At 43.3% G+C, this 72089-nt stretch overlaps 2 long non-coding RNA genes across 2 annotated transcripts; both read left to right on the top strand.

The window, feature by feature from the left end:
* The first annotated feature begins 18187 nt into the window (after positions 1–18187).
* LOC109277409 (uncharacterized) lies at positions 18188–38691 on the top strand. The gene is made up of 3 exons (XR_002085134.2): positions 18188–19516; positions 23349–23478; positions 38523–38691. It is a non-coding gene; the product is annotated as an uncharacterized LOC109277409 (long non-coding RNA).
* An 8407-nt stretch (positions 38692–47098) lies between these two features.
* On the top strand, positions 47099–65789 carry LOC109277408 (uncharacterized). The gene is made up of 3 exons (XR_002085133.2): positions 47099–47279; positions 52658–52898; positions 65216–65789. It is a non-coding gene; the product is annotated as an uncharacterized LOC109277408 (long non-coding RNA).
* The last annotated feature ends 6300 nt before the right edge of the window (positions 65790–72089 follow it).

The raw sequence follows: 72089 nt of genomic DNA, 5'->3' as shown, positions 1-72089 counted from the left end.
GGGTCTTTGTGCACAAGCATACCATGGGTTTGAACAACACGATGCTTGTGTCCGTGAGAAACCACAGAGCTGTTATCACAGGGCTTATTCAGGTATCTGGTTCACTCTCTTCCCTGTCTTTTGCCTCTTACAATCACCCAACATTTCCTTATTTACCTGCCTCATCTTCCCCCTTCTGAGAATTCCAGCCCTTAATTCTTGAAGGGCTATAGAAGGGCTATAGAAAATCTGTCTTCTGTAGCTTCTTCCTGCTGACTTAGGGGCATTGGCCCTGTCTGGTATGGGAGTAGAATTCTCTGGCCATCTGACCTCAAGGCTTCATGGGTATGTCTGCAGGCGGGTCCGTGGTGGAGATGGCTTGAAACCCTTGCATGACCATCATCTGAACGTGGAACTGTTGTAACCTGGAAGGGACAAACTTTGACAGTAGATGGAACATGTGTGGGCAAAACATCAGTAGGAGGAGTGTGAGAATCAAGGGTCCTAGAAGAGGGAGATGCTGGGTAGGAACCCTTGATGATATGTATAGCAGATTGGGCTGGGTCTAGGATTTCCTGAGAAATCATGGGGCCTTTGCTGAAGTTGTGAAGCCAGGTAGCTTGTTCCAAGATTTGGGTTGCTCCCATTTCTACCTGTCCAGAGACATTAATGTGAAAACAGCAAGAAGTATGAGACAAACTGCATACTCCTCCTTGTCCAGCCATTAAATAATCTGAGGCAATTCTGTGGTGCATCATCATTGCTGCCAACGAATCTATCGATTGCCTTAACAGTTTGAAATCTTGTCCTGACTGTCGGGTAGTAACGGACAAAGATCTTGGGATGTTTTGGGCTGTCACACTATTGTAGACTATTTCTCCTGTCAAAACAATGAGGCTTCCTATGGGTGCCACTACTCCCAGAACTGTTAGTGGTATCCCTCTCTTTTTCTTGCTTTAGATGTTTCTGAGGATTTAATGACCTATGGGCTATTGGTAAATATTTGAGTGTGTTCATGTGGGGGAAAGACATATCGAATTGTCCAGTAGTTTCATGATGTGTCATTTATATCCTAACATTGAGCTGCATATCCCTAATTCTTGCACATACCCAGGAACATGAGCTCTTTTTCAAGGCATATGAGCCCTGGTGTTGGTGATTTAGGGGGCTCAAGCTTGGATGAGCCTAAAGAATCCACTTTTTATAGAGGATCAAGGGATTCTCTTATATGACTTTACCTCCATCCTTATAATCCCAATAGTCATTATTCTCCTCGTCATCTCAGCCATCTGGAAGACATCCTGGGTGGTCATGTTCCAGCCATAATTTGGCATTTAACTCTAGAATTTTCCTTCTGTCTGTATCTGAGTATCTACATAGGCCTGTCTTAGTTGTCTGGGATCACATCCTGGTAGACAGAAATCAAGGGAACTACATTTGACGGGGACAAGGCCTGGGGTACAGTCTCCTCTAGCAGTAAAGTTGCATCTAGGCAGACCACAGGGAGGACAAGAAGTATTTTGTGGCACATTCATTTGAGGGTCTAAGTTCGTATACCAGACAAGTGAATTTTGACTGTGACAAAAGGCCCCTTGTCATTCTGTACAGGAAGACATTTGTGGATGGATGCATTAACCGGGCAGGCCAATGTTTTTAAGAGAGGATTTGGACCCCATTTAGGTCTTCTGTAAATTGGGTGATTTCAGATTGCTTCCCATGGGGCTGGTTGTCCATGAGTGAGATTTGTCCCACTTCACTGGAAGGTTGATGGTGACATACTCAACAATTGTTTAGGCCCGTGTTCTAAACGAGGTCTGGAGTAATCTGGACCCAAGTATTGTTTTCCCATTTGGAGCCCCAAAGAAGTTGACACCCTGAAAACATGACAAGGAGTAGAAGCATTTGGGCATGGCTATACCCAGCAAAGACAGAAGAGTTTTTTTCCCCAACACACACTAAATCTGTAAGGGCACAGTAACATGGAAAGAAATAATAAGAAGACTAGGATTCCCAGTGGAAATATTCATGTTACTTATCTTTTAGCTTTGTCTGCGGAATGGTAGCTTGAGACCTTCCAGGGTCTCACAGGTGTTCTCCTGATTCATGTCCTGTGTTGACTGTTATAGAATGGATTTAATCCTAGCTAGGCGAACCTGGCTGGCTATTCCCTGGAGTTTGACTGTGGTTAGGGTGCTTAGGAAGTCCTGGTATAGGCCCATCCGTTTGTGTTGTAGTTGGTCTATGGGGAGCCCTCTTTCCAGGTCTTGAGAAGGGCCATGTCTCCTGGGAGAAATAAGGAGGTTAAATTTTGGGGGTTGGGACCTGGGAGGAGTTTATTTCCATATTCTGTAAGGTTGTGTGTTTGTTTGTTTGTTTTGTTTGTTTGTTTTTTTACTTGACCCAGTTTATGATGTATCTGGTTATTTCTTGAACCTCAGTATCAGCTAGAAAGTTGGAGGTAAGAAAAGGGTCTTTCATACAACATCTGATAGGGGCTAAGTTGAAGGTTGGATTTGGGGGCAGTTTTGACCTGAAGGAGAGCAATGGGCAGCACTCTTATTCATGATTCAGAAGCTTCTTGGCATGGTTTGGCTATATTCTTTTTGAGGTAATGGTTGGCCTTTTTCACTTTTCCAGAGAATTGTGGCCTCCAGGAAGCATGGAAATGATAACTTATTCCAAGAACTTGAGCTAATTGTTGGGTGATTTTGGCTGTGACAGAAGGCCCATTGTCACTCTGTAGGGATTGGGGACGACCAAATCATGGGATAATTTCTTTTAAGTATTACGCTGGAAACCCTTTCAAGCTCTTTCTGTCCTACAAGGGAATGCCTCTGTCCATCCTATGAAGGTATCAGTTAGTACTAGGAGACAGTTACAAGTCTGCGCCTGTGGCATCCGGGTAAAGTCTATTTGCCAATTTTCACTTGGGTACGTACCTCAACATTGGTTTTAGAAGGGGAGATGGTTTCATTCTGCTTCCTGGTTTATTACAGAGGCACTGAGGATAACCTTAATAATATCTTTAACTGTTTGTTAGATCCCCCTTTCAAGGAAGAGATGGGTAACCAATGACCTTAGAACATCTCTCCCCATTTGGGTGGAGTTGAGTATTTGTTTAATGACTTTCCATAGGTGCCATCTGGGGATGGCACCATGGTGCCATTTGTCTTCTCTTATTCACCATCCACTAGGGTCTCTATTAAACCCTCTTTGTTTAGCCCACTCTGGCTCTATTGGAGTATATTTTAGGTTAGTTAGAGGCAGAGAGGCCTGGGGGTCTCAAGGCCAAAGTAGTGGTTTTAATGGTCTCTGTAGCAGCTGTCCTTTTTGCTGTTTTGTCTGCTAACGTGTTTCCTGTAGTTGTTTCTGAGTCACCTTTTTGGTGGTCTCTGGAGTGTATTACAGCCACTTCTAGAGGTTTTTAAATTGCCTGCAGGATCTGTCCTATCTTAGGGCCAAATTTTGTAGGAGACTTTTTTTTTTTTTTTCATGTAAAAGACCTCTTTCTCTCCAGATGGCTTCATGAGCATGTAGAACCAGAATGACATATTTAGAGTCAGTATAAATGTTAATCCTTTTGTCTTTTCCCAGTTGAAGAGCTTGAGTGAGAGCTGCAAGTTAAGCTTCTCTGTGGAGGTGTTAGGTGATAGGGGTTTGGCTTCTATAAGTTGATGGAGGTTAACAATGGCCTATCCAGCTCTCCTTAATTCCATTGTCTACAAAGCTGCTCCCATCTGTAAACCAACCCTCATGTGGAATTTCTAGAGGCTTGTCCTTTAGATCCGGACTATTAGAATAGGTTTGTTCAATAGTTCTTGGGCAAGAGTACCCCAACAAGTAACAGGGTTGCTGGGTTTAGGGTTTGGTGGGCTTTAAGGGTTATATCTGGGAAGTCCAACAGGAAGACTTAGTATTTAGTTAAGCATCCTCCTGTCAACCACTCTGTCCCCTTATTTCCAGAACTCCTTGTACATGATGGGGTATAAGGACTTCCAGAGGTTGTTCCAGAGTTAGTTTAGTAGCTTCCTCAACTAGGAAGGCCATGGCTACTACCACCTGTAGGCAGCCTGACTACCCACTGGCTATAGAGTCTAGTTGTTTAGAGAAGTAGGCCATAGGTCTGGGGATTTCTCCTAGTTTTGGGGTGAAGATTCCCAGGGCTACTCCAGTTTTCATCTACATATAGAGAGAAGGGCTTTTCCAGGTTGGGAATCCCAAGGGTAGGGATGGTGGTTAAGTGGCCTTTGATGACTTGAAAAGCCTTTTTTTGTTCCCCTGTCCACTTGAGCAGCCCATAAACGGGCTTTGCAATGAGCCCAAAGCATGGGATTCAGATATGGCGAAATTCTGCCACCCCAAAGAAAGTCCTGAGTCTTTTGTTGTTTTTTTTTTTTAATTTATTTTTTTATTTTTTTGCCTAAGGAGGACCTGTCATGAGTATGGCCTCTTTTCTTTTTGCAGACAAGGTCCTCCTCCCAGGGATTAAAATATCGTACATATTTCACTGCTTGTAGAGAGATTTAGACCTTTGATGGGGAAATCCAATACCCTTTATCCCTGAGGAACTTTAAGGTTAGGGTGGTGTTTTTATTGGAGCCTTCCTTGGTGGGACTTCGTAAGATCAGGCCAAACACATACTGGAAGAATACCCCGGTCTCTAGTTTCAGTTCTCTGAGTTTCTTTGCCAGTTGTTGTAAAACAGATGAGGACTGTTTCTGAGACCATAAGGTAATACAGTCCAGGTGTATTTTTGGTCAACAGTGGAGAGAGGATATGTCCCTTCAGAGGCATACAGAAACTGTGAGTCCAGATGCAGGGGTATGCAGAAGAAATCATCTTCAGGTCCAGAACAGAAAACCAGCAAGTATCACTAAGGATCTGGGTGCGGACGGTGTCAAGATTTGCCACCGTAAGGTAGACAGGAACAACTGCCTCGTTTATGGCTGTGAGATGCCGTACCATGTGGTATTCCCCGCTGGGTTTTTAAAGTGGGAGAATGGGGTTGTTGCATGGTGATTGGCAAGGCACTTGGAGTCTATGTTTGAGAAACTTAAATATGAGGGATTAGAGTCCTTGCTTGGCCTGTAGCTTAAGTGGACATTGTTTCTTAGGAGGAAAAATTTGGTTTTGCCTTTAAGAAAGACTGTTATTGGCTTAACATCACTGGCCTTTCCAGAAAGTCCCTGATCATGCATGGATTGACTTGAGTCCAAATTTCAGCAGGGACTTTTGTTGGTGGGTTTTGATGTTTGCTCATGACCAGGGCCAGAAATATTTGTGTCCCTGACTTCTGAGACATAAAATAGTTCCAGGGAGCTCAAAAAGTCATGGTCTAACAAAGGGGTGGGGCATTCATGCATGACCAAAACTGATGTGAAATCATTTGGTCACCAATCCTACAATTGAGTGGTGGGGTGAAAATTTTAACTTTGAGTTACTGTCAACTCGGGTAATCTTACAGCTTTTGGAGGATGAGGGTCCAAATGTCAGTCAAGACAGAGTAAGTGGCTTTTTGTGTCAATTAAGCAATTAACATTACTACCTGCCACATCTAGGATTGGTCCATAGGCTCCTGTGGTCCATGGACCATTACCTGTGATGGTCAAGGTCAAGGGAGCTACCAGGGTCTTTGAGTCCCATAAGTTGTCAATGGAGGCAGCCATGATGGATTTGGGAACCCTCTCTTCCCTTAAGAATCTGAGGGCAATCTTTTTTTTAGTGGCCTTTTTTTCCATCTTGGTGGCAGTGTCCTTTAGGTATGACCCCACGAGCCTTCACCTGGTGGGGACATTCTGATTTCTAGTGTCTTTGCTCACTACAGTTATAACAAGCCCTAGCATTTGGTGTAGGTCCAGAACACCTCAAAGGGTAACCCTGAGGTTACAGGGCCTTGCTAATTGCCACAGCTATTAGCGATACCTGTTTCTTACTCTTTTATCTGCCACATTGAGTCCTTGTCTCCTCTTCAGCTTGGTCCTGATTATTATGAACCCCAAATGCCAGTCAGTAGTTGGGTCGTGGGGTTTGAGACCCGAAAGCTAACTCTTGCAGGTTGCGCCTGATGGCAGGTACAGATGTGACTGATAAAATGAGTTCCCAGGATGACTTGTTCTTCAGGGGTCCCAGGGTCTATATTAGTATATCATTTAAGGGTCTCTACTAGGCATCCCTGAAGTAGGGTGGGATCTTCTTTCTTTCCTTGTGTAATTTTCCAGATTTTGTTATAATTCATGGACTTGATAATGCCCTTTTTTAATTCCTTCAATTAGGCAGGTCACCATATGGTTTTTTACTGTGCATTCCCTCCCTTCCCCTCTGATAGTTTTTAACTGGGATCCTGAACTGGCACAGCATTTGTTCCTGTAGGGTATTGTTCAAGATCCCTGGCAACCTGAGTGTCAACAGAGGCTTGAGCCTCTATCCAGGTACACTGTTTTAAATCTAGGGTGCCGTCGGTAGAGAAAATAATATGTAGATCTCCCCAGCTTGAAACAAAGGAGAGATCAGAAGCCTGGAAATCTTCTGTAAACTTGTCTGGATTTTTAGAAAATCTGCCCACTTGCTGTTTTTCTTGGGCCAGATATGTCATGGAGAAGGGAATGTGGACCTGAATAGTTCCTTGCCATTGGCTGCTTCCCTGATGGGCACAGTTTAGAAGAGTCTGCGTGGTAAGAAGTTCCCTTATGTGTTAGCCCAGCAGGACTGCCCTTCCTGGGGAGGAGCGGATACAGGGGTTGACAAGGAGACGAAGCAGCTGGTGTCAGAGGAGCTGAAGGGATACTACCTTTCAGGAGAAGGTATTATCTCCGGAAAAGGAGGTGCAGGTGGTGGAGGTGTGGGTGCCCTAGTGGGATGGGGACTTCCCAATAGAGGATTGTCTACAATGTCAGGTTCTTGGCTAGGAGGACCAGAAGGGGTGTGTGCATAATACAGATGGCATGTCTTCCAAAGGTCAGGGTTTTGGTGTAATGCCATAAATGCTTGTGCATAAGGGATTTCTGTCCATTTTTGTTGCTATTTGTAATGTAGGTCTAATTGTAGTATAGTATTGTAATTTAGGGTCCTATTCTAAGCCAAAATTATCTTCCCTCCAATTTATATCGAGTCCAGGCAGTATTGCCGAAAAAGATCAGTTTCCTTTTCTTTCAGCTGTCTGGTTTGAAGGCTTCCCAATTTTTAGAAATGCAGCCCAGGGGAGAGTTACAGGGGACTAAAAAGGGCCTGGAAGAGAAAGGAGAAGGAAAAAAGACCAAGGATCTTGGTGTTCGTTCTACACGGAGAGGACCTGTCTAGCCTGTTGACACAGATAGGCATGCCTGGCTTCCAGTTAATTCCTGGCATCCAGGCATCCCTGGGATCCTCTGGGCTCCCATGGTGTCTGTTCTGGTGAGAGGACTCAGAGCCCATGCCCAGGCATCCACCCTGTCCACTCCAGGGAGTGGATCTTCAGCTCCCCATGTGCGCAAGTATCTGCAGCCCTTGGGACTTTGGAAAGAAGGATGAGGCTTCTAGAACTGAGGAGTCTACATTATAGGTCGAATTCTATGAGAGCAGGCAAAATGTTGACTCTCGTATTGGTCTGGTTCAGTTGGATATTAGACAAAGCACCACACAGTATGGTCTGTAGAGTTTGGCCTTGAAGGAAATTGGTAAAGAGAGACTTCCTTACATAACCCTTAAAAAACCTACAGAGAAGCTCTTCCCTGAAGGAGGAGTGAGCCTGTCACCAGGAAAAATGCCAGGAGAGGCCCAGGTTTGCAAAGTGATCCAGATTAGGGACAAAAGAGGGATTACAAGTAAGGGCGTGTTTTAGGAAAGCAAAAAGCAGTGTGGGTCCCATGGGTCCATGAGGTGGTCAATTCAGACTGTGACTAACGGAGGAAGCAAGACAGAGGCAGGGAGTTCAGGTGTGGCTGGGTAGTGAAGGCCAGTGAATAGAAGAGTAGTTTTGGAGTGTTTGGTCCCAAGATAGATGAGAGAACTTTTGTCCAGCAGCCAGTGGAACTGACTTCCATAGACCGCATACAGAGGGGTAGAGGTTATTAAGAGACAGATTCTCCAGAGACAGCATTAAAGGCAGAGTGAAATGGTGGTCCCCCCAAATCTTGTGTGGCTGGGGCCAAGGACTCAATTGATTGTTCAAAAGTCTGATGAAACTTGAAACTGCTAAGACAATCAATAGTCCCCTTAACTGCAATGGCAATAAGGAGATTTTTCCAGAAGCTATGTTCAAGTCAGAGTGAAATGGCAGTCCTTGAAATAAAAATAAAAGTGCTTCTTCAGGGTTGCTGTGCATTGGATATGTGTGATTTCATAGTGTGCATTGATGCATGGACATTTGCTTGAGGTTGGTGGGTGACCTAAAGGCCATATAGCCCATTCCATGACAAACTTGTCCTCACACAGGAGATTTCTAGAGGGTGGTGATCCACCCTAATGGCTTTTAACTGCTTGATTGTGCCTACCGTTTGGTGTAGGAATTCCTGAACACTTTCAAGGTTAGAGGAATCAAAGTCCAGATAAATAAGGGGTGTAAGTTTTAAGGTTTGGGGATGACAAGACCTTGGAAGAGAAGTCCAAAGCATTTCTAAAAGGGGCAGAGGAAAAGTCCAGGCCTACAGAGAGGATGGAAATAAAAGGCAGGACTTCTAGAAGAGCAATTAGGAGGGCCATCACTAGAATAGGTCCAATGACTCCCATAAGGACAATTTGTTGAGTAGACTTACCTGTCTGTGGAGGCCAGGTGGAATTTGGAGGCACTTACTATTTCTGGAGTCTCTTGAAAGAGCAGAAAAAGAAGGGAGATCAGTGAGTATCAGAGTTGTGGGAGTGCAAGCAGTCAACTATCTCCTTGCTGGCTTGCCAAAAATATGATACCAGAGACTGGGGGAGTTCTCAGACCCCGAGACCTTAACCACCAGCTGGTGCCCGGTTCTTGACTTGCCCATGAGAAAGAATTCAATGGCGAACCCGAGTACCGTCTAGCAGAAGAGACTTCACTGCAAAGCAAAAGTGCACACTTGAGAGAAGGGAATCCAGACACACTCAGATAGAGGATCTTAGTTGCACTGGGTAGATGTGGGGCAGTGATAACAAAGAAATGGTATATTTTTGCAGGGTTCTGGGAGTGGGCCGTGACTTCCAAGAATTATGAATGTCATTACGCAAGCTCTACGCTGGTTGCTATGTCAAGTGCCATCTGTCTTTTTTTTGCACATACTCTAAATGTACTCTAAATGCACAATAGGTCCTCCAGCTCCCTGAATGGAGGGGTGGAGGGACCATTCTTGGTCATTTGCAGGCTAACCCCGTCTTTGTGCACATGCGCGCCATGGGTTTGAGCAACAACGGGATGCTTATGGCCATGAGAAACCACAGAGCTGTCACGGGTTTCCCTCACTTATCACAAACACCTTGTCAGGTGTCAGGTTCACCCTGTTTCCTGTCCTGTTTCCTCGTACAGTCACCCAACATTTTCCTACTCGACCTACCGCACTTTGCAGGGTTTTTTGGTTGTTTCTTTGTTTTTGTTTTTTGTCAAGTAGAGTTGGTCTTCAGGACGAATGTGAGCACACCAGAATTCATCTTTAGCCCACGCCTGATTTCTCTTTCTAAGGCCTGATGCTCTTTCTAAGCTCCTGGCCATCGAGCTGGATCCCCAAACCCTTTTTTCTGACCCTCCTTCTCTCCTGCCTGTTATGCCCAGAATTCGTGATCCCCAAAGACCACCAGGGAGTCGAGTCCGATGCAAAAGCAAAGAGGCTTTATTCGAGCTAGCTCGAGCTCAATCCCCTACCTGCACCCACGCGGCGGTGAGATGCCGGAGAGAGAGAGAGCAGGTTTCAAGAACACAAAGGTTTTATAGGGATCATGGCCTTAGCCGATTGGTTGGGGAAGGGTTGTGGCCTCAGCCAATTGGCTTGCTGGCCAATTGGCTGGGGAAGGGTCAGAGTCCCTTCACGCAGGTTCCCGGGGTGTGGTTTGAAAGGTTTAAAGTAGAGTGATTACAAAGAGGAAAGCCCATCCCCCTCCTGTCCTTGAGCTCCTGCTCTCAGAGTGTCAGTGGTCTTGGGCCTCCTCCCCCAAATCAGAAGAGTCTGGCCCTCAGGTCACCCAGCCTCTTTCTCAGGGGTTCAGAGAGAGTAAGTGCTGGGTTGTAGGGTTCTCTTGCCATCTTTCCACCTTCGTCTGAGCTCTCCTTTCCCCAGTGACTCATCCCAGCCCACCCCCAGGTGAAACAAGGAAACTCAAGGCTTTCCTCCACCTGTTCTGCATCCTCAGGATGGCTCCCTGACCACAGATCTATGCCTCAACTCATCTTGAACAGTGATCGGGAAGTTACTCAAGGGGAGGAGGCGTGGTCTGAGGTTTGAGCGGGAACTTCTTTCTGCGGCCATGTCGGGGACATAGTCACTCAAGATGGAGGATACAGAACAAGATGGGAGTCGGCCGGCCTAGGTCTGCTCTTTCACTGCCCTTCCATCACCAAACCAGGCCCTGGGCTCATTTTTACCCCCTTTCCTCTTAAAAAAATATTTTTTTAATGTTTTATTTATTTTTGAGAGAGTGACAGAGAGACAAAGTCTGAGCAGGGAGGGACAGAGAGAGAGGGAGACACAGATTCTGGAGCAGGCTCCAGGCTCTGAGCTGTCAGCACAGAGCCCAACATGGGGCCTGAACTCACAAACCATGAGATCACAACCTGAGCCGAAGTTGGACGCTTAACTGACTGAGCCACCCAGGTGCCCCTACCCCCTTTCATCTTTAAAACTGGTTTCTCAAAGTTGGTGTCTTGAAAAAAATTTACCATATTCTTCTCTCAGATGTGAAAGTCATAGTGGTTTGCCTCACTTGGCCTGTATCTATCTGTTCATTAGCTCAGCATCTCCTATGTATCTGTCAGTGTGCTTGGTAGGCAATGGACCAGGTTCTTAGCTAAGATGTGCCTCTTTTGAGGATTCTTTCTCTCTTGCCTGTCCTTTACATGCTGATGATCCCCTGGTATCCTTCCTCCTCATTTTCTCACAGAATGTTCTCCACATTCTTCATGCTTTTCTGAGGGCTGCTGCACTTGGCTGTGAACGTTTGAACTGCACAACTCCAGCATGGGGCCGAGTTCCACAGCAGCCAGTTCTGCTTTCGCTGCGAAGGCTCATCTAATTCTAGGCCAGTGACCCCAGAATCTGTGTGTCCAGGCCCCTCTTCTCTCTTGAACTCCAGGCCTAGATTTATTTTTCTTCTCTTTCTCTTCTTTTCACTGAGTTAACATATACCTATAGTAAAGTGTGCCAAGGGTGCTGTCTTAGTTTGGGCTGCTGTAACAAAAATATCATTGACTGGGTAGCTTCAACAACGGAAATTTACTTCTCACGGTTCTGGAAGCTTGGAAGCCCGAGATCAAAGTGCTGGCCAATTTGGTTGGTGGTAAGAACCCTTTTCCTAGTATGCACTTGGTGTGCTGCCCTCTATCCTTGCAAGGAAGAGGGAAAAAGAGAGGGAGAGGGTGAGAACGAGAAAGAGGGAGAGAGATCATACATGTCTCTTTTTACAAGGCGACTGATCCTATCATAAGGGCTCTCCCCTCATGACCCAATCACCTCCCCAAACCCCACTTGCAAATACAATCACATTGAGGATTGAATTTCAACATATGAATTTCGAGGGACAAGGGGAAAGTGGGTGAGGGGCATTGAGGAGGGCACCTGTTGGGATGAGTACTGGGTGTTGTATGGAAGCCAATTTGACAATAAATTATATTTAATATAAATAAAATAAAATAAAATAAAATAAAATAAAATAAAATTCATTTTATATATCAAAGAAAAAAAATTTCGAGGGACACACACATTCAGTCTATAGCAGGCACTAATCTTAAGTGTATAGTTCATGGATTTCCATACATATATGATCTCTATCCAGTTCAAGACGCAGAACATGTCCAGAACCCTAGAAGATCCCATCATGTTCCTCCTTAGTCACTACCATTCTTTTTTTTTTTTTTAATGTTTCATTTATTTTTGAGAGAGAGAGAGAGAGAGAAAACACGAGCGGGGGAGGGGCAGAGAGAGGGGGGACAGAGGATCTGAAGCAGGCTCCATGCTAATAGATAGCAGCAAGTCCCATGAGGGGCTTGAACTCATCAACTGCAAGATCACGACCTGAAGTTGGGTGCTCAGCTAAGTGAACCACCCAGATGTCCCAGTCACTACCATTCTTTAAAGGGAAATATTTTTTAAGCTTTTTGACCATAGATCAATTTTACTTGTCCTTGAACCATATATATACATCATATATATATGTATATATGATGTATATCATATATATATGTATATATGATGTATATATGATGTGTATATATATGCATATATATTTATACATATACATCATATATATATAAAACATATATATGTGGTATATATAAACCATGTATATATATATACCATATATATATATATATATATATATGTGCGTGTGTGTGTATAAAACATAGAGTTTGTACCCTTGTTTTGGTCTGGCTCTTTCATTCAACACAATATCTGAGCGATTTATTCATGCTCTTGCCTAATCAACGTTCAGGCCCAGTTTCTAGCAGGATATTCCTACCTGTATATCCTGCTGGGAAATCTAATGGTATGCATCCACAACTAAACCCATTGTTTCTGTTTTTTAAAATATGATTGAGGGTCACCTGATCATCAGAAGAGTAAATACTGACCTTATAGAATTGATGGGAAATTTCAATGAGATAATGTATAGAGACCGTGTAGTGTAGTTCTCAAGTAGTTAAAGTCAAAAAGGTTATTTAGAATTGAGAGAGTCCTGACATCCTTATTGGTCCACTTTAATTTTACCTGCTTGCTCTTTGTGGGAGGGGGGCCCTGAGCCATCCGGTGGTCATATTGTCTTAAATAAAATTTTAGTCTCTAATAGGACCATCTAAAATGATTTTTTGCTCTGGGGATTTAGCAATACGTTGAGGTCTACTTATTTGTTCTTTTGAATGTGAGTTCATTTGTTAGGAACTACCTATCAGGCTTTGGAAGTGACTTAACTGACACTCCAGTGTGAGAAAAGCAATCTAGATGTTTTGTCACCTTTAATCCTAGAGTGATGCTTTTAATCACAGAGAGACTCTTAATACCAAGAACAATATCAATAACATAATAACACCCTTATCACAGCCAGGCTTCATCCCAAGTAAATGTCGGACCTACTATATTGCTGGAGTAGTAAATTATTCATTTTTCATAACCTTAAGCTTTAAACATAATGTGAATCTATGGTAGTCAGTGAAGTTCTATCAAAAATTATAAATATCTAGACAAAGGAAAGAAGGAAACGAAATTCTGGGAATTTGGAGTTGGAGAGTCAGGGAGTCTCCCACCCTGGGAACAAATTTGAGGATCTGGGAAAGCGGATGAACGGCTGATGTCCGGAGTCAGGAAAGAGTTGGGAGTTGCTAGGAATTGCACAAAAGAAGGTTAACGGCTGAGCAGGAATCCCATTTCCACAATTCTGTGATGCGGTACTTTTAGTCATTGTGGCTCTACCTGCTGTAATACGCACTTGCCAAACCATATAACTGGCAAAATTTGAACCCCTTCCACACCGAACTGTCCACACCAAATTGCCAAGTTTGCCTATAGGCAACTTTTGTGGTCATAGCACATTTTAAAAATGGAGAGAATAGAGAAGTAAGATTTACTTTACCCAGATATGCTTCCCAGCCCACTCTGATCACAAGGTGAGTCTAATATAAAATTTGCCTACAGTGAAAGGAAAGCAACTGATCTTGTTTTCCCCAAAGGGCTTTATTTCTCAGGCTCTTCTTTTTATGTTAAAGAGAACACCGGAGCGACACCGTGATGAAAACGGAGAGCCTTCAGGTGGCCAAGTGCACCTGCTGGCTGCTGAGAATTTGGGGCAGCCTCAGACTGGCTGAGTCTGGAGCCACAATCAGGGGAGGCAGAGCTTCTGAGCAGACCCTGTGAGGACCCTCAGGATAAAGAGGCAGAACTACCTCTCAGCAAGGCAATGACCAAATGTGGGGTAAGCAATTGCCCCCTACCCTCTCTGTACCTATGTTCTCATCTCCAAGTTGATGATCTAAGCAGTATCTACGTCACTAGCTGTATTCATTCATCGTTCATTCACTCGGTGGTTATCATACTTAGTCTGTAGGGGAGACAGTGCTTGGACCAGAGCAACACAGACACGAGAAAAACATGGCCACTTCCACGTTATTGCGGCTCCTTCTTTACGACGAAGGTGACCTATTTCGCGAGACCAGTTGTGGGTGTGGAGATGGAAGAAGCAAACAGGAGAGCTTTGGGTCATGGCTTTGCAGGTAAAGGTAAAGGAGAAAGAATGTGTGATGGAAAAAACACAGAATGGTGTGACTCCAGAAGTGTGATTGGTAAATCAGGGCTTAAATCTCGCTTCGACACCTTGCTGGTGTGAGACCTTGGACAAGTTACTTGTACTTGTGGAGCTTCCTTGGGAGAATGGAGACGATAATACCTGCTTCTTGGACGGAGGTGCAGATTAATGAGGTAATATATGAGGCAAGGTGAAGGGGAGGAAGGAAAGCGATGATAATAATTCTCCATCCATTTATCAAGCACCCACTCTTTCACTGATTCCCTTTTTGTCACTTACTGGGTTCTAGGGCCCATGATTTAGCAGAGCGTGAGGCAGTCCTCCGCAGCTTGGAGAAGGTCGAGTCTGCATTTGCACACATGGGGCTCTCCTGGGGCTTGGTTCTAGCCACTTTCCACCTTGATGCCCTGCGGTCAGATCCGTGTTGGATTAAAAACTATGGGCCTTAACAAGAATGATCTTCATTCGGTTCACGTAAATTGGCTTATGTATACCATCAGACATCTTTCTTCACCATCAAGAACGCTCTTGGGATGAGTGGTATCAAACAGGGAGGAAGGGAGTAACTAATGTGTCAGCTTGTAGATATCTGTCTAGTTAGCCATGATCTTCTTACAAGATGCCATTAGCTTTCAGGGAGGTCTCTCTCTCTGAATTAAATGTCCGGTGTGCAGAGAGGCCTCATTTTGCGCAGCACCTGGTTTCCTAAAAAGTAACATGTAAATTGAGAAAAAAAAAAAAAAAAAAGAACCTCATCAAACCCACTAGGACGAGTTGTGGGTTATATATGTTTAGGCAGTTCCAAATGTATGTAGGTAATCAGTCCTGAACTTCTATTAATCTGGTAAAGTTAGATGATTGAGTCTTGATGGTTCTCAAAGTGAGAGATACCCTTGTATTTAGTAACAAAAGTTAGCAGCCACCACGTGGCCTTGCTGGGGGGCAGTTAAGAGCAGGTTATTCAGCTCCTGCTTTAGATAAACATGGGATAAGAATGTCAAGTCCCTACCCAGCCCTCCCCCCCTTTCCGGGCTCCCCCCACACCACCCCAGCTCTCCCAGATGTTTCAGATTCCAAGAATGTTTGCATTGATTAAATATTCTATTTTTTGCTTATTTCCCCATCCCAGACCTTGGAAATGTTATCTTTACTTTTATTGCTTGAGATCAGGGCTATTTCTGGAAGGTGTGGGGTTCAGGGAAAAATCACATTTTGTGCTCTTCTCTCCCCTGGTTCTTTTTCTCCCTACAGGTGGAAGCTGACATGAGTTCAAGGGCAGCTGCTGTAGGTTGAGAGACTATCCAAAGTCTATCCTTGAAGGATTCTGCTGGAATGTTCCCTGCGTGCTGGATAAAGGAGTTTATCGGCTTGTTGCATATGCACGGTTCAGCCATTTCTTTTAGAACCCTGCAACTTTTGCGTAGCAACTTGGAGTATATGTCAGGGGGGAGGGGGTGGTGGGATGTATGGGCGGGGGAGGAGGATGTCATACACATGTCCTGGGGAGGGACGTGAAAGGCAGCAGTTCCGGGGGCCCAACTCTGGAAAATAAACCACCATCTCTGGGGATTAGCCTATCAGTCATCTAGCCGTCTCATTTCAACTGTAATTCACTTCAGTGATTTGGTCCCTAGGTCACTGCCTTCAAGCTATGCTTGGGCCAGAGATTAGAGGCAGCTCTGGGGTACATACACGACAACACATCGGAGACTTCAAGTCAGGAGGCCTGGGAGACACGGGATGCTGCTGTTTCCCAGTGCTGTAGCCATGGGCGAGTCAGCGAGCCCCTCTGAGCCTCAGTTTCTCCAGCTACTAACATGGGAACCGCAACATCAAGGGCTTGGCATTTCAGTGTTTTGTGAGGATCAAATGGAATAATAATGTCTGAGGAAATTCCAATCGGGCGTTTTTGAACTTGCAGGAGTTTTGAAGCTAACAGAATGCCTTTCCCGCGGAAGGGCTGCCTCCTTGGGGGCTTCTGTGCCTCCGAAATCCTTTAGGATGTCCCTCACCCGTCTGAAAGTGAAACTGGTGTGGAGACTTCTGGGTCAGGGCTCTGTCAAAGTGGCAACGTTGTCATGTTTTATCGTGGTTGTGTTGGGTAGGTTCCCTCACTCGCCGTTTTGTGCAACAGGTGGGGTTTGCTAAGCTGGGGGAGTGTCCTGCGATTAGGAATGTTGGGAGGCTTTATTTCCCCCAGCCAGGAGCTCTAGTGGGGGTGCATAGGATTACCTAGGGAAGGTGCACACGCTCAGTCCCACCACAGACCTGCCACATAAGGGGGTGTGGCACCTGGCACTCTGCATTAAAGTCAAGTAACTTTGAGGAGTCTTGTGCACATCGAGACGAAGAGCCACTGCTTTAAAGGGACTATGCTTTTTAATGGTCACTGACCGTGGAATCTGAGCACGGATTTGACTGGTGTGGAAGAAAGTCTGAGAAGGAGAATTGGCCCAGGGTAGGGGTGAGAGGTGGAAAGGCGCCGAAGGCCAGTTTTGCTGACTTGGTTGACTTGAGGCTAGTTCCTTGCCTCCCTAGGCAAGATCACCTTCTGGGGGGTGAGAGCAGGGCTGATTCCCAAGAACTCGAACCTGGAGTGAATCAGTAAATTAACTCGCATTTGTTTGCCTCGATTTTTTGGATTTGCCCACGGCTCTGACAGGGTCAGGGTTGCACTTATGGACCTATGATGGGGGGGTAGGGAATGCACTCCGATCATGGACCGTGCTGGTGGGAACTATTTTTCCCCCCTCTCTGGTAACCTTTTTGAATCTAAATCTCATGTTCGTTGGCAGCGTAAGAAACAGGCATGAATCAAGTTATTGTATTTCCTGAATTTAACTCTGCCTTTGTAACACTCAGCCCACATGAATAAGGGATATGCTTCCCTCCCAGTGACACGTCTGCGGCTTCTCCTTCTACCTCCCACCCAAACATCCTTCAAGAAAAGGAAGAGAGCTTTCGTACCAAGCACAGCGAGGTTTCAGACAATTTAGCAGGCTGTGCTGGGGTTCCTGGAATGGAGTGGAAGACCCAAAATAGATATCCGGGAAGAAAAGAGGATATGGCAACAAAGAACTTACTTTAAAATTGCAGGACCCTGCAGGACCTTTGATTGCCACAATTGAGTCACGTGAATTTTTGGTCTCTGCCATCAAGAGGGGTGTTCCCACGAATTGACTCATGTTCCTTGTTTCCTTCCTGAAGAAAAGAAAAGAAAGGCATGCCGATGGTCTGAACAATTCCAGCCATTAAAGTAGTAAGAACCCGGGGATCTTGGGTTCACACAGAAGTTTCAGTGAAAGGATGCAGGGCTTAGAGATTCTGTTCCCGTGAACATTCATTCAGTCAGCAAATGTTCATCGAGTGCCTTCCAATATGCCAGGTACTGTGTTAAACCCTGGGATACAGAAGCTAATAAGAAATTGGCCTACCTGTTGAGGAGCTCTGTGTCTATGGCAGAAGACACAAAGTAAATAAGGAATTGCTATGAAATATACACCAGGGGCCCCTGGGGGGCTCAGTCAGTTAAGTGTCTGACTTCCACTCAGGTCATGATCTTGCAGTTCATGAGTTTGAGCCCTGCAGCGGGCTCTCTGATGTCAGCACGGAGCCCGCTTTGGATCCTCTGCCCCCTCTCTCCTTGCCCCTCCCCCGCTTACACACACACACTGTTTCTCTCTCTCTCTCAAAAATAAACATTAAAAAAGAAGGAACTACAACCCCAAAGGACTGCTCTGATTTGTTCTGTGGCTGCCGCCCAGTAGAATTTAACAAGAAGAAGAACTTCATGGTTTATTTGCTGTAGTGGATTGTCTAGTGTGCCATTATTTGGAAGTAGGGTCTTTGCAGATATAATTATAGTAAGGTGAGGTCACACCAGATTAGGGTAGATCTGAAGTCCAATGACTGGCGTCCTCATGAGAAGAAGAAAGGGTAGACAGAGGCACACAGGGAAGAAAGCCATATGAAGGTGGAAGCAGAGATTGGAATGATGTGTCCACAAGCCCAGGGACACCACAGATTTCCGGGAGCTATCAGAAGCTACGAGAAAAGCATGGAACAAATTCTCCCCCTGAGCCGCCAGAAGGAATCAACCCTGATTTCAGATTTCTGGACTCCAGAACTATGAAACAATAAATCCCTGTTTTTTCAAGGCACCCGGTTTGTGGGGGATTCTCATGGCAGCCATAGGAAAGCAATACAATTGCTTTCTAGAAACTGTATGCTTTGGTTCATTCCCTTGTTTTGTCCTTGAATCTACTCAAAATCACATGGAGTGTTCCTCTTGGTGTTTGAAAACGGATGGCTACTGATAAGAGGGAGAAACGGACATGAGAGACGTCAGCAATGCCAAAGCTCCCGTGGTTCCTTCTTCTTTGCCTCTTGCACTTTGGTATTTTCTAATCAGCTTATTCTGGCTGGTTCTTACTACCTCAACACTGGTAATTCCCTTGACTGTGGGTGTCTTCCTCTCCATTCTCACCTGCTGTCCTCCTCCACGTGAGCTAGCTCCAACATCTTTTCTACAAAAGTCTTTGTTCTTTATAACGCTACCTAGTACATAACCACATGGTCCAGCTGTGACTCCTCGGCCTTAGCCCATTAACAGAAATTTGTAAGAAGGTAATGGCTGTGTGAATAAATGAGAATTGTAGCCAAATAGGCTGCCGGGGGTACTTATAAATGTAAGAATGTTCTTGTTGGGAGAAGTAAATGTCATCACAGTTTTTATTGTACTGGTACAGACGTCGAGGTGTGTTGGTGGTTTGTCCAATATCTCGTAACTGGTCAGTGCCAGGGTGGAGATGGAAACAGACCATCTTTCCATTCGCTTCCCTGCTGTGTCAGGCAGGGATGGACTGGCCGTTATTCCACAGATTCCCGTGGCATAGATGCCAACAGTAAGGGTTTGTCTATCAGGTTGGTTTATCTGGGAAAATTTTAAGAATTCTGCTTTTCTTTCCTTTCCCCAGCCTCATTATTAAGTAGATGCCAGATGGTGAATTGCAGATTGTATTTCAATTTGTCCATTCGCTCTGAAATTTTATGACCTTGGTTTCACATCCACAGGGAAAAAGTGTTTCCAAAGAAGCTTGAAAATCATTGAAGGGATTGAATGTCCCTCCAGTAGCCCCCTGGGATACATCTAGTGGTAAACATATCTTTTTAATGTATTCATTTTTCTCATCTATGGGAACTACTGGATAGAACATTTGGAAAGAAAAAGTAGGTTAATTTAGTTAAAAAAAAAAAAAAAGAAGAAAGAAAAGAAAGGCCTGAATGATCCCTAATCTCTCCCAAACATGACTGATTATGAACTTTGTTCTAGAAAGAGAACTCAGGATTGTTCACAAGCCAGACACCTATCATACTTATGTTTTACAACCCCAGCATCCATATCATTCTGCCAGCTGAATATCGGCCAACCAGGCCTAACATCAACACAGCATCCGGAAGCACCTGTGGGGTGCACAGAGGGTCCGTGTCAGTCTCTGGGCAGTCTCACGCCCGAGTGAGAGCACAGGCTTCTGAGCGGCATGACTTCATGTTGCAGGTGTCACTTCGGGATACCTCTCTGGCCTCAGTTTCCTTGTTTGTAAAATGGTGCTCACGCCATCCACTTCTCAGGATTATTATGAGGACCGGAGATAAGATACGTAAAGCAGTGCTTGGAAGAGAGAGAATAAGTGCTTCATGACTGGGAGTTATCTTTATATGTTTTAAATTACTGTGTACTGTGTACTGTGTTAAATTTGTGTACCTTTGTGCACAGCGTGGATCACCACAAAACGTTATATGGAAGAAACTTACCTTAGGCTTATCAATTTATTTAACAGATAAAACACCTTTGCTTTCTAAAAACTTTTTTAATGTTTATTTTTGAGAGAGGGAGAGAGAGAGTGTGTGAGCAGGAGAGGAGCAGGGAGAGAGGGAGACAGAACTCGAAGCAGGCTCCGGGTTCTGAGCTGAGCTGTCGGCACAGAGCCTGGCCGACTTGGGGCTCGAATTCGCAAACCGGGAGATCATGACCTGAGCCGAAGTCGAACGCTTCACTGACGGAGCCACCTAGGCGCCCCAATAACGCACCTTTGAATCACCTTCGGCCACATTTTGGCTGTGGTTCATTTGCTTATTAAAGTGTCTGGGCTTTCTCGAGGCTTTTAGAAACTGGTCAGCCTCCAGTGTCCCAGTGCAAGGACGGCAGAGCGGAGGCAGCAAGAGGCAGCGAGTGATGTCCTCTGAAAGGCTTGTTGCACATCTGGTTGAACGGCTCCATCCCCAAAGGGCCCATGTCTCAGAGGGGACATCTCAGAGATGACTGAGAAGAGGAGTTCATATTAAAATAACGGGGCCATCTGGGGCGCCTGAGTGGCCCATTCGGTTAAGCCTCCCACTTCGGCTAGGATCGTGATCTTGTGGTTTGTGATCTTGTGGTTCGTGATCTTGTGGTTTGTGATCTTGTGGTTCGTGAGTTCAAGCCCCGAGTCGGGCTCTGTGCTGATGGCTCAGAGCCTGCAGCCTGCTTCAGGTTCTGTGTCTCCCTCTCTCTCTGCCCCTCCCTTACTCGTGCTCTGTCTCTCTCTCTCTCAAAAATAAATAAACATGAAGGAAAATTTAAAAAAAAATGAAAATAATGGGGGCATCTGATTGTGCAGTGTGACCCCTCTGGGAGAGACAGATTCTCTGCCCTGCGGCGATCACATCGACTTTTCTTCTGTAGCCATTTTGGATGTGGTTGTCTCCTTCCCTTCATTTTTGCATATTTCTGACGAGACAAGGCAGTATTTCCTTTCTCGTCTAAGAGAGATTACAAAGTGTGGCTCTCTGTGACTTACAGGAAGGGATATGGCTGGCGGACTATTAGGCTCGCTGGATCTGAACATCTCGAGGATTAAAGGAGCATCTATTTTAGTATCTTCCTTAAGACACCAGTTTGGACAAAACACAAGGTATCTGACGATCAGAAGTTGGGAGCAGTGCAGATGATGGCGGGTTATAGATAAACGCACGAAGAACTGCGAGTGAAATGGTCATGTCTTCTGCGGGCACATGAGGGTCCGTGTCAGTCTCTGGGCAAGTGTATTCTACTGGACAGTGTGTTGACATGGGGCAAAACCTGAGCCTCAGGTCCTCGCCCCAAATGGGGATGATAACACGTGCTCTCCCTGACATGGTGTGATAATCAAGTGAGTTGAATGTCTGTGAAGATGGCCCGTAAGTGACAAAAGGCCACAGACGTATCACTATCTGGTTATGGCTCAATAAGGGCGGGCTTTGCACCTGTTTATATATACTCAGCGCATAGCTGATCTTGATCCCCAAGGAAATTGGGATCAGCAAGTGACTTCATATGGAAAAGGAAAGGAAAGTGTCTGCAAAACTCAGATTGCCATGTATGGCAGGTTTTTGTCCTTTCCCAATGGATCCAGGAAGAATTTAGCAGCTGAAGCAGTTTCGCTGCTTCATTTGCTTTTAAAACCTCAAGTCATCTGGAAAATTACAGGGTTGGAGTGGCTGAGAACGTGAAGCCACCGAGGAGGACGTTTGTGGAAGGGCTCAGTGGCCTGGTGCCCCCGAGTTCTGCTGTGTGTACCATGGAGAAGTCAGCTGTTCCCAGTGAGAGAGAGAGAGGCAGGGAGAGAGAGAGAGAGCGATGGAGAGAGAAAGAGACAGTGAGAGAGAGAGAGACAGACAGACAGGGAAAGAGGCTGAAGGAAAGAGGGAGAGGGAGATAGGGAGAGAGAGAGAGAGGGAAGGAAAGAGAAAGAGAGGGAGAGAGAGACAGACAGACAGGTAAACAGAATGAAAGAGAGAGAGAGGGAAAAGGGGAGAGAGAGAGAGAAGGAGAAGCAGGGAGAGAGAGAGGGAGGGAGGGAGGGAGAGAAAGAGACAGGATCAGAGAGAGAGAGAGAGAGAGAGAGAGAGAGAGAGAGAAAATGAACTGGAAGAGATTTTCTGTGTTCAGCACCAAAAAACCTGAGGAGGAAGTCAGTTTGCTCAAGCTTGCTCAGGACCTTTCTGGTGCAGTGGGGAAAAGGAAAAAAAAAATCCTTCATGAACAGGAGGAGTTGGAAAGTCAGAATTTTCGAGACTCTGCCTGAACTGCAGGAACAAGAAAGATCCAGCAGGAGACATGGAAAATCAAATGTGTCCCTCCCCTGACTCTGTTCCTTGATCTCCTTCCTGGCAGGATATGTAGAATTTGTGTTGCTAATAGAGCTCTCGAAAGGTTGCAGCCAACACGTGGGCTCGTGTAGGAAACACATTTTGGGTGGTTTTCCTTCATTACATGATGGCGGTGGGTTTATGTTAGAACAAGGAGGTATGTCTTTCTTAGTGTGCCCAGTTGAAGGATGAATGCTAACATGAGTTTTTAAGCTCATAATGGTTCCCATGCCTGCGTTTTGGTGTTGGCGAGCCAGGAATGTTCTCAGTCCTCCAAGTTCTTTAGGATTAGGCCTGCTTCTTGGGATGGGGGAGGGAGATGACTGGCTGGTGGTGAACAGACAACCTGCCCCACACGCCTAAAATAATGATAGCTTGATTTATTCACCTCGTTTATTCATTAGATTCTATGCTTTATTCACTATGCTTTGCATGTGGAGGGGGGAGGGGCAGAGAGAGAAGAGAGAGAATCCCAAGCAGGCTCCGTGCTGTCAGTGCAGAGCCCCACACAGGGCTCTATCCCGCGAACTGTGAGATCGTGACCCGAGCTGAAATCAAGAGTTGGACACTCAACCGACCAGACCACCCAGGCGCCCCTGCGTGTATTTCTTTTCTCGATGAATCATCACAAGAAATGGATGAGGAGATATTATTACCCCATCTTTCGGAGGAGAAAACGAGTGCTGACAGAGGTTACATAATTAGCCCAAAGTCACACAGTACTAGATGTCAGAACCAGGATTGGAACCCACATCTGTGTACGTGGACAGCACCGTCTCAAGTAAACAAAGATTTATTGACAATTCCTCAATTTGCAGGGCACTGTTGAAGATGATGTGCTGTCTTACTCCCTGCCTCCCACGGATTTTTCATCCCGTGGGATAAGCAAAGAACACAGTAGCCGTAACATCACGCAGGATAAAAGAGCCATAACGAGAGACTAACGTGGTGGGTATCTGAAGGGTGGGTCACATTCCCCGGATTGTAATAAAGGTGACTGACAAATCACAGCAGGTTCTGACATGAAACAGTCATGAGAGCTGATAAGTGGTCCTCGCATTATGGAATAAATGGTTTGAAGGCCATATTCACTACCAACGGTCAAAGAGTGATAAGGGGAATCATGGTTATGAGGCCGCATCTACAATGTAAGTTAGATCCTGTGTAACTCCAGTCACAATTCGACAGACATCTATTGCACTGGTGTGGGAAATTAGCTGCCCAATCTGCCGCTAGTGTCCCCCAGATACTTCTGAGAACTCGTGGGAGTCTTCACCTCTGGACTCCTCGTCTGCTGGGCACAGCCGTGTTTTGGTGACTGCCCCATTTCCTCCCACCATGGGCTCCATAGATATGGGGCTGCTGCTCTCTCCTCACCTTCAATAGATACCCCCCCATCTTAGGTGTAGATCTTATCACAAATCATTTGGATGTTTAGATTCTGTTGTATTCAATTTTCAGGGAGCTTTATCCTCTCTTTACTCTTTGGGAGGATGCCAGAAACATGGCTTAACTCCAGCACTGTCCTCATTGACCGATTTTATAGTTGGACTAAAGGGGGATGTATCTTTATCTTCCAGTCCCCAAATCATAGTACATATTGAGCTCTTACCATTTACCCTGCTAAGTGACATGCCAGAGACAAAAAAAGAAGGAATTTTTAACTTTCAAAGAGATTTTTACCACCCCCACCCCAACCCTGGAGAAACCAGACTGATGAACATACGTACTCTGACGGGGACAGAGCATTAAAGATGGAACTTGGAGATCAGCTTAGCTCTTTGACTCTGGTGTGACCTTGCTCAAGCGACTCAATCTCATGTTGAGCCTTTCTGTCCCCACCTCAAAACAAAAGAATCAGTTTAGATGATATCTCGTTGCCATTCCTGCTCGACTTTTTTTTCTGATGCCATTAAAACATACGATGACAATACTCAAAGATTTGTGACACACTGTGTGATTAAGACATGAACTGTATATGTTGCAAGAAATAAAGAATCATAGTGAGCCGGGCGTGTCCCAGTTGGACGGATGAGAGGGGGCTCATCTGGTATTAAGAGTGATTTGATTTAGATTAGCAATGGACAGGAAGACTTTGGTCCATTTCTACCCAGGCTATAAATGGACTGAAAAGTTACTATCTAAAGTGAAATTTTAGTTAGTAGAGATAGTATGTGGGTAGGTCGATCAGGTATGCGCTTTGGATGAACCTGCTGTATTTCTGTCCCCAGTTTGTTTTCCTAAAATCCAACTCCATTTCTTGTGCTTCTTTCCTGCCCTCTTCTCTAAAAAAGGAGCGGCAGCACATTTTTTAAATGTGTTTCACCACTTCTTCCTCCTGAGTTCTAAGGAAAATAAAAGCTTGTGTAGGTATTAATAGCTGTCCATTGTCTTGCTTTTTGGAACTTTCCTCCCAATATCTCCAAATTATCCTAAGGGTTCCCCCAGGCATAAAGAGTACAGTGGTACTTAGCTTCAAAGATAACCCCACCGCGCTCAAAGAATAACACCTAAACTTAATCACACTCTTGTAAAGCCTTCTCTTCTTGAATCTGGACTATCCCTGAAACTCATTCCATAAGCAAGTGATGCTACAGGACTCCCAAGAAGAAGTCATAAGAAGTTTGAGTCACTTGGAATGTTTAGTCTTAGAAAACTCCCTTTTGGAAACTAGTCACCATAAAAAAAGGATAACCACCAGGTTATCTTGAGACTGCCAGGAAAATGCCCAAGTCATGGGGAGGAGCTCTGAGAGGAGAGACGCCTTGTGGAAAGAAGGGCCAAGGGGCACCAAGGTGGCAGATGTGTAGGTGAAGAAGCCACCTCGGAAGTAAGATTCCTCCAGCCTAGCCGATGCTGAGTGGATCAGAGACAAACCGATCAAATTTTGTGGAAATTTCCGACCCCTAGAATCACGATCGAACCAAAGTGGTTGTTTAAGTCGCTAAATACTACTAAGACGTAGTATTTAAGCTGCAATGGATAACTGGAACAAGTATCAACAAACCATAACACTATTCCAGAAGTGTTTGTTGCATGAGCTTGGGATATATGAAAAATGGCAGTGGAGAGTAAGATTGGAAAGAAAATTCAGGTCAGGTTGTATTGTTCTAAGACAGTTGGCTTTTTTCCATTCATAATGGAAAACTATTAAAGTTTTTGATCATGAAAATGACCTATTTTAATAAAAATTTCCTTAGAAGTCTGGCTGATGTGTTATGGAAAAATCAACGCTAAAAGAATGAGTTAGGACGCCCAGGAGAAGAGTAAGGAGGGCGTGGAGGGGGAAGGTGGCAAAAGGAAAAGAGAGTGGGAACTGAGTAGCGTATATTGCCGTATTAGTCTGGAGTCTGGACTGTCAACTAGATAGGGAGTGCAGGGAAGCATGGAGGAGATCCAAAAAGGACCCTGACTTTGTAGCCTTTGTAACTTGAAAGGATTGAGCCGTTAATAGAACCAGGGGACATCAGAGGAGGATTAAGTTTGGAAAGTGAGGGAGAAGGGGAGGAGGAAGGATAATGATTATTTCCGTTTTGAGGTGTTTTATCAGTTGTCTCTTGCTGTGTAATAAAGTATCACAAAAGTAGTCTTAAAACAAACAATGCATCACACAGCTTCTCAGGGTCAGGAATCAGGGAGTGGCTTAACTGGAAGGTCCTGGCGCAGGTGTCTCACGGTTTCGGTCCAGCTGCAAGTGCAGGATGCTGCTACCTAGAGGTCTGACTGGGTCTGGAGGATCCTCTTCCCCTCCCTCGAAGGGCTGTTGGCAGGTGCTGAAGTTGCTTGTCTCGTGGACTTCTCCACAGAACTGCCACAACATGGCTTCCTCCAAAGCAAGTGAGGCCAGAGAGAAGCAGAAGGGTGGGTGGGGCAAGAGGAGGAAGGAGAGGGAGAGAGAAAGACGGAGGAAGGCAGAGCCTGAGCCCAAGAGGAAGCCACGGTCTTTGTTAGGGCCTGAATGTGTCCTCTCAAAATTCACACACTGAAACATAACCTCCAAGAGATTAGGAGTAGGATTGGGTCATGAGGTGAAGCCCTCGTGAATGGGGTGAATGCCTTTATAAAAGAGGCTCCAAAGAGCTTCCTAACCCCTACTCCGTGACGATGCGACAAGTCTGGCCCTCACCAGACCAGGCTGGCACCTTGGTCTTAGATTTCCAGCCTCCGACACCGTGAGCGATCACTTTCCGTTGTTTGTAAATCACCCGGTCTGTGGGAAGTTGTCGCTTCCCGAATGGACTAACACGGTCTTTCTATAATCTAATCTTGGCAGGGGCATATCACACTCCTGCTGCATTCTGTTGTTAGAAGCAGCCATTAAATCCTGCCTCTACTCAATGGAAGGAAAAGTGAGCTCCACCTCTTTCGAAGGGAGAATTTATGGATATATTTTTAAAACCGCCACTGATGTGGCAAATTTCAGCCTCTGAGGGTCTATCCAGGTGAAGGCAGAATCTAGGATGTGTGTGGATCTCGGCATTGAGGTTAGAGGGCAAAGCAGGGGTTGACAGATTAATTTTTGGTTCCTTTTAAGTGTTTTCCAAGCCTCTCCAGGGTGCCAGGCACTCCGCTGAGTGAGGGGGATATGGTGGTAAGAAGACAGGCGAGGTGCCTGCCTCTATCGTGCTTACAGCCTAGAGGGAACTCCAGAGGAGTAAATGGGAAGCTAAACACAGGAAATTATACGGGACACCTGGATGGCGCAGTCGGTTAAGCGTCTGACTCCTGATTTTGGCTCAGGTCACCATCTCGCGGTTCATGGGATATGAAGCTCTGTGCTGACTGCGCGGAGCCTGCTTGGGATCGTTTCTCTCCCTCTCTCTGCCCCCCCTCTGCCTGTGCTCTCTCTCTCTCTGTCTCTCAAAATAAATACATACACTAAAAGAATTATGTAACAAGTAGGAAATCATAATACCCTTGCAATATGAAGTGAGGAGTCAGGGGGGATGTGTAAGAACCTCCCAGATGAAAACAGGATCGGAAGACAGACCTAGAGGACGGTGCAGAGATAACGAGCTCAAGAGAAAATGATGCTGCCTAGGAAACAGGGAGCTGAAGCATTGTTTCCAACCTGCCTGCTCAAGAGCAGAATCTGGCCCATAGACTTATTTTATTTGGCCTGCATTCTGCTTTTTTTTTTTTTTTTTTAAGCTGAAACAGTTGCCAACATTGAAGAATCCTGCATTTCTATTTTCTCTAGAAATTTGCGTTCTCCTGGGGCATATCCTGCTTGTGTCGAGATGGGGTGCTTTCAAGTCTCTAGCCTGCTCCCTCCCTGCCCCTCTCAGTTAATGCCATTGCCAATCTCATTACACTGCTAGGGGTGTTTTGTTCACCCCTATTCCCTGCTTTGCTCTGGGTGACATCGAAGTTTGCGATCCTAGATCTGATGTTTGTAGGTAACAGCATTCATACAGATGCATAAATGACCCAAGATGATGGCAGATTGTAGGAAAGGTAGAAAAATTATCCCATAGAAGAGGGGTTCCACAGGGCAGGACGGAAAGGTCTGGAAAGGGAGGGAGGCTTGGCAGAGAGGTCAGAGGAGCAGAAGCACTTAACCCTGTGAGGCTGAAATGCTGGAGGGGACGGTAATCGAGCATGACAGCCAACAGAGCTGAGTGTGGCAGGCCAGTCTCTCGGAAAGAGCTACGTCTCGATGTTCCCCTGAAAGAGGATGAAAGTAAGAATGGCCAATTGTTACTGAGCGCTTACATGTCAGGCCCTGTTCTCGGGCTTCCATGCCTTGTCTCAGTTCGCCCTCACAATAGCTCTGTGAGGAGGTAGTGATACTATCGCATCTTTTTGTAGACGGGGAGAAACTGAGGCAGAAAGGAATTGAGTTACAATTAGCCGCAGAACCAGGGTTTTATCCCAGGGCATGTATGTGACTCCAGAGCCCGAGCTCTCAACTGCCACACTGGGGCAGAGGACATTTGAAAGTGTCAGAATGAGGCAGCGAATGCCTGGGTTAGCTGCGTTCTGGAGATATTTCTCTTCTCTGGTGGATGACGGGACACCAGTCTCTGGGGAAGGAGGTAACTTCATTCTGGATTAATCATGCGTTCTTGGTTTTATTTTATGTTTTTTTACTTTGGGGCAGGCTCCAGGGAGAGGCTGTCTGTCTGAGGCTGCTGGTGAGCAGATTCCTGGGACACGGCCAGGGGCCTGGCAGTCTGGGACGGCACCTCGGTGGTCAGGTGCTGGGTTTCTCAAGGCTGACCTAAGAGCTCAATCCAATCCAGAACTGTTCACAAATCCACACCCATTATTAGCCACAAGCCTTTCTCAGGGTTGGGCCCAGCCTTGAACGTAGTCTGTTGGGGTCTTGGGTAGGTAGCCAAATGTGGCTCGGGTATGTGGCCAGTAGTGGGGTGCTTGGTGGGGGGTGACTGCCTCAGAGGGTGCCCTAAACTGAGTCTTGCCAACACTGTTGGAGATACGCAATCCTTTCAGCCTACAGTTCTCTGCTTATAGCTCCAGCTTAGTAATAGCCTCCCTCTAGAATGGAAGTTCTAATATTCTGACGGCTGCAGCTTCCTCTTTTCCTAGACCAGGTTTCTCCCAGAAGGGATCATTGAATTTCCAGAAGCAAATAACTAACTGTAAACAGAGTTGATCAATCTGGATCCTTACAATACAGTTTTGTTTCTCTCTTGGCCTGTCTTCAGTCCTGGGGACCCTCTGAAGAACAAACATGAACACTTCTGGCTCCTGATTTTGGTAATTACTCTTAGCACTGGCTGCCAAGATTTCTTTCTAGCCCTACGGTGCCAGTTTTCTTTCTCATTTTTCATTCTTTTGCTGAATCACAATAAGGCTCAGCACAGAAACGGTCTCTATTGCAACATTTGCCCAACATATGCATCTCAGACTAACTGACAGCAATATTGCTGCGAAATTTGGACTTCCTGGAAATAGCTTGTTCATAGTTGGAGACGTGTTTAAATAATAAAAGTAGACTGTCATCCCTGGGTTATGGGTGAAGGAGCTATTTATAGATGAGCAAAAAAGCCCCAATGTGATAACTTACATTATTGTACAAGGACAATGGAAAATTCTCCAGGAGACAGATAGCATAAAAGGGATTTAAAATTAACCTCATCATGTTTTATTCATCAAGACCTTAAGTTGACTTATTTTTTTTTATGAAGGCCATGCAATTTTGATTCCTTTTACTTCTTCTTCTCCTTCTTTTTTTTTTTTTTTTTTTAAATAAAGCCACAAGCCATTTAAATAATTATGCCAGGTCACCAACTGTGGTCTTATGGGCTTATCTTGCTTGGAGATCTCTTTGTTTTGCCGGTCGATATTTTATAAAATTTCCGTCAAAGTCCTGAGGCTGGGTCCAGGCTCTCTAGTTCACTACAGTCTGCCTGCTCCCTACTGTAGAGCCCTGGACTGCTTCAGCTGTCCCTAGGGGTATCCAAGGGCATGACCCCTGCCCTGGGTCTGCGTGTGCCTGTCTGTGCAGACCAGATGTATCCTGTGCCCTTCCCTTTGTACATACTGCAGTCGCAACTAGCTTGTCTTCCTTAACCCTTGCTTTTAATCCGAATCTTACAGCTTCTCATACGCTGCTTCCAAGAAGCCTTTCCAGGCTATTCTGGTCCATGGCGATCTCTCTCTTTCCTATCTTCCCAACACATGTAATTAACAAATGAGGGGGGTGGAGAACTGAGGAAATGGGATCATTAGGAGGTGTTCTAATAATGTTATTATAGGATTTGAAAGGAAGGAAGGAAGGAGGAAGGAAGGAAGGAAGGAAGGAAGGAAGGAAGGAAGGAAGGAAGAAGGAAGGAAGAAGGAAGGAAGAAGGAAGAAAGAAAGAAGGAAGAAGGAAGAAAGAAAGAAGGAAGAAGGAAGGAAGAAGAAGGAAGGAAGAAGGAAGGGAGGAAGGAAAAATGAAAGAAGAAAGAAAGAGAAAATAATAGAAAGAAAAAAAAAGAAAAGGAGGGAGAAGAAGAAAGGAATTTGGAGTAGTATAATTCTTAATCACCAACATTAATATTTGACCTTAAAGAACATCTAATGAGCCTTCCTCATTTTAGCACAGAGTTGAGGTGACTAATTCAAGGTCACACTGCTAGTTAATGGAAGGGTGGAACTCGCAATGCAGTCTGCTAATTCCTGTCACAATGTCATTTTTCTCTCTCTCCCTCCCTTCTCCCCGCCCTCTCCCTAAGCCTGTGTGTGAGCGCGTGCACGTAAACACGTGCACAACGGTATACACAGAGAATGCTTTGGAAGCTTCCCCGTGACAAAAGCCCACTGAGACATCATAAATCTTTTCATGTTGATGGATAGTGGATGAATTCAAAGTGTAACATCAGGGCTTTCTGGTTAATTTGAATTGGGAAAGTCAGAGAATCCAACGATACATGTTAGATAAGTTTTCATCTGCAATGTTAAACAAAAGTGGGTGCTTAAAAATGTGTCAAGAGCCCTTCGGCCAAGTAGAAAGCTTCACTGTCCAGACCGTCTCCTTCCCCAAAGCTTACCGATAGTTAAACTTTTATTGCACTTCCGTTAGTTAGCAAATGTGACGCCTCAGCCTTTCTGAATCCTTGGAGCCAAGGAAGGAGGCTCCAGGTAGAAGGGGCGCCCTTGTAGAGGGCTTCTCTGGCCTTCCTGCTCTGCGTATGTCAGGGATTGATATGCAGCTGTTCTCCAGATGCCGACTCTTCCCCAGAAGCAGCTGCGTCTCAGCAGGGGCCCCTTCTATCAATGTGACAACCTGCTGAGGGCTTTGGAACCCTTCCAGATGTAAGGCAAGTTGAGGCTATAAAACACAATCATTAGCATTATCTCCATTTTCGTTTTCGGGTCTCAGCTGTTAAAAGTTTCTTGTACCGATTGAGGGCTTAATTGTTCTCATTTTTCTTCATAGGTAGCTTCTTTTAGACAGCATGGGATCTTCCCTTGGAGCTGGATTTCCTAAAAAGAAAGAATAGCTATGAGTAATGTTCCTTGCTGCTGGCAGGCTGAGAAGCCTGAGATTAGGGAGCCGTCTTTTCCCAGCGGCAGTGATCCGCATGTCTGTGAGCTGAACAAAATCGTCCATGGCTTTCTTTTGCTGAATCACAGGCTTTCTTCTGCTGAATATCCTTGGAATCAGTTTCTTCTTTCTTTTTTTTTTTTTTCTCCCCTCCCCTCCCTTTGTTAACACAGCCCCCGGGCTCACACAGTGCCTGGAGAGGATCTCTTGTTACTTTATTCTTCTTGGGATCTCTGCTCTATTCAAGAGGGGAAATATATCTATAGTTTGGGGGAGTGTTACTTGAAGATTCAAAAGCTAATGTTTCTTTGCAAAAACTAAAAAGGGATTTCATACTGAAGGTGCAGTAAGTTGGAAACATGGGGCTTGAAGGCCTGTGAAAATATTAACCAAAGCAATAGGTAAAATAATGACCTTGCATAAATTTGCCCATAGAAGTTTATCTTGTCGGTTTATACTGCAGTCATTTTGTCTTGGAAATCCAATTCCTCGGTGCCCAATCTCAGAATCACACTGAGTTTCGATGACAGCATTAGAAATGCTCGTTTAGCCCCACACTGATCTTCACGCAGGCAGACGATTATGGCATCAGCAGCAAACATCTCATGCAAGGAACTGCTGAGAAGCATTTGCTCACATGGGGAGCTCAGTAATTGGCCAGGAGACAGACACTTATGCATATTGATACCTAAATTTCCGGCAATGTTTCACAAGTCTTGAATTCGACATTCAGAAGGTTCCTGTCAGTTTTCCAGACGGTTTATAAAATGCTGAATAGGCTCATGAGGGGTTCTTGGTGGCAGACGTCTCCTGAGGCTGGGTCCTGGGCGAGGTGGCCTTGAGATCTGTCGTTAAGCCTGTCTTCTCCGGTGAGCTCCAGTCTCTATGATGAGAGATGTGAAGCATGTGCAGTGGGGGCTGAACTTCAAATCAGAAACTCCTTATTTCACCTAGCAACATAAAACAGTATGCATAGTAAGATCCCATTAAAAAAAAAAAAATACAGGGGCACCTGGGTGGCTCAGTCGGTTAAGTGTCCAACTTTGGCTCAGGTCACGATCTCGCAATTGATGAGTTCAAACCCCGCTCGGGCTCTGTGCTGACAGCTCGGAGCCTGGAGCCTGCTTTGGATTCTGTGTCTCCACCTCTCTCTGCCCCTCCCTTACTTGTGCTCTCTCTCTCTCTCTCTCTTAAAACTAAATAAAAACATTTTTTAAAAATTAAAAAAAAAGCACACACATACTAATACCTACCTATCAAACGTGTATTTAAAAGAAGATTGTAAGACACAGAGTTAATAGTGATTTTGTCTGCATAATAGGATTGTGGATGATCTTTTTATTACAAAGACATAATATTTTACATTTGTAAAATTGCCTTTTGTATTTTCTTTTTAAGAGTTTTTGGTATTTTCCGATTTTTTGTTTTTGCAATAAACACGAGTTACTTTGTAATCAGAAAATATCTAAGGATGTGTACAAATTTACGAAATATTTGACATCCAAATTAGCATCAGACTTGGCCTGATGAGTTTCTGTGTTGAGATTCTTTTCTTTACAAATTGTACTTGAATCTCATTTACTCAGGACATCTACTGTGTGTGGCATAAAGGCTAGCTCAGGGAGGAGCTGTACGAAACCCAGATTTACCATTTTGTCCTTGGTGCTGCTGACGAATTTGTCTCATACCCACACTTTTATACCTTGTTTCAGCAGGTTAGGTGGTATATACAGATGTGATCTACATGTCTTATTGTATGTTAATTATGTATTAATAAAAAAGAAATAAAAATAAAAGATCCATGTAAGGTAGAATGTGATTTTTTTTTTTTTCAGCACTTTGAAATGTCGTTGAGATTATGGCACAAACTGAATGACCTGGTCAGGGAAATGCCTGATGGGAACAGAGTATTCCACTGTTCTGTATGTTCTGCCCGAACCAAAGTGAGAGCTGTGGTTAATTTCTCTAGGTTGGAAAATGTGATAATAGCAATATTCGGAAAAGCCACCAAGTGATCTCTTCCCCATGAAACCAAAGTCTAAGAAATGCTGCCTCTCCTTGCAGAAGATGTCAATGTCTCAGGGAAAGAGGGCACTGAGCAGGGTCCTTTAACTTTTGTAGTTGGGAGAGGGACAAATGAGAGCAGATGAAGAGGCCAAATGACACAAAAATGTTCAAAGAATATAAAGCATCATCTGGAATTAAGACACTGAACAGGATAAGAGACAAGATCACTTACCTGGGATATCTTTGATTTTATAAGTAGTAAGGTAAACTACAAATTCTGGTTTTCTCCTGTCTGTTTTTGATGAGACACCCATGCTGGGCGGGGCATTTTTTACCAATGAGGAACTGGCCTTAAATATGCGCTAAGGCCAAGAGCTTATTTCTTAGGACTTCTTTTCAATTTAACTTAATTTAATAAAGTTAGGCCAGGTGGCTTGGAAAATCAACCAACTGTGCTTTGTTATAAATATTTAGCTAAAGAGGTTAATTCAGAAAAAAAATTAAATTATTCCAACTGTTGTCCCGATCCTCAATCTTAGGTTATGTGTATAGATACATTATTATGTGAATAACAATATTTTAAGTTTACAGTGCATTGCAGTTTTGAGTCTGGTGCCTTAGACTGCTCAGCCTAAGCAGTCTGAGCCTAAGCTCAGAATCATCAGTATTCTGATACAGTGCATTATAGTACAATTATATGTGTGTATATATATATATATATATATATACGTATATATATACATATATATATGTATGTATGTATATACATATATATACATACGTACATATACATATGTACATATGTATATACATGTATATATATGTATATATACATATGTACATATGTATATATATGTGTGTATATATATATATATATATATATACATTTTTTAAGGAAAATTAAATTCAATGATGTTTATGGCTTTCCCAATTCCACTACTAGAAATTGGATCTGACCCCCATGTTGTCTTCTGATAGCTCTGATTCAAAAGGGCACCTGTTACTTATTTCTATTTTTGAAAAATCTGACCACTGTATTGATGGTCTGGGACACTCCAGATAAGTGAGCACCCTGGGCCTTCCACCTGTGGAATCTGCACTGGCTTCTGGTTTCCCATGCCTCGCTTGTCTGTGGATTCAGCAAGGCCACCGAAAATGTAATAATTTAAATTCTTCCAGATCAGGCTAACTCCCTGAAAAAGGTAGGAAGCTAAAATCCCATACAGTTCCCCACTATCCTCAATGCCCCACCAAGATATTCCTTGCTGGACGTATTTTGTGAGTGCCTGTGAACAACCTTCTCATTTTTTTCCCACCCGTGTGCTTGACGTCACATGGGAGCAGTCACAGACCACTGCCACTTCTCTCAGTGCCCTCCTGGGGTGTCATATCTGACAAGGGTGCCCTTGCTCCGTCCTTCATTTACCAACCTGGGAGTTACCAGAGTGGCAGAGAGGAGGAGAAGTTTGTACAAATGACTACTTGGAGATTAAGAAGGAGCCAGCCCAACTATGTAATCTGCCAACGTCAACTGCTAATAAGCACGTTAGCCCACGTGTCCTTGAAGGAGGTCTGAAAGGTTCTTTAATGGGATCCAAATTTGCTTTTGGTAGCCCTGACCCTCCCTGAGCAGGCCTGAGACCGTAAGGAGCAGGTAGTGTGCTTGGCTCACCTGTTCTCTGCTTCTCTTGGGCACGTAGACATCAAAGCAGAACAGCTTAGCTCCCTTCCCTCAAGGCTTGTCCAAGAAAATAATGCCTCAGCAGATTTCCTCTCTGTTGGGCTCAGACCTGAATCCACAGGCTGAGCAGGGAACTAATATTTGAAGTCAGACACCAAGCGTTCCCCAGTTCCCAATCTTCCCCTTATGCACTCTGGAATGCACACACCCACGTGCTCAAAATCTTCTTCTGCTTCTTTTTTTTTTTTTTTTAATATTTTAAAATTTATTTTGATAGAGATAGAACATGAGTGGGGGAGGGACAGGGAGAGAGGGAGACAAAGAATCCCGAGCAAACTCCACACTGCCAGTGCAGAGCCGGACATGGGGCTCGAACCCACAAACCGTGAGATCGTGACCTGAGCCAAAATCAAGTCAGAGGCTTAACTGACCGAGCCACCCAGGTGTCCCACTCAAATTTTTCTTAGGCGAAAACTTAATATACAAATAACTTATGATGGCCACACCGATTAATCATCATATGGGCCAGGCCTCAGTCACAGCCAAATCCCACTTTTGGCTCAAGCCAAGACCTCTGCCTCATCTTCTAGCTGGAACAACAAAATTAACACACATGAGAAGATTATTGTGCAATCCAAGATAGAGTGAAATCAAATGCTGGATAAACTATATGTACTGTAAATGCTGTGGGGTTTCAGGGCCGGAAGATGCCTCCTACAGGGTAGTGTTGTTAAGAAAAATGGAATGTGAGGACAGACGTGTATTGAACCCTGAAGCAACAGTAAGATTTTCACAGGAGAGACCCCGTGTCGCATGAATTCTCCTTGAGGGATGTGTGACACGCACGTCCTTATAGAGGTCATTTCATGAGTTTTCTCATTTCAGACTTTTAATGGAAACCAACTTGCTGGCTTATTTTCTCCCTCCTGTCTTCTGGCACTAGAAAGATAAGCGTTTGAGTTCCAATTCCACGCTTTGATGTGTTGAAGTGATCCAGGCAAAAAGAGATGTGGTTCTTTAGACCAAAAGTAGAAGCTGCCAAGACAGTTAAGCAGTTCCTGGAGGTTAGTATTTGCTGATGAATTAGACGTGAAGGTGAGGAAAAGAAAGGAGGTAACGATGATGGCAAAATTTTTTGCCTGATCATTCGGAAGGATGAAAGACAGTCCCATCAGTGGGGATAAGGAAGGGGGCAGCTTTTGAGGGCAGAAGGTTAGGAGTTCAGTTTCCGGCACTTTCCGTTCGGTATCCACATGGCGATAAGCCTAGTGTCCAGTTAGACAGGAGTCTGGAGTGCACTACAGAAGTTTGGGATGGTGACACAAGATTGAAGTCATCAGCTTAGAGATGGCCTTTAAACACACCTAGGAAATGGGAGGAGTTCGACAAGGGGCGAGATCCCAGGCTACGGAGTCCTGACGAAGGAGGCAATCCAACATTCTCAATAATCAGTGTGTATCCCAGAATCTTGGGCTTCCCTTCCCTCACAACCCCTCCAGCCTGGGCTCTGGGGTCCAGCGAGCGGTCATGTGGTGTCCTCTGGGCACTGAACAATTTTCTTGTGGCGTGTAGGATATTCACGGACTCTGCTACCTGGGCCAGGCACCGCTGCCATCTGCTGGGCACTCATGGGGCTTCTCCTGAGTACTGCTGCACCCTCTGGATGTCACAGTGTCCTACAGAGCTTGAGGTCCGAGGTGGGTGGAGTGAGGGTGGTATTGTATGTGGGGGGTTAGAGGTTTACCAGAGCCGTGCAGTTTATGGCCCCAAATTTAAGAGCTGAAAACGCCAAATTCTCCCTCTTACAGCCACCTATCCCCACCACATCCACAGGACTCAAATTCTAGTGACAAACATCATGCCGACCTTAGACTTGTCCCTTCCCTGACCCCAGAGGCCATGCTTATCTGTTTGACCTTTTCTTCCCTTGGAATGAATTCTCCCCTGGGAGGTTTCTTCATCCCTCATTCAAACAGACAGCTGGCAAATCCAGTGCAGTGGTTTGCCAGACATGTCTAGATATGCATCAGTCCTAGCAGTGGGGCTTTTAGGCATTTACGGGGCCGAAAGTTGCTTTTTAAATTTCAGAGGAGAACGCATCTGACGTTATTAGTTACTCTGAAGTCCCCTGGCTTAGAGAGCCGTAGATCCGATTTAGGGTAACAGCGAGCGGTATTTTCCGGTGTGTGAGTATCTCTTCTGCAACCTCTTTGATCGTTAGCCCGAAGGAAGCAAACTTCAGTTGGCATTGACAATGACAGGGCACTCAGGGAGAGAGTCGTTTGCTACTTTTCTGGTTTAGAGGTGAAAGCGCGCCGCAGCCTTCTAAACGTTTAAGCGTGGGGGCAAATGGGACTGTTAAAATCGTGTGGTAATTCACAGTTTAGTAGTGTCTTATTACGATCATGCTGTCTTTAGATTTTAAGTTGCGGCGAAAAAAAAAAATCATCTTACCAGTAGGCATCTACGTGTGCCTGGATGAATATCTTCTTTTTGAACAGGGCGGGCCCCACAGAAGGCATTGTGTCTTTGTCTGTGTTTTATACTCCCAACACTCTACGGAGAGCCACTAAAGCAGCCTGGCATTCTGCTGGTAAACCCCTGTACCTCTAGACAGAGTTTATTTTGGGGGCTAAGTGTCCTCTCTGATCAGTCCGTGCCAACACACATCCGTCAATAAATAGTTTGAGTCTCGCCTCTGGTTTTATATAGCTGTTAACCCGTTGACTATTTGAATCTTATAGAATGATTTGCCATATTACATATTACATTGAAAAGTTGTAATAAGGAGGAGATGTGATGTTCATTAGTTTCATTGGAAACATAAGAAAACTCAAAGTCACAGTGCCCAGGCCTCAGGTGATACCGGGAGAAGGTATTAACATCATCTTTCGAACTCAGGCCCTCTGACCCCCAGGAAGGTGCTGTCTCTAGCGGGAAGTCCTCCTTTCTTAAGGCTCTTCCGCTCTTTGGGTCATTATCCCTGTGGACTTTGATTTCTCCTCACAGTTACTCCAAAGGAAGAAAAGCTGGAACTGTTGTTGGTGCATTCCCCCCACCCCCCCATGTATTTTAAAAAAGGTGCCATCTTCTCCTCCTTCTGGGTTTGCATGTTTGGGGCGGGGGGACGTCTTAGCTAAATGGAAAGACGAGGATGTGAATTTATAGACTGATGTGCAGGTCAGAGGAGGGGAGTGTTTTGTGGGTGATGACGGGTGTGTGAGGGATGTGAGGCTGTGAGCAGGTGTGTGAGAGAGTGTGATAGAGTCCAGTGATGTGAGACTGAGTAACATTTCCTCTCCGCAGGGTAATTTGCTATGGGACACTTGACACAGCAGGAAATGGGGGGAGCAGAAAGTGTAAGAACAGCTGGAACACCTGGAGAAATGCTATACTTGCACCAGACTGTGGATTCAACATCTTCATTTTGTTTGCTACCTGGTATTTGTTATCTCTCTTCTGATGTGTTAAGGTTGTTTTCGTTTTCGTTTTTGTTTTTGTTTTCCCTAACTTCATGCCAAGCTTCCAGATGGAAGGAATGGTATTTTGCCTCATTTTATCCCTGCAATGTCTGGCCGGCCAGTGCTAGGAACCGTGTGTGTGTTTAGAACCCATTATTAATTGATTGATTCCTGCCGTTCCCTGTGGTCATATATCTTATGGCTCTGCAAGCTGTAGTTAAAAAAAAAAAAAAATTCAGGAGCCCCAGTAAGGCAAGTCAGTTAACAATCACTGCTTCTCTTAAGCTCTTAAAGAGTCCACACACGCTAATGCTGTCATTTGGATGTCCAAATAGATTTTATTAAGGCAAAAATGTAACAAAAATCTGAATAGACGTTTTGGAAGGTCTGACCGGAAGAGTCTCTCTCAAGAAGGTTTTGTTTACCTGACTTTAATAATTGTAGAGACTTAATCATTTCTTTTCTGAGATTTGCCCTATGATCCATCTCACCCCAGATTTTCATAATTATCATTTGCTGGCAGCAGAAACTCTTGGGATCGCGGGAGTAGCAAGGGGGCAAAGTCCCAGTGAAGAAGCACTTTTCAAGTCTCTGCTTGAGTCACATTGGTTAGTGCCCTGTTGGCAACATCAAGTCCAGCCCCGGTTTATTGATTGCGTGAACAAGTGTAGGCTGGCTGACCACATGGGGTCCATGTCATCCCAGCTGATAGCCAGCCAAAGCCCAGAAGCAGAGGCACCTTAGCTGAGTGACAGCTGGCCCTACGCACACAAATGAGTCCCAGTGAGACTAGCAGAAGAACCACACAGCTGAGCCCTGCCCAGATCGCCACTCTGCTCAACTGTGAGATAAATGCGTGTTGGTGTTTTAAGGTACAAAGTTTTGGGATGGCTGCACAGGAAAAGACAACTAAAACGGTGCTCACTAAAAATTTCTTGAATAGGGGGCGCCTGGGTGGCTCAGTCAGTTAAGCAGCCGACTTTGGCTCAGGTCATGATCTCGCGGTCTGTGAGTTCGAGCCCCATGTCGGGCTCCATGCTGACAGCTCAGAGCCTGGAGCCTGCTTTGGATTCTGTGTCTCCCTCTCTCTCTGACCCTCCCCCGTTCATGCTCTGTCTCTCTCTGTCTCAAAAATAAATAAACGTTAAAAAAAAATTTTTTTTTAAATTTCTTGAATAGATAAATAAAATGAGTAACGGAATTAATGATGGACAAATGAAATGAGCAAGGTGGTTATTTTATTTAGTGTTCTCATTCCACAAATAGACAAATTGAAGTCAGAGTAGCTAAATAACTTAGCTAATACTAGGCAACAAGTTAGCAGAAGGCCAGTACAGAATATCTATTATTCTTTTCTTCTAAAATCATATTGTCTCCCTAACAATACTGTAAGCTCCTTGAGATCAGGAATCTCTAGGGTTTTGATCAGCAGTGTCTCACAAAGTATTTTATGTGTTTCCTATTTATTTATTTTATTTTAAAATTTCTTTCTTTTTTTTTAAATTTTTTTAAAATGTTTATTTATTTTTGAGACCGAGAGAGACAGAGCATGAACGGGGGAGGGGCAGAGAGAGAGGGAGACACAGAATCGGAAGCAGGCTCCAGGCTCTGAGCCATCAGCCCAGAGCCCGACGCGGGGCTCGAACTCACGGACTGCGAGATCGTGACCTGAGCTGAAGTCGGACGCTTAACCGTCTGAGCCACCCAGGCGCCCCTCTTTCTTTTTTTTTTTAAAGTTTATTTATTTTGAGAGAGGGAGCACAAATGGGGGAGGGACAGAGAGAGAGGCAGAGAGAGAGAAACCCAAACAGGCTCCACATTGTCAGCACAGAGTCAGATGCGGGCCTTGAACTCACGAACTGTGTGACCTGAGCTGAAGTCAGATGCGTAACCGACTGACTGAGCCACTCAGGCACCCCTGTATTTCCTATTTAAAAATTACTTCTGAATAGAGAATAAATGCACACAGTCTACAGGAGAAAAGGTACAAAGGCTCCAGCGAAAAGTCAATCTGTCTTCCACCCTTTTACCAAATTACCCAATGTTCCTCCCCAGAGGCACATCTAGTGTCAAGTTTTTTTGTTTGCTTGTTGGTTTTGATTTGTTTTGTACACTTGCGTGTGAGGTCTGCCATGCATTTGGTGTTGATGGTGGTGAGTAAACTTCAGGGCTTGTTTTTTCCTCCCAGTCAGAGAACAGGGGGTGGGGGCAATAAAGAAAACCAGTCTTGAACCTCCCTCCCAGCCATCTGCTATACTATCTACAAGGCCGCACCATTTTAGGAGACAAAAGTTGATACAGAAGAGAATCAGGGCCGATTGGAATACTCAGGAGTCAGCATATATTCTGGGTTACCATAAACCATAACTATCCTACTACAACTAAGGGAAACAACAACAACCTGAAAACATAAAGGTTTCCCTGGACAATGGCCAAGATGCATGCCCTTAAATTGTGGGAGAGAAGTCAGTCTTGGATAAGGGGGACAAATTCAGTTTATTAATAATATGTACAACATTGTTTTGTTCAAGTCCTTTGATGTGCTTTATCTCTCGTATTATGAAAACATGTACATGCCACACAGATTCCCAGTTATATTTCTCTGGCCAGCAAGCCCAACATTTTTACAAGAGCATTTAACTTCTTATAAAAATAAAAAAAGTAAAATTGACTTCCTTCCTTCCTCCCTCTCCCTCCTCTCTCTCTCTCTCCCTCTCCTTTCCTTCCTTCCTTCCTTCTTTCCTTCCTTCCTTCCTTCTTCCCTCCTTCCCTCCCTCTCTTTCTTTCTTTCTTTCTTTCTTTCTTTCTTTCTTTCTTTCTTTCTTTCTTTCTTTCTTCTTTCTCATTTTCCCTTAATACATTCTCCTCTTATAGTCACTGCTTCACACACACCTATTTGTTTGGGCATTTTCCTGCCAGAGATCATGAAATGTCATCCCCCTGACCTTGTCTGTCATTTTATTTCTTTCAACTTTTTTTTTGTGGTTTGTGACCCTGTCCTTAAAGTTGTCCCATCCTAAAATGTTGGCCCGTTTCACCAAGATTTCACAGTCAAAATTTTAGAGTACACCTTCTTTTTCTGCAAGTATACTTTTCCTCCTTCTGCAGGGAACTGTAAGCTTTCATCAGCCATCTGACACATATGACTTTCCCCACCCTGTCTAGCCTTTCATTGTGATAGTCATCGCACAGGATTAAACTTTTTTTGCGTCCTGGTGGTCCAGTGTTTTCTGAAGATAAGAGAGCTGACTTTCTTTCTGTAGGTGCCCATGAAAATGGCTCCTCGCGTTTGCTCATTCTTGTCTACCCTGTTGCCTTGCGTTGGTATGTCTTCTCCTCGGAGGCTAACCAAAGGCATGACATAAGACATTTCTCCACAACAGAATTGTACTGTAGCACAAAATCAGAAGATCCCTTAGATGCTACATTCTGGAAATTCCACGAACCTTGGAAGTTGGGGAAATGGGTGGTTTGTTTTCAGTTCTCCCAATATCTTTTTTCAAGATTCTGTTGGGTCTCCTTCCCCTCGTCTCTCCAAAGTGCTCTTGCTGGTAAAAACTGGGACAAACACCTTCTCATGCAGTCGCGAGAAGGTGTTAGTAACTTAAGGAGAAGGTAGAGTATCCGATTCTCCAATGATGATTTCTTAGACACTATAGAAGCCAGAAGGGGAAATTTGTTTGGGCAAGGGTAGGGGCTCGCAGGTGCTCTCCAGCCCATCTAGTACATTCTCACCTTCTCTACTTGCTCACAAGATGGCCCGATGGTAATGTTTGTACTTACGCCCAGTCTTGAGGCTGCCTTTTAGCCAGTGACTCTGCTTAATGACCTCTTCTCTTACCCTCACTACAACCTTCAAGCTCCACCCTGCTCTGTCACAGTGGCCTCCTTCATATGAAGGTTGCATCTTGTCTGTATGATTTTTCTCTGGCGGCCTCGGTGTTCAACTTCCCAGAACCGGAAGAAGAGGAGACAGAAGAAGAACAATCCCCTCCTCGTTGAGAACTCATGCCAACAGAATTACCAAGCACGGAGTGGTGCCTTCCAGGTTCCCTCCCACGCACGCCTCAGGCTTCCAGCCCCGTTTCTGCACAGCCTGGGCCCTGCGTCAGCTTTGATAAGAGCTGGGCTGTAATCAGTGCGGCTGCAGCTCTCTGGCTCTGATTTCCCCTTTTGGCTTCTTCATTCCTGTTGATAATTAAAGGAAGCTTTTCCTGCCATGCTGAAGGCTATATAAAATAAGTTAATAAGTAATAAAGCAGCTGGCATGGGGCCAGGAACTTGATGCTTCTGGTATTCTTCCCATCCTTGTGGTATAGTTACTGAGGGGGAAGCTTGGCTCTCAGACTCAGCCTTTGGATTTGGACAGCTGGGAGAGTAAACTTTGCCTGGCACTCTGTTAAAAATGTAAGCTGCATGGAGAACATTCTGTGATAGTGCTTCTAGGGCCTTGGGCTTTGAATGAGAAAGGCCATTGGTCATTCTTCTTATCTTCCTGTCTAGTCTTTCCTTTCACATCCTAGGTTTCTTAATTCCCTTTGTCATCCTTATGCTTGTATCCCTGCACAGCTCACTCCTGTTTCATTAAGTTTAAAATAAATACACTGGGGACTTGCTGGCCACATAATATGTGTACTCAGCCGTCAACTTCTTCTCTGCCTTTTCGAGGCTGTACCCGTCCGTAGCACTACAGAGAAGTGTCTCGAAAGACTGCTGTTACTTCGGGGGCTACTGCGTGTTCACTTAGGCTCTCTTGCAATGGCCATGGGTCATTTTCCTGGTGCTGGAGGCCTTGGATAAACTCTCTGTAACAGGATTAGGCTCCATCACAGCCAAGGAAACTTCCAGTTAAGTGTTTGGGCCTGGAGGAGTGGGGGTGACGGTGAACCTGTTTTGATTAGTCACAGATGCTTTTCTTGCATTCAGTGTGCCTTTGGCACAGAGGGAGATGATAGTCGATAGTCGAGGCCATTATTCAGGTTCTTTGCGTTAAAAAGAATACTCAACGTCCCTTTCAAAGACGAAGGTGATTTTGGTTGTAAATAAGCCAAGATGTCGGTTTCAATGAATGAGTACAATCGATCCTTTCATCAGCTACCCACATTGTTCTCTGGCAAAGAAAAGACACAAAAGGGCTGGAAGGGTAGTTCCAGGAATGCCCCATAGCAATGCCCCCAAAGCAACCCCTCTGAACCTTCATGGCCCCCAAATACACTGGCTTCTAAGCACAGCACTAGCAACTTACCTCTTGCACTCCTAACTTCGACCTCTGACTCTATGGTCTATTCTGAAATTATCTACAGCTCCTTTCTAGTTTCTGTCTTAAATGTGAAACTTTTGGTTTCCTACATTCCTCTTCTTCCGTCCCATGCCACTGACTTCATAATTCAAAGCCTTACCTATAACTTTTTGTCCCTGGATACTGATGTATTTCATACTGACTCTACATATACTGTCCCACAGGTATTCTTGTTAGATTCAGAATTCCCCCATAATTTTCTATTCTAAGTTGACTCCTGACTCTAGCTCTTAAGGTTACTCACTCTGAAACTTACTACAGGGCAAGTGATGAAGCCGTTACTACCTCACATCTATTTGCTGACTCATCCTGGAATCCCAGAGATAGAATTATGGTAACTTCCATTGGAATTAATCAACCACACAGTGCGCCAAAGCTGTGCCGCGTGAGAACTTGGATGAAAGACTCGCCCATGTAAATAACCCTCTCTTCAACTCCAACATACAAAATTGGATTTTAGAAGAGTCTGAAAACTGGCATGTTTGGTGATTGCAATAATTTTAAGGTCAGACTTGCTATAATTATCCTACTTGTTATTATCTTCTGTGTCTACACTCTAGGTAGAGATGAAGAGCCACATTTAGGCTGATCATGTCCTATATTATAAAAACGGAAAGTGTGTTATATTTGCCTATATTACTTTCTTCCACATTACCCCAACATACGTAGGCATCTCTATTCCTAGTTTTCTCACTTGTTCTCAACCTGGAACATACTTTACTATTCAGAGTCCTTGCTCTCTTTCGGGTTAGTCAGTTCTCCTCCTAACACATTTTGAATCCTGACCCCTCTCCTCTTGTTGTCCCAAACACATTTCTAGGAAGATTTCTCTTATTGGATTTCTTTGCGGATAGGTTTTGGCAATTTTTCAGAGTAGTTATAGTTTCTTGGGTAACTTCTGGAATTCTCTGTTGGCAGTCTGGGAGAGATGGTTTATTTCATTATCAGGAGGACCAGGGGTCGAAATAAGCTATCGACCTTTGTAGATATATATGACTTGGGTAAGTATATTGTATCATTTTATTTATTTACTGTTACCCTAAGAGGATTAGACTGTATAGTTCCAGTGAGATCACTGATCATTGAACATATTACATAAGGTGAGTTAATACTTTTTGAGTGCCTAATACGTTCAAAGTTCTGTGCTAGAACTATAGTAGCAAATAAGAGAGGTGTAGATCTGGGGCACTTGGGTGGCTCGGTTGGTTTAACCGTTGACTCCTAATCTTGGCTCAGGTCATGATCTCACAGTTCCTAGGATCAAGCCCCATGGGATTCTCTCTTTCCCTCGCTCTCTGCCCCTCCCCCACTTGCACGGGTGCTCTCCCTCCCTCTCTCCAAATAAATAAACATTAAAAAAAATAGAGAGATGTGTAGCTGATGTTACATCAAGGAGGACAAATATTACCATTAATTACAAAATATCTCATTATAGTACATTTAAAGTACCTTGAAAGAAAAGTATAATAAGTATAAGAACTGATAAAAGGGGAACTGGCTAATCTTGGGGGGCAAAGGAAGACTTCTTTGAACTGGAGTAGAGATTTGAATATAGAGTAAGGGTTAATTAGACGAGGCGAGGAAATGATGGTGATGAAGGGGTTGGGCAATAGAGGTGAGCTGGCATTAAATGTTCCAGGTAGAGCCAAAAGCATGTGAAGGTCTTGAGGCAGAAAGAAAAAAAAAACAAAACCAAAAACAAACCCACATTCAAAGAACTAAGAGGATAGAGTGGCAGGAATGTAGAGAGCTTGGGGAAGCATGGCATAGGGGTCAGCGGAGGTCAGATCATGTGTGACGGATGTTATCACAAGTCAAGATCCCCAAGGAGCAGACACAGATTCATGTGCACAAAGTTTATTGGTGAGCACTCTAGGGATCAATACCTATGAGAGAGTGGAGAAAGTAGGACTGGGCAGAGACATAAGCTGGACTGTAATACAGGCTCAAGAAACTTGTCGGTTCATCCTAGAGGGAACTGGGAGGGCCCTTCAGAGTTATCATAAGTTTAGGAGAGAGACCTGGGTCTCGATACTTTCCCAAGGGCCAGTTGACTACTGGTTGAATGGGGACTTCCCTGAAGAAGAGTGTGTGATCTAGATTGAGGTGGCTCTTCTTATCTGAGGCCAAGTCCTGGAGAGAGATTCAGCTGAGACCTATCAGCTGCTTCATGGCCAGCAGCTTGGAGAACGAAAGCTTGGTTTTGAAGGGGAAGATCTTATTACACATCATAGCATCCACTACAGATATTATTTTAAGCCTAGTGAGAAACCAGTGGAAGGTTTTCAGTCTGGAAGTAATACCACATTTGTGTGAAAAGATTATGCTGGTTGTTTCAGGGAGGATGGATTGGAAGGGTGACAAGATTGGCTCCAGAGAGACTAGTTACGAGGCTCTGGCTTAACTCAGGCAACAGATGACAATGGGATGGACGGGATGACGTCAGAGGAGATGGAGGGGTACATGTGTTTAAGTGACGGTAGGTCAGATATGGGAAAGGGAATCTGACAACAGATTAGTTGGGGGAGATTAATGATCGAGAGAGTCAAGTATAATCAGAGTTCCTGGAGCATAGGACAGGGCAGGTGGTGAGGCCATTCATTGAATTTCTTCTATTTTGAGAAAGTAAGTAGATCAGTTTAACTTAGGGTAAGTTGAATTGAGGTGCTTACGAGATGTTCAAACAAAGGAGATCGTTAAATATATAATTGTAGAGCCCAGAAAAGATGTTTGGGCTCTGGGTGTAAACTTTAGAACTGTCGTGGTATTTGAGACCATGGGCTTAGATAAAAGATAGCTTAGAAAAAAGTGTAGAAAGTGATCCTAGGAACTGACCCTAGAGGAGCTCCCGTGTTTCAAGGTCAAGTGGACAAAAAGCTCCTAGCTAAAATAGAAGAAGAATAACCAGACGGTAGGAGGAAACCTGGCCGAGTGTCATGTCATGCAAGACAAGAAGGATGTCAAGAGGAAAAGTTTCAAACTCCGCTTCTGCAGTGGGTAGAATTACAGCCACGTTTTAGACACTCTTTAAGTCTTTATCAAATGCTGTCGTGTAAACGTCATGAACATGTCCGCAAAAATATGGTATGGCATTTTTACTTCCTTTTGAGGCAAGGGTTAGCTCAAGTTTTGAATATGTGGTTGTACATCATGCTCCTAATTAAAGAAACACTTGGCCCTGCTGAAAGGAAAGAAACATTCCTTTTCTGTTGTATCACATCGTAACATAATTGGAGAGTATCTACTGAAGGCCTACTATGTTCCCCTACTCAGCTAAGTGCCGTCGGATACATGGAATCCAAGGTAAGGTTTTTGCTCTCAAGAAGCTTAAAACCTAACTGAAGCAAAGACCTGCTACTTCATTAGGCATGAACCAAGGTCATGGTGCTATGGGGTGGCAGATGAGAGCCATAGGACAGGGAGGTCAGGAAAGGCTTAGGTGAAGATACTGAAGTTTTCACTTGGTTCTGGAGGTCGGGTCAGGTCTGGATCAGAGGGAAGATACTTCTGGTGAAGGGTAGGATTTTTGAAAAAGCGGAGAGGGTGATATACACCAGACACCTTTACGAGACTTTAACAACTGAAAAGTGCATAAATGTGGTGGTACCTGAATCTTGTTTGAAATAATTGTTAAAGTCTAAATCCGTATCTAGTTTATAGGCCTTTAAATGTCTGGTATTCACTTTATAACAGCTTTTATGGTTCTGAAATTTTCTGATGAAATATTTTTTATTGGCTTTTCTTTTGAATTTAATTGGTGTGTGCTTTGCTTTGCGGTTTTAAATTTCAGATTGGCTAACTCAGACATCAAGTCCAGAGAGGTTTCCTCTGAAATACAATCCAGTGAGCTCTCACATTGTACTTTATTCTTTTATCCCTACCCCACCCCAAAGAGATCATAGCCTATGCTTTTACTAATGAATTATAGATAACAGGTTGGGTAATGCTCCAGAATCCAGAATGAGTAATTCTTTGAAGAATCTAAAAACTGTGCTTGTGACTCTTTCCACATTTATTTAGAACTGGAAGTCTGTAAAGGAGGGAAAATATGATCAGCACATGTATGTTGAGGTAGCCAGCAGGCACAGTGCCACAGCATTATTTTTATGATAATTGGACTTATTTATTAAGTGGCAGATTGCTGTTTGCCTTTTTTCCCAAACACAGGATACTGAATATTATCTCACGGGTCTATAACCTTCAGACCTAACCCTACTTTAGGAGTTGATCTCTCCATGCCTGCTAGGCGTGTGTCCCGTTGCAAAACTGAACAGCTCTAGGGAATACTGCTATCTGCTTCATGTAAATCCCCCCCTTTTACCTCCTTTGCTTGTACATTGCACAGTTAGTGCCATATATCATAAGGCTGCTTGCAAATGGCTAGTGGGTAGGTGTGGCCTTAGGACAGAGACCATTAGCTTCCCCATAGGAGGAGATGATAGTCCTAATAACTAACCCTAGACAGCATGGGCACAAACCAATGTTTACTTACTCCGACACTTGATTGATAGTTCGGTTGAACAGAGATTTCCAGGTTGAAAGTTATTTTCCCTAAGAATTTTAAAGACTTGTGTTCTCTGTTCTTCCAGCGTGCAGTATCATCACTTAAGAGGCTGATATATGTCGATTCCTGATTTTTTGGAAATGGCAAGTTTTAACTTTTTTTTTTTTAAGTTTATTTTCTTATTTTTTGGGAGAGAGCGTGAGTAGGGGAGGTGCAGAGAGAGAGGAAAAGAGAGAGTCCCAGGCAGGCTCCACGCTGTCAGCACAGAGCCCAACATGGGGCTCTAACTCACAAACCGTGAGATCGTGACTTGAGCCCAAACCAAGAGTCGGATGCGTAACCGACTGAATCACCCAGGCGACCCATGTAAGTTTTAACTCTTTAGATGGCTTTAGAATCTTCTCTTTGCTCCCGATGCTCGCAAATTTTCTGGATTCTGAGTTATCATCTCTTTCATTTTTGTTTTGTTTTGGCAGAAAGTAGTGGTCTGTAGCTTGGGAGGTAAATTATCTGACACATAATGTGTCTAAAAATATCTTGATTTTAGTTTTCAGTTTGAAATTTTGGCTAGGTGTAGGATTCTAAGTAAAAATTATTTTCTCTCAGAATGTTGAAGGAATTAATTAATTGCCTCACTAACTTCCAGAATTGCCACTGGGAAAGCCATTGTCATTCTAATTTCTATCCCTTCGTGTGATTTGTATTTTCTCTTTGAAAGTGTTTTGGTTCTTCTTCTTCTTCTTCTTCTTTTTTTTTTTTTTTAAAGGTATTGTGTTGGAGCCTTGGTAGGCCCTTTCAAGTTTTATTTTATTTATTTATTTATTTATTTATTTATTTATTTTTTTTTTCAAGTTTTGAATTTTTTTTTTTAATATATGAAATTTATTGTCAAATTGGTTTCCATACAACACCCAGTGCTCATCCCAAAAGGTGCCCTCCCTTTCAATATAGAAACTCATGATCTATAGTTTTGTGAAGCCTTTTGTTACTACCATATTAATTAATTCTTCTTTCTGGGTATCAAAATCCTTGGACTTTGAAAATACTAGTCTGATTCTCCAAATTTCGTACGACTTCAGTTTCTTCTTTTTTAAATACCTTGTTTTACCCTTTAAAATATTTTATCTCCTTTCCCAGCTTCCTTGTATTGAGTGTTTTATTTGTGCTCTCATATATTTAACTTCCAAGAATTTTCTTGTTCTTGGAATGTTCCTTTTTAAAAATAGCATTATGTTCTTTTTCATGGATTCAATATCTTTTCTTATCTCTATGAGGACATTAATGATAATTAAAACATTTTTTTCATTCTGTCTCCCCCAGGGCCTTTTTGTTTGTTTGTTTTGGTCTCTGTCCATCATTTTCAGGCTTTCCTCAGATATCTTATGATCTATGGCAGCATTTAATATTTGAAAGTGAAATTTGGAAAAGGTAACCTCTGTGCAAGGCCTGCCGGCTGAAGGGTTCACCGTAGGGTGACTGGGCCAGGCTGGATAAACAGGGCTGGTCGGTTCATCCAGAATATGGTCTTTTAATGTTCTGCCGGGGGCTTATGAGTGTGGCTGTTTCTATTCTATGAGTCAAATAGAGGATAGATCTGTGTCTCTCACTGTTCAGTTTGTAAACTCTCCTGTAATTCCCACGTGGGACTCCGACCCTCTGCTGTGCTGACGTTCCTTTCAGCCGTCCTGACTAAGCTGTCTAGGAATTATCCAGTCTTTTCCTGGTGGGTAGGGGGGGGTGGTGGGGAGAATCCAGTATTTCTATTTGCTTTTTCCTTATAGATTTACACTTTTAAAAAACTCTCCTTACTTTGTTTATTTTTTTCCCGGTTTTATTGAGAAATAATTGATACACATCACTACATACGTTTAAGGCATGCAGCATGGTGGTTTCATTTACATCATGTGATAATGACCACCAGAAAAAGGTTCAGCAAACATCTGTATTCAGACTTAGATACAAGAAGAAGAAAAGAAAAGAAAAGAGGAAACAATGACTGTGATAGGAACTCTTAGGATTTGCTCTCTTAACACTGGGATGTGAGAGGCATTCCAAGTCGATCTCTGTCTTTAATCTCCTGTGTTTAACCTGTGGCCAGGGGCGTCCTTCTCAGAGCCCAGTCTCCCCAGCTCCCTGTAGCACTCCCCAGGGCCATGCAAACCTCAGATCCCTGTATCTTTGAGCCACAGAGAATTCTACCAGCAGGCAATGGTCCCTGAAGCTGCCTCCACTCTCTGTGCAGAGTCTGCCCTCAGACATGGTGGTTCCTCCCCCATAATGCCATCTCCTCGTCAGGGTCACCAACATGGCGCCTCACCAGGGTTCTGTCTAGATGCTAGAACAAATAACACTTGTGGTCTATTGGGCAGGTCACACTCTGCAAGTTCACCATGGCCCTGGTCCCCTGGAAGCCTCTGCCTGCCACCAATGAAACCTTGTGTCCAGTCAGTCCCGGTGCTCTTCGAAATCTGTCACCACATCGCCTACAGTGCAGCCTCCCCAGTCCCGTCTACCTGCTTCCTACTCTTGTCACCTCAAGCTCACTGTTCCACCACTCTCCCCACTGCCATAGACAGCACCACACCAGCAACAAGTTCCTCTCCATTTTTAGTCTCTTCACAGAATCCTTTCCAACACTTCTCAACTTCACTTAACTTGACCACATTTTTAAACTTATGACCCCTCTTTGCAATATTATGTAATTCTTTCGAGCCTTTTTTGGGGGTTCAGTATTTATTTCATTATTTTTGAGTGGTATGTGATGAAGAAGGGCTTTCAAGTGAAATGTTTTGCTTGTGTCAGTACACTATTGAAGTTCATATTATAACTTTTGTTGAAGTATAACTTAAACATGTAATGTCTATTTTTGAGAGAGAGAGAGAGAGAGAGAGAGCAAGCACACGTGCGTGAGTGGGGGAGGGGCAGAGAGGGAGACAGAGAATCCAAAGCAGGCTCCACGCTGATAGCAGAGAGCCTGATGTGGGGCTCGAACTCACGAACCAGGAGATCTTGACCCGAGCCGAAGTTGGATGCCTACCTCACTGAACCACCCAGGCGCCCCTGAAGAACAACTTTCATATTGGGTTCTCAAACCAAACAAGGGAAAAATTAAAATTGGTATCTGTGATGACGATTATTTATAATTACATATACGTATGGAAATGTTTTATCATATGTACATTTTAAGTTTTCCCACTTAAAGAATGAAGCACACCCTTTATTTTACTCTAAGTCAAAACACACATATTTTAGAAACGAAACTGAGATTTAGTCACACACTACTTCATCGAGAAAGCACTCTATGGCTTGCTGTTTGGGATTACTTCATTTTGCGTTTTAACGGAAACCTGGAACTTTTCCGAAGGATGCCATCTTCTCACAGCTCTCTTGACTAGAGAGAGCAGCTCTTCTCGCCTCACAGGGCATGACTATGCCATCAAGAGTTTCTCCCCTCCCCTTTGCCAATTTGACCATTGTTATTGTCTGACTTTCAGGGCATTCTTCTTTGTTACTCGAGAGTATTGTGATCCAACTCCGTCCTGTGTCATCTGACTGTGGAGGAGACCGTTGTGTCCCACAGGTCTGAAGATACTAGCCTAGGCCAACACTCTGCATCACCTCTGAAAGCGTAAACTTCAATAATCAACAACTCTCTATGCCTTTAGCCCTTCCTCTTGTCCCCAGTACTCAGCTCGGACCTCACTATGATCTCCATTCTGTCATTTCCTTCCTTTTCTTCCGTCCACAAGACTCCTTCAGGGCTTGATTTCATCCCCATACTAGCCGAGACCTCCAATCCATTATTACCTCTTACTTTCCCCAACCACTCTCAACACTTGATTAGTAATAACAAAAGGTAACATTTACTTGGCATGTTCTAGGCATTTGGTATTATTAGCCACTTTACATGTATATAACACATTTAATTCTAAAAAAAGTTCTATGGTTAGATACTATATTATCTCCAATTCACAGATGAAGGAAACTATGACCAAGAAAGTTTAGATACCTTGCCTCCGGCGATGTGGCTGGAAAGAGTTGCACTGAGTTTCTGTCCAGCTCCAGAACCCATACTGTTTTAAATCATTGTACTGGTACCTCAGTAGTCTCTTCTTTCTTGTCTTGAATTTGCCCATTGGATCATTTTTGTTTATCTGCTTTTCTATTCTTTTGTCAGGACTTCTGAGAGCTGCTGGGAAAAAAAATCACCACCCCTAGGTGGACTGATGCCATGACAAATCATGGTTTCCAGAATCACCTGGACTTCCTTTGAATCCAGTTTCCCTGCATCAGAGAAAACGCTTTCCCTTCCTGCAGTGGCTATTCTAAAGTTTCGACGCAATCCTCACATCCTTTATCTTCCTCACATCTCATCTGCTTTTAGCAAATGGCCTCACTATGAAAATCATGACTACCAGGTATAAACCACCTTTATTTCCAGCCCACACACTGACAAGGTCTTTATACATGCAACTGCTTCAGTGTCTTTTCCTGCAGTCCAAGAAGATGATGCCTCCATTGAAGACTTTTTTAAAAAGTTTTTTCAATGTTTATTTATTTTGGAGAGAGAGAGAGAGAGAGAGAGAGAGAGATGGGAAGGGGCAGGGAGAGAGAGAGAGAGAGGGAGACACAGAATCCGAAACCAGCTCTAGGCTCTGAGCTGTCAGCCCAGAGCCAGACGCGGGGCTCAAACTCACGAACTGTGAGATCATGACCTGAGACGAAGTCTGATACTTAACCCGCTGAGCCGCCCCGGCGCTGATGATTAATCCTTTATGTCTGGACTCTGTGTCTCACACTCTGCCACCTAGTCCAAGATAAAGATCATATTGCACGTTTCTTGCTCTTTCTTCTGTACTTTCTATCTCTTTATCTTCTCTGGCTCCTTCACCTCACTCTGGTCCGTATCCCCCATTAGCAGGATTGAGATATGGATTAGCTCTGGTCCTAGCATGAAGCAGGCAGGACCCTTGAAGAGAGTTTCATAAAGAGAGTATTTGCAAAGCTATGAGTAGGCTGCGGGGAAACTACAAGCCCAGTAGACATGCAGGGCTGACAGGCAAAGAAATTGAACAATTACTGGAGCCCAGGAAAAGAGTTATGTGGATGAGACCAACTTGAAGAGGAGTTGGCTAATGACAGAGTTGGTTTTCATTGACCATAGGAAGATTTCTGAGAAATAACTACCCCAACCTTATTCTCTTTTCTCCAGTTTCCTGCCAGACCCTCCCATTGGCTAAACACAACCAAGACCCAGAGGACAAAAGGTTCCTTGTTATAATTATAGCCACAGAGACCAGCCTCCTAAGGCATAGAACAGGGTGGAGAAGGATAGAAAGTGGACCTAGATGGGGCAAATAGAAGATGGAAATTTGTGTGGAATCATCTTTTTCTGGAACATGGTTAGTCTAATTTTCATTCGAATGCTAATTTTAAAGAAGAAATGTCCTTTTCAAATTCCAAATCATCACTAGTTTGTTTCTAGACAACAGAATACATTTCAAAAAACATTATTGGGAAAAGGTCCCGATTTCTACAGTTCTTTCTTCCATTATCCCAAGTGTCCATTTACTATGTGTCTTGAATGTAGTAGGTACAAAATACATGATTGATCGAATCTGTTTTGGGGTTACTACGTGCCATTCTCTATCTGCTTGTGCTTCCGGTGCCTAGTAATTTTCAAAGGCTTCATTCCATAAAAAACAAAGGTGAGAGAAAAAGCAAAAACAAAAATTCTCCAATATTTTGCCCAAGTAGCATCATGTAAGAAACCAAAACAAAACAAAACATGGCGTGATGTTACACATCGTAGAGAAAGACTAATTTTAAGGGAAGAGGTAGGTTTCCCCTCTATGCTTGGCTTTGGCTAAGCCATGGTGCAGCATGGCCAAACTCTAGAGGGCCACGGCAGGCCAAAAGGCCAAAGGTCCCTTCAGAATTGGCTGCCCCCGCACCTGCACAAACACCCCTTAAGAAAGGGTGCGGTTACATTTGGCGGCCAGCCCCCAAGCTCTTTCATGAGGTCTTTCACTTGCTTTTCCCCGTTTATCCAGCACATATCTTGGCTAGTACATTCCTGAAATCGATATATCTGTGGCTTTCCTGGGAGGGTGATGCTGAAGAGAGTGGGGGGTTGGCTTCCTGGGGTTGATCAAAGAGTGTCCTGATTTTCTCGGAAGCACTGAAGCCTCAAGTCTCCCTTGGGTCTGTCTGAAGGTTTGCACAGCTGTCTTATGTTCGGGGTAGGGTGTATCATCACCAATTATTTTGTCATCATTATGTCCTGAAATGGTAAAATTTTGCCACATGGGCATAGAAAGGAAATATGGAAACACACGGATGGTCGTGGACTGGGGAGGGGATGACACGAAAACCCCAGCTCTCTCTTGAAATCAGGCAGATCCTTAAGAAAACTCCCTTGTCTTCTGAGGAAGTGTGAATCATTTTTGTTTACTTTTCAACCTCTATTTTCCCATCCAACCTTTGGCTTCCCTTTCTAATTCTTTACAAAAATTATAAAATTCTTTATAAAAACACCTCCTGCCATCTGGCATAAAATAGGACAGGTACGTGTCTGGTCACCATCCTTTGATGCCTGGACGCCTGTTTGAGTCTATCGGCTAAGTTTTCCAACGACCAGGCAATCCTCCAGAAGTGTCTCACTATTATAAGAAGTTATACCTGCACTTTGGTCCTATGCCACCAGGTGAGCAATGGAAAAGAAACCAGGTTAAATGCACACTGATTAGCAAATGGAACAAGGCAGGAGTATTTTCCTTGATAGTATCACTCATTTCCATAACATTAAAACCTCGATATTGTATATAACGTTTGGATTAAAAGAAGACCATTGTCAAATGGGGCTTTTATTCCTTATTACTTTGCAGTCGTCTTCCCTAAGTTTAATCTCTCCACGAATATTTACTGAGGGCCTTTTAAGTGCCATGTATTGTTTTAGATTCTGAGAGTACCACAGGGAACAGCGTGAATTCACCGAGCTTGTGTGTGAGTGAGGCGAAGGTGCGTGTGGTAGAGGGACCTGGTAGAGATTGAAGTCTCTGAAGAAGAGGGAAGCAGTGTGAAGGGAGCCCCGCAGCTAGGGCAGTCCAAGATGGCCTCTCCGAAGAGGAAGCTTCTAGTGGAGATCTGAGTGTTGTGAGGGAGTGAACCAAGAGGTCACGTCAGGAAAGAACACTGCACAAAGTAAACTCCACGATCTGTGAGTGAATGCATATGTCTAACCCAGGGAGTGCGAGTGACAAAGAAGGCGCATATCCAGACAACATACCTTGTATCTATCTGTGATTGGTCATTGCATGTGTCAACCTGACTGGCCAGCGGGTGCCCAGGTTCCATAGTATTTCCTGGTGTGTCTGAGGGTATTTCTAGATGAGATTAGCATTTGAATGGGTGGATTCAGCAAACTAGATCACCCTTCCCAAAGTGGATACACGCCATCCAATCCACTGGGGGCCTAAATAGAACAAAATGCACAAGAAGGAGGAATTGCTCCCTTTACTTCCTACCTCACTGTTGAGTTTGGATATCTTACCTTCCCCAGTCTCTGGACTGAGGTTTACACCATTGACTGCCCTGGTTCACAGACCTTTGGACTCAGACTGAAGTATACTTCCAGCTGTCCTAGCTTGCAGAAGGCAGATCCTGGGACTTATTAGTTTCCATAATTGCATGAGCTGATAAATCTCCTATACATTGATATATGGATAATAAATCTCATATGCATTTATTTATGTGCACTTAATACTTATGTATTAATAAGTACATATTAAATGCACATATATAAATGCATATATAAATGTTCTCTTTCTCTGGAAAACCCTACCCTGACTAATAGTTTGTCTATCTCTCTATTTCTCAACATATCTATCTATCTATCTATCTATCTATCATCTGTCTATCATCTATCAGATATATCTATGGATTTATCATCTATATGTCTCTATATTCTATTTATTATTTATCTCTCTACTTATCTACCATTTATCAATCTATCAGAAGTATACTATTATACGATTATTGTTCAAGTTGCTGTGTATTTGAGTTTCTGGTGACCTAGATGGCCATTCAGCCATATGATGGTGCATGTGTATTTCTAGGGTTTATTAGATCATTCTCAGGAATGATTATTAGATCATTCTCAGACTCAGGAATGATCTGAGTGAAGCAGGACAAAGGGGCTGAGAAGCTTCAGCAATCAAGGAATAGGATAGCATGAATCTCTGAGCCTAAGCTGGAGTGGTTTGAACGGCTACAGTGGTCAAGTTCAATGAGTTGGTTGTGCTCACAGCTTTCTTGGAAGCAGAATATGCTTTACACAGTGGCATTGGCCTTGCTAGTCAGGCCTGCAAGCTCTTCCATGGGCCCTGTACTTGTGTGGTTGGTGATCTGTGTTGGCTCTGAGAGATGCACTCAACATAAACGTGGGGAGGTGAGGGCATATCTGTAGGCGTAGTAAACCAGTTTGACAGGAACAGAGGTTTTGAAGAGAAGAAAGGTGAGAGCAAGCATTTGGAATGTAGGTTAAATTGTGGAGGACCAGAAACACAGTGCTGTGAGCAAGTCTTTACAGATGAGTAAGCTTTAGTTACCTCATCTCTAAAATGGGGATAATAATACACATCTCATGGGGTGAGAACGGGATGATATAACGCATATAAAATGTCTAGCATTACATTGTACACATATTAAGTGCTTAATATAGAGTAACTGCTACTCTGATAATGAAAGTGGTGTTTAAGGATGATTAATGTGGCCACAGTGTGTGGGATTAGGTGGAAGAGGGAAATAGTGGAATAGGGATCCCAGTTACAAGGTTGCTTTAACAGTCTAGGCATAAATACAGTACTAATGAGGCTGGGAAAGCAGGGGCCCAGGAGAAATCACCTACAGGGAGAGTTAAGAGGCCTTGGAGACTGCCTGGGAACATGCCACCCAGGAGATGGGGAGCTTGGAGACAACTGGGTTTTGGCCTGGGTGGCTCCGGTGCCATGGAACTTGTTTTGGCTAAGGCTGTTAAGCGACCATTCTGCGGGAGCCCATAGATAGAACCAGGGGAAGGGGGAGGAGGACAGGGAGGGCCAAGTAAAAGTTGAAGGATAGAAACAGACTAGTTCAGAGGAGAACTGTCCAATAACAAGTCCTGCTGGTCAGCGGGGGGAATCATGCCAAGGACCAGCTGCCCAGTGGCCTGTGGTGACTAGAGCAGAGTCTAGGATTAAACCAGACTCCTTCCTCCCTCTCTTCCTTTCTTCTTTCCCACTTTCCTTTCCTTTTTCCTTCTCTTCCCTCCTTCTGTCCTTCTTTCCTTCCTCAGTTAAAGAGTGGGCTAGGTTCTGCGCCCAGTACTGGGCATATAAAGTTAAATGAATTAGATCCTTGCTCTTGGGAAGTTCACTATCCAACGTGAGTTAGAAAAAACGCTAGTACGAATTTGAGGAGCAGGTTCAGTAAATGGGGTCTGGTTATGTGGAATAGGGAGAGAAGGAATTACCCAGTGAAGTAGAAGTCTTTTCTTCCAGAAGATCTGGGAAGGATTAGATAAGAAGATTTAGGTGCCTTTATTTATTTATTATCTATAGGTGATGCAAGGTCTTTTCATCTATGGGGAATACGAAAGGATTTTCATCCATGGGTGACATGAGTGGCTTTTCTTCCAGACTTGCTCCTGAAAGTGAGAAGCATGTGGCCTGTGAGGATAGGAGGTGAATTTTGATTTTCATTTGAAGGATGTCAAAACGACCCATCTCAAGATCATAATGCGTTGCGGAATTTTGCACTTTACTTTTCTTCCTGAAATAATAGCCCTAACTCATTCGTTCTCCTATGATGAACCGTTAGGTCTGTCATTCTCCGCATATAATCTGTGGACTTGCACAGCGGCAGCATTTGGGAATAGGCTAGGAATGCTTATTCTCAGGTCCCACGCCAGACCCACTGAAATAGAAGTGGGAGAGATGGAGACTAGCCACCTGTGTTTTTCAAGTCATCCAAGTGATTCTGAGACCAGCTAAAGCTTGAGATCTGCTGCTTTAGGTTCCCAGCATGGACCCTTGCATTTAGTGGGTAGCCAATACCATCTACTTGAATCACATTCGTGATGTCTGATGCTTTTCCCCACATCTACGCCAGAGGTGGTAACGGACTCCCAGGGTGAAATGAGGTATAAGGTTCTCTTAGAAAGTGGGAGAAGCACAGATTTCTTCTCCCTTTCTTGCCCGGCCTGATCTTCTTTTCGCAGATGTTCTATTGAACTTGCGATTCTGCGTGAGCTTCAGGTTCGAGTTTGGGGCTAGCTGCACCCTCTGTGTTTTTAAGCTACAGAATCACACAAGAGTAAAAAAGGAAGAATCGTGGGGCGGCTGTCCCTTCTCCAGTCTCCAGGTTTTGTATGGAATCAGAGAGAGGAGCCCTCTTGCTTGGGTTAGCCTCACCTCCTGGCCGCATCACAGTATTTGAGCTTGTTGATCGATGCAGCCTTTTTAAAAAAAAAAAACAAAAAAAGTTTTATTTATTTTTGAGAGAGAGGAGAGAGAGAGAGAGAGAGAGAGAGAGAGAGAGAGAGAGAGAAATAGAGTGCAAGCAGGGGAGGGGCAGAGAGAGAGGGAGACACAGAGTCCCAAGCAGGCTTCAGCCTCTGAGCTGTCAGCACAGAGCTGGACGCAGGTCTTGAACCCACGAACTGCAAGATCGTGACCTGAGCTCAACCGACTGAGCCACCCAAGGGCCCCGATGCCACCTCTTTAGAACTTCCTCTCTTAGCTTCTGGCCGGACCTCTGCTCGCTATCGTTTACAACCTTCTTTTCCTGTCCCGGACTCTCCCTCTGTCCTCTCTGTTTTGGTTATTTCAACCACTTCCCTGGCTCAGACTATTATTTCTAAAGGAATTTCTCCCAAATGCCTCTCCTGAGCCCAGGCCTTCAGCAGAGCACCAAGCCTTTCTCTCTAACTGCAATCTCCACTCCTGCGGGTGCCTTAAACTTCACCTGCCTGAACTGAACTCCTCAGTTTCTTCCATCACTGGACACTTCATCCCAACTTCTCCATGTCTGTTCAGGGTGCCATCATCCTCCAACACGTGCTGGAAATGCTAGCCTCATCTGTAGTGCACAGGATCCAGGCGAAAACCGGATTAAATATCCGTGCTGGGATCTTCCGGGGAGGGGCTAGGGTGGGGAGGGGGTCTCTCTCTCAGTTTTGCCCCTGTGTTTGCTCACTTCATTTATTCAGCCTTTCCCCACCCCTCCCGGAGGCTACTGCAATTGTCTTTCCTTCTGCGTGAGAGGCAGGAGACTGCAAGAAATTGCCCCAAGCTTTTTCTTTCTCATTTTCAAACCCCCAACTCATTATTAAATATGTGGGGAAAATCATCTTGTTCTGCCGTTGTATAATAAAGTTCCGTGTGGCAGCTTGTTCGGCGTGGGCTTGGGAGCATAAACAAATGGAGGTCATTTTGCCTTCTGGGGGGTTATTTTTAATATCCAAGATTTTTCCGTTCCTGCTCATTTCCCCTGCTTCTTGCTTCAGAAGCTCCTCACAGCTAAATCCATTGATAGCTTCCACCAAAACATAAATCGCAGAAAAGAATGCATAATTTATTCATAGGATCTTCCATCAAAACATAGGTGACAATGTATTAGACACATTCTAATACACGTTATCACCTGGCTTTGCACACCGCATGGAAACAGCAAATTAGATTTCTGGAAGGAGAGAGACTGCTGATAATGCCAGGATTTGCTGACATTAAGCGTGACCTTTCAGAAGGAGCAAGGGAAAGAAAGGACAAGAATCAATATTTTAGAAAGTATTTTACATTCATTGTTCTGTTAATCTTGACAACAACTCTTATTTAACAGACGAGGAAACTGAGACTCAGTGATGTTTAATAACTCACCCAAGGTCATATTTCTGCAAGAACTAGGGATTCTGCCTTGAGTATTTTGGACCCCCAAAGCCAATTTCCTCTTTATTATGCCAGCATCTTCCAAAAGGATTCCATGGGACACGAGTTCAGTAGAATGATAAGTATTCTCTGTAAAAGGTCAGTCAAATTACAGAGCAGTCTCAACACGGCTCTTTGTAGTGGACTCTTCTCTCTCCCCTGACCCCTGGGACCATCGACCTCTTCTCTGGTCCTATGGGTGTGCCTTTTCCATATGTCATAGAAATGGGATGATGCGGTATGTAGCATTAGCAAAATGCATTTGAAATTGACCATGTTGTGTGCAACAGTTTTTCTTTTTACTGCTAAATGGGATTCCATTGTACGGTTGTACATGGAACACATTTAGGGTGTTTCTCACTTTTAGCAATTGTGAATAAAGCTGCTATGAACAATTGCATACAAGTTTTAGGGGGTAAATATAACTTTTCACTCATTTTGGGTGGGATTGCTAGAGAGTGGAGAAAAGCCTGGAAGTAATTGCTAATGTCTTTACATCGTTAGCTCCCAGAGATTCTGTGTTTTTTTGTTAGCCTACACTTGACCTTAATATTGACAACTTTGAATTCATCTTAAATATGTCAGGTTGGATCTGCAACAGGGAAATAGGATACAGTTCTCTCTCTTCTTGCCAATTCCTTTCAGGTGCCTGTCTTTCTTTAGATTTCTGGTTAGCTGGTTACCCTAAAACCTCAGCTCTCTGATGCGCTTGTGAAAAGTTGTGAATTTGCAGGGTTATGTACATATGGAAAATTTCTTCAAATGCAGTTTTCTCTTCTGTAAACATGGAAGGTTAATCTTCATGGACTCCAAGTTCTTATGTATTTTTACAATCATCTGCATGTATGTCCTATAAAGAGAGGTTTTCCATCCTCTAGCAGTGTGGCTGATTTCATCCTACAGCAAGGTTCCTTACATCGAACAAATATTAGTTTTAAATTAGTCTCTTCTGTGTGCGTGCGTGTGTGTGTGTATGCTTGTGTGTGTGTGTGTGTGAGAGAGAGAGAGAGAGAGAAAGAGAGAGAGAGAGAATGATGGTATATGGAAAGTAACATTTTCCTGTCTTCTCACAAAAAAGAAAATACTTTTGGATGCCCATTCATTAAACCATACCTTCCTCACTCTCCTATCTCTGCTGTCATCATAAATCAACTTCCTGATCACTATAGTGTGTTCACTGGGGCCTTGGAATCATCCAGTATCCTAGTCTCTGGGAATCACTGGAGATAAGTCACCAAAATGGTGCCTTGAGAAGTACATCATTTCAAACTTGACCTCAAGTCTCAGATCTCTCCTCAGAATCCTTTTTTGTGCCCCTATCCTGCTCATTCTTGGATTAAGCTCAGAGAATATTCCAAAAATATTATCCCCCCTCTTTAAAATGAGTCCAAAGGTTCATTCAGCTGATGATCTCATTGCCTGTTGAACAGAGAGACACCATCTAGTGGGATTTGTGACTATTTTTTCCCATTCCTCTTGGTGTATTTTCAGATATTTGTCCTAATGTTCTCTTTTTGTTCTGGTTGGAAGCATGTTTCTCTTCCAATCTAAGGTTGATGTCTCAAAATCCAGAGATTTCCATCTATAATTTTGAATCAGCTGTCAATTTTGACCAAAAAACCCCCCAAAACCTGTTGAGATTTTGATTGGGAATTATGGAATCTATAAAGTCACATTAATTATTGCATTAATAATTATTGACATATCTGTTTGAAGACTATTTTTTCTGGTATTATAATAGTCATTTCAACTTTCTTTTGATTATTTATTGGCATCCTTTTTCTCTCCTTTTACTTTTAATCTACTTGCATTTTTACATTTAACATGAGATTCTTTCAGATGACATAAAGTTGGATTATCCTTTTTTATTTGGTCTGAAAAATTACTGTGTTTAAATTGGAGGGTTTAGGAATTTATATTAATGCAATTATTGATAGGATTTGGTTTATATTTACCATCTTACTTTTGTTCTATTTGTTTCATCTGTGCTTAGTCCCATTTTCCTAACTTCCTACCTTCTTTTGAACTAATTTGGCACTTTATTTCACCTTGGGTATTACCTTCTTGGTGTTACTCCTTGTTTTATTTTATTTTGTTAAATTTTTTTAAGTTTATTTATTTATTTTGAGAGAGAGATGGAGAGAGAAAGAGAGAGAGCGAGCAGGGGAGGGGCAGAGAGAGAGAGAATCCCAAGCAGGCCTCACACTGTCAGTGCAGAGCCTGATGCAGGGTTCGAACCCATGAGCCGTGAGATCATAATCTGAGCTGAAATCAAGATTTGGATGCTTAACTGACTGAGCTACCCAGGTGCCCCACTTTTTGTTTTATTTTCTGAGTGATTTTTTAGGGTTTGCAATATTAATCCTTAATTTACCCAAATCTATGATTTCATGTGTAATTTAAGACCCTTTCTACATTTATTTCTATTTGTTTCATTCTGTCCTTTGACTTGTACAAAGTTTAAATCAAGATTTATTCCTGGGCTCAGGGCCATTTCCACGACACCAGCTGGGAAGATATACCATGATGAATGTCAGGGATACTAAGACATAGGCTCCATCACCCTAGTGCTTACTTGAAAATTTGGAACATATTTAAATGGAAAGTAATTATAATAGGGCAAAGAAATACATGTGGTAAAAGTCTAATGACCAGAATAGATACCAAGTACAAAATAAACTGAGGGGGAGATCAGCATGGATTGAAGTGTCCAAGAAAAATCCCAGAAAAAGGAAAGGAACCCAAAAGAAGGATTTGCCAAAAGAAAAGAAGAATTTTATTAGTCGAACAAGAATGAGCAAGATGGCGACTCTGGGATTTTGTAGAAGTAGTTGGGTGAAAAAATAGCTTCACTAGAGGGAGGAATTCAAGCTGCCAACTATAGAATATGAATTTGGAGAGCTTGGCATTTTGTAAAGCTAAGCACAGTATTTCTTGCAGAATGTTATCTCATGATTTTACAAATTGTATTTCTGTAGCTTTGTCCCTTCATGCTATTCCATCCCACCCTTTTAGGGAACAGTACTTTGCTAGACAGCTTTCCAAAAGCAGCTTTACTTTCATAAACCTTGTGTCTCATAACTTTGTTAATGAGTTACTAAAGTGAGGAAAGTAAGAGGCATGGAATGTAAGTGATGGAGAAAGTAATAACGAGTCTAGCAGAGAATATCACTTTTAGTTGTGAGAAAAATCTGCTTGACAAGGAAGGACATATATTTCTTCGTGTCGTTCTCTCTTCCCTCAGTCCCTCTGCTTTACTGCATGTTAGATTTGCCTCTCTTTTCAACGTATCTCTAAGTCATCTCTCATGTCACAACTTGTACTGCTTCTCAAGCCTTGATGAATACTTCAGTGACCTACCCAGTGACATCATCTCGGAGTGGTTGCCTGAAACCAGATGTGGAGGCGGTCTATCACCTCTCTGCTGGGATCATCTCGGTGGCCGTGCCGGCATTCCCCTCTTTCCTCACTATTTCACGGAACTGATCATCCAAGAATCCTGCATTATTGTCCTTATGCCACATGAGTATGCTGATTATCACAAAGATTAGGTCCAAAGTTAGTGGCGAGTAAAGCCAGGAATTCAACCTAGGTTTGTCTGATTCTAAAGCTCAAGTTGTTTCAGCCATCACAAACAGCCTATCAAGCATCCTCTGTTTAACAGTTCATTTTGCAGGGGTGCCTGGGTGGCTCAGTCGGTTAAGCTTCCAACTCCCAATTTGGGCTCAGGTCATGATCTCATGGGGGAGAAAGCGCAAAGCCTGCTTGGGATTGTCTCTCTCTCTCTCTCTCTCTCTCTCTGCCTCCCTTAAAAATAAATAAACTTTAAAAAATAATTCATTTTGCAGAGTCTACACTGGATGCCCGCAGTGCCTATGTCTAAAAGCCTATTATTGATATGTTCACAAATGACTTTCTGAATGTCTTAATTTCTTTTGTACTGCTTTCATTTTCTTTTTATTTCTTTCCTTGCATTCCAAGTTCAATGTCCGATCTGTGATTCAGAGCCTCTGTGTCAGTTGGTGATCACTCTAGCAAACATTAATTATATTTTAAAAATGCCTTTTAAGTGTTTATCACCATTTTCCATGGGAGGTCATGAGATAATAATAAAGATTTGGCACTTAAGTAGCTTAACGTTCTTAGAAGTGTTGACATTTGGCAAATCTAATTTGAGCCTTTTTTTGAGGGGAGGGAGATGTGATGGTGCATGACGGTACAGGTTGCTAATTTATTTTAAGCATAGGTACACAGAAACATTACCCCACCAATAAATTCCCAATAGTATTTGCTCTCAGGTTATGCCATATATGTGTTCTTTACCAAGCAAGCTACGGCTGCTTGCTTTAATTATAGTCCACGTTTTGTCACCCTAGGTCCTATTCCGTTCTTAAAACTTCTAACTTCTTGGAGATCCATGGTTTCTAACTTCTTGGGGATCCATTGTGTCTTGCTATGTTTCGAATTTTTATCTTGCCTCCGTCAAATGAACAGATACTGTTGGCTTTGTAGGCAGGGTTGCAAGCTTGACTTTATCCCATCAGGGAGGAATGTTGATCAGTTTTAATCAATCATAGGTAATTTCATTGTCTTTGACAGTAAATGATTTAAGCATTAGCATTAAATATAATTTTGGCTAATGAGACACGAGGGGAGGTCTTTGAAGGATTTTTGGCAAGCTTTTCGTCATTGGTAAATATTCATACTGAAGCAACTTTCTTTTTCTTCTATCCTCAATATTTTGGTGACTTCTGTGATGCCTGGAACTGCAGCAGCCATGTTGTGATGATGAGGGACAAGCATAAGATTGAAAGGAAACAGATCGAAGACGTAATGCCGAAAGCTGGGAAGAACTGGTGTCTTTAAGAACATTTTTGAGCCACTGCGTAACAAATTCCAAGGCTGAACTTTAATACTTATATGAGATAATAATAATAGCAGGGGTGAAATCTGCTGGTGTTTAAAAGCTACCACACTTTGAGAAGTGGCCAGTTTTTTTTTCTTTTTTCTTTTTCCTTTTCCACAGCAGCACTTGTCAGAGATTGAAAAACCAATAGATCAGTGAGGAGGAGGGTCATTAAGTAGGAAGAGGTGGGGAAATTATTTCATAACAATCAGGATTGAATATCAGCAATCTTGTTGTTGCTGTTCTCACTACACTGAGTGCCTGATGTATGCATTACTATTGAATGTGATCTAATTATTCTGGCCTTTATGTCCACGAGTATAGAAATTTCCAGAAGGAAAACATGGTGATAAAGTGTTCTGCTAACCTCAAAGTCTTCCACAACGTGTATTAGACTCCTAGCCCCATCAACTCTACTACATCTACTTCTTCAGAGGAGCTTCTTGCAAGAGGCACAGTTAAAAAGTTAGTTGTTTAAACCTTTGTGACAGAATTCCACATTTAGGTCGAAGTTGTTTTGGAGAGAAGAAACAAGAATGGCGTATAAAAGGCTCACTGACATACAGAATTTTTAAGAAACAAATGAACTAATCAGCCAAATGCCATAATCATGTAAGCGACTAGTATGAAGTAATAATAATAGCTAAACAAATAACTAGAACCATGAACAGATGTGGTTTATTTCTTTCACAGGGGTCATACTAGCCAATATTCTTGTTCTCTAGTATTGTCTTCAGGATCTAACTTTTCTAAGAACCGTAGGTCTGTATCTTCTTCCTTTTCTTGTAAAATAATCTGATAAAAATATAAAATCATCTCAGTGGAAGTCAGAGGACCTGGGTTCCGGACTCAGGGCCATCACTGACTGATTGCATAATTATAGACAGGTTAGGTAAGTTCGCTTTATTCATTTTCCAAGTGACATCATCCCAGCGAAATGGAGCTGATTTGGGCATAAGCACAGTATCCTCTGGTAGTAATGAATCACTGAGAATTGACTATAAACTCAAACTTGTCTGGCCAACCATATTGGGCAAATCTAGCACTATTTTCTCACCATAGGTTGTTAAAGGCCCTTAACCTTCAGTGCTAATAATACACAGGCATAGCTGATCAAGATATGGTCTGGATCCCTGGACCCTGGATCTCTTCATCCCATATGGACACGTGACACTGTACTTGTTATTCCTACGCCTCCACCAGCTGTGTTTATTGGCCTCATTGTATATCTGCTTATTACGGGTATTCATGCCAGAAACTGTTGAGATGGCAGCAAGATACTGAGCAAATGCAAAATTCTGTTCTCCATGTCGAGTTATGGAGCTGAGCACATGAGGCATGTCATTTCTAGGTTAAATGCTGACTTTGAACATGGCAGCAGATCCAAGCTGCCTGTCCTGCTTGTCCATGGTTGATTTATAACCTAGTGTCAAGTGATAACTTGATGAGATTAAATTATGCTTTCTAGAGACATAAGCCTGAATTGCCACACCTGAGAAATTTTTATGTCACACTTGTATTCTGGACACCTCACATAAAAATCAAACCTGCTTGTACTGGGCTTTTATTATTTACTGGCAAGGCCTCCATTGGTCCTCTTCACATAGCTCACAAACAAGAGTTTTCATGTCAAGTTCAGACCAGCACAATAGGATGTGTGTTTTAAAGGGTAATGCAAAACCTGCTTTACTTATGACGAAAGGGAGGACTTGGAAAGCCGAGGAGGAGAGGACAGAATGAAGGGCCGAGGAAAGGCAGAACAGATAAAACTATTAGGAAAATTTGTTCTATAGAAAGTGATAGGGAGGAATAGTCTTTTTAAGAATTAGCAGATAAGGATGCCCTATACGTTTTCCCCTTACTTATTCTGGTCCTGCTGTTAGGTTTATGAGGCCAGATAAGTTTTAATGTGCTGAATTCAAGTATCTCAAGGTCAAGGAAACACTAAGATGTGGAGATTCTTAAGCTGCAGAAGGCAGGGTTTTTGTCTTTGTTGTTGTTACATTTGCACCCGTGGTGGCACCTGTGTTTGAGGCTCTATTCCTGGATATGCAGTTGTCACCCAGAAAAACCATAAAGATAAAGTAAGGTGACGGGGTGGAGAGAGAGATTGTTCTTACTAATGTTGTTCAGGCCAATTGGCATGACAGTTTGAATGAACAGAGCTTTGTAGAGTGGATATTATTGGAGGTGTCTTCATTGAGCCACAGAATGACAGAGCAGGAGTGTGGGCTGTCTTTCTCCTTTCATAGACAGAAAAATTGGGGGCTTTTGGTCTGTCTTCATCTTTTTATAGACAGAAAAACTGGAGTTAAAAAAGAGGAGATGATGTGCTTAAGATCACACAAAAAAATCGGTGGCAGAGTCACTAGGATATTGGAGAGAGCAAGTACCAACACGTGTGGATATGTCGGTTTTGGAGTTGAACTCTTGGAGCTAAAACCATGGTTCTGTCACCCACCGGCTATATGTCCTTGAATAAATTGCCTAATCCCCTGGGAATCATCCTCCTGATATATAACATGGAGTAGAGTACCTACTCTATGAGTTTGCTTTATCTACTAGGTAAGGTGATTATATATTATGACGTATGTACAGTTATCCATACATGTGAAGTAAATAAATGTATGCTTAGGCAACACCTAGTGGGTGTTCAGTAGATGCTAGCTACTATTCGTTATTATTATAGCAATTAGCACTTTATATTTATTCAAATGGGGATAACAGTAAGGATGATTCAGTGTTATAAAGGCCACGTGACATTATTTCTGACTGTAAGAAGTTTATGGTCTAATTCAGAAGTCAAGGAATGATGCCCGAATATCTAAACAGCAAGGAAAGGTAGTGATATAAGCTGGCTTGCAAGTTGAGGCATAGGGGCCTTTGGGATGATGGAGCTATATTAGTGAAGGTGGCCTTTCAGGGAGCTTTCTTTCAAATACTAGGAATAGCTAGTAATTGAGTATAAGCATTGGAGTGAAGGTATCACAAAACACCCCAAACAAATATGAAGTTTCACAGGGAAAAAGGCTCCAATTTCTGCTGGCCAGAAGGTAGCTTATGTTAGTGCAAGTCAAATGATACTGTTTTTGTTCGCTATACTTATTTTCTCATTTTTTTTCTCTAACCTCAGAAGAAGGGGTCAGAATTGGCAGCTGGTGTGTGAGGGATAAAAATGAGGAAGAAAGAAGGGTTACCCGCAATCTTTTTCCCAAAGGCAGATGCCTTGTCTTCAATAAGGCTTAGCTTAGGCAGAAGGTGGGGATAAGTCTTACTTTTGGTCAATGTAGGTAATGAGGCTGGATAATTTTAATTACCAAACTGAGAGAGTGTTTGTGACTCAGACTGATGATAAGCCTTTTTCCCACCATAAAGCATCTGGGGGAACTAACTGAATCTCCTTCCAATGGCAGAAAAGCCCCTAGCACTTAAAAATTTTTTTTTAAATATTTATTTATTATTGAGAGACAGAGAGACACGGAGCGTGAGCAGGGGAGGGGTAGAGAGAGGGGGAGACACAGAATCCAAAGCAGGCTCCAGGCTCTGAGCTGTCAGCACAGAGCCCGACGCGGGCCTCGAACCCACCAACTGCAAGATCATGACCTGCGCTGAAGTCAGTCGCTCAGCCGAGCCACCCAGGCGCCCCTGAAAAACCCGTAGCATTACTGGACACCGTTAAAAGGACAGTGGGATACAAAAATAAAGTTACTTTATGATTATCTTCATAAGTCTTCTGTGTTTAAAAAGTCATTTAACATTGGCCCAGGTTTGCTATCAACTGCCAAATTATCCCATCCAATTTTGTCCATGGAAGCCCTCATGGTAAAATGGCATTTATTCTTTGAAACCATTTTTAGAACAAAGAGAGGGCAACATACCCACGTACTTATCTACCTGTATTCATTCATAGGTATATATTTGTATACACACTCAGCACAATCATCTAGATTTTCCTGTAGCCACTTCTGCAGTGGCCATTTACAATATATGGTATGTGTCAGGCCGGCACTTTGGGTGAAAGAAACAGTACAGAAAGAATATCTGCTTTAATTGGGCAAGCAGTATAATAAGACAGAAATTTTTGACAGTTGAAAGAAAAGTGAACTAGATATTGAGCTTCTAGAGTGGCAGAGTAAAGACATTGGTGAACTTCCTCTTCCTCTAAAACAACACGATTATTGGAAAAATAACTAAAATCAATGAACTAAAATCAAGTGCAAAAATCTGGTAATATTCCAAGGCATAGAGCAAACCGAAGATCATCTCTGCAAGAGAAACTCTTGAAACTCAGTAAGAAAGTGGGGTCTGTGACATTTTAACCTGGAGCTATTTTCTTTCCTTCTCCCTCCCTAGTTCAGTAGTATGGTAGTCAAAAGCTGACAGTGTTGCAGATAATGGAAAGATCTGACTGCTTTTTGAGATTTGTTAAAAGTATTATTCCCAGACTACAGTCACTATTTTGTCCAAACATGATATCCTGTGGGAAATCTCTATTCTCACTTTAGTGACTATTTCATTTCACCAGGATCCAGCTCAGTGTGTGTGTGTGTGTGTGTGTGTGTGTGTGTGTGTGTAGAGACTTACCCCAGGTGGTTACCAACACTGCTGGTAAAATGTCAGTTGTCTAAGGGTGTGGATTTCAGCTGGGCAAGCAAGATACTGGGGGAGGAGTTTAAAGGGAAATTCTGGAAGACGGAACAATCATAGCAAACTCAGATATGTTGTTGGGGATCTAAATGGCTGCCCATGTGCAAATGCCCAGGAAGGACCTGGGAAAAGGAGAAGGCACAGTTGTTTACCTCTGGCTAAACTTGAGGTCTTGAACAATCAGAAAGTAAAAGCTAAGACTGTTTCATAAATGGCCTGAAGTTTTAAGGCTTTTCTTTTCTCACAGGTCCCCTTTGCAAAGGGTGGAAGTTTTAAAGGCAAACTAATTAAATTTTTTGACTAACTATATGCTGGTGACTAAATTATACTGAAACAGATATGGCTTTTAGGAAGTCAGACATAAAAATAAAAACAATAATTCAATAAAAGCTAGCAGAGAATTCAGAGGCCACACACTTCAGGGAATATAGGAAGTTGCTAAATAATCAGTAACAAGAAAAACAAGAGTGGGGGTGGGTGGGTGGAGGAAACTGATTTCACAGATGTTACAATATATTATTTAGAAAGTTGAATTTAAAACAATAAATTAAGTCTTTTTCTAGTGACTCCCTCAGGAAACCAGATGTTGGACCTACTAGACAAAGATTATGAATCAGCTTTTTAAAATAAACTGAAAGAACTATAAGAAACTATGTTTAAAGAATTAAAGGAAATGGTTACAATAGTGTCTCATGAAATAGCAAACGCTATTAGAGAGTTAGTATTAAAAAAAGCCAGAGAGAAATCCTGGCGTTGAAAACTACAATAACAGAAGAGGAAAATTTACTATAGGACTATAACAAATATGTTATAGGAGTAGCATATTTGAGCTGGAAGAAGAAGCAGTGAACTTCAAGAAGTGTTAGTAGAGCCTGGCACAATGGACTTAAGAAAGAAAACATGATCCAAATATACGCTGTCTCTAAGCAGCACACTTTATATTCAAAGACATAAATTGGTTGCAAGTAAAAGGATGGAAAACAATATGCCGTGTAAATCACACTCAAAAAAGAGTGGAGTGTTTATACTAACACTATTCAAAATAGACTTTAAGACAAACAGTGTTATTGGAGACAAATGACATTTTAGGATGAGTGTCAATCCTTCAGGAAGATGTAATGATTCTAGACACGCACCCCTTGGCTCCCCCCAAAACTCCTCCAAATCCTGGGAGCAACAGCTCAGAATTAAAGGCAGACATAGAAAATGTAACAATAATATTCAGAGACTTCAGGACTCCATTTTCAATAATGGGTAGAACAACTGGGCAGAAGATGAACATGGAAATCAAAGATTTGAACAACTAGATCTCACAGACATCTATAGAAAATGTTACCCTGTCATGGCAGAATGCACATTCTTTTCAAGTGTACACAGAACATTTTCCAGGATAGATCCTCTTCTAGACCATAAAACATGCCTCAAACGACTGGAAAGCGTACAAAATATATTTTCCAACCAAACAGAATTAAAGTAGAAATAACAGGAAAACATTTGGGAAGTTTAAAAATATGCGGAAATTCAACGACAGTCTTCTAAATAACTAATGGCTCAAAGAAGAAATCACAGTGGAAATATCAAAAAATACTTTGAGAAATATGAAAACAAAATACTGAAGCATATGGATAAGAGCTAAAGCCGTGTTTAGAAAAAATGTATAGTTGCTAACAAATATATTAAAAAAGATCTCAAAACAAAAACTAAACCATTCATCTTAAGAAATTAGGACAATGAAACAAAACAACTAACTCAAAGGAAGCAGAGAGAAACAATAAAATGCAGAGCAGAAATAAATGAGATAGAACATAGAAAAATAATAAAGAAAATCAATGAAATCAAAAGTTGGTTCTGTGTAAAGGTCAATAAAATTGACAAACTTCTAAGTAGACTGAATGAGAAAAAAGAAGAGATTGAAGTTATTAAATCAGAAATAAATGGGGCGCCTGGGTGGCTCAGTCGGTTGTGCGTCCGTCTTCAGCTCAGGTCACGATCTCGCGGTTTGCGAGTTCGAGCCCTGCATCGGGCTCTGGGCTGATGGCTCAGAGCCTGGAGCCTGCTTCCGATTCTGAGTCTCCCTCTCTCTCTCTGCCCCT

This window comes from Panthera pardus, unplaced genomic scaffold (assembly GCF_024362965.1).
Source record: "Panthera pardus isolate Hobbes unplaced genomic scaffold, ASM2436296v1 HiC_scaffold_13, whole genome shotgun sequence".
In the NCBI taxonomy this organism is placed as follows: Eukaryota; Metazoa; Chordata; class Mammalia; order Carnivora; family Felidae; genus Panthera; species Panthera pardus.
This window is presented reverse-complemented; position numbering and strand designations above follow the sequence as displayed.